At 52.2% G+C, this 69,701-nt stretch overlaps 5 protein-coding genes across 5 annotated transcripts; 2 read left to right on the top strand and 3 right to left on the bottom strand.

The window, feature by feature from the left end:
- Window positions 1–19,122: 19,122 nt before the first annotated feature.
- LOC136787573 (olfactory receptor 14A16-like) lies at window positions 19,123–21,638 on the top strand. The gene is made up of 2 exons (XM_066984885.1): window positions 19,123–20,059; window positions 21,562–21,638. Exons 1-2 carry the CDS (start codon window positions 19,123–19,125, stop codon window positions 21,636–21,638), a joined length of 1,014 nt encoding a protein of 337 aa, XP_066840986.1.
- A 745-nt stretch (window positions 21,639–22,383) lies between these two features.
- LOC136787572 (olfactory receptor 14C36-like) lies at window positions 22,384–23,001 on the bottom strand. The gene has a single exon (XM_066984884.1). It carries the CDS (start codon window positions 22,999–23,001, stop codon window positions 22,384–22,386), a length of 618 nt encoding a protein of 205 aa, XP_066840985.1.
- Window positions 23,002–45,104: 22,103 nt separating this feature from the next.
- LOC136787571 (olfactory receptor 14C36-like) lies at window positions 45,105–46,034 on the bottom strand. Its single transcript, XM_066984883.1, has one exon. The coding sequence runs from the start codon at window positions 46,032–46,034 to the stop codon at window positions 45,105–45,107; it is 930 nt and encodes a 309-aa protein (XP_066840984.1).
- An 11,604-nt stretch (window positions 46,035–57,638) lies between these two features.
- LOC136787570 (olfactory receptor 14J1-like) lies at window positions 57,639–58,190 on the bottom strand (the record flags this gene model as incomplete). The annotated part of the gene is made up of 1 exon (XM_066984882.1): window positions 57,639–58,190. A coding segment is annotated over one exon (552 nt), but the record flags the coding sequence as incomplete, so codon positions are not given.
- Window positions 58,191–65,126: 6,936 nt separating this feature from the next.
- On the top strand, window positions 65,127–66,080 carry LOC136787569 (olfactory receptor 14J1-like). The gene has a single exon (XM_066984881.1). It carries the CDS (start codon window positions 65,130–65,132, stop codon window positions 66,078–66,080), a length of 951 nt encoding a protein of 316 aa, XP_066840982.1. The 5' UTR covers window positions 65,127–65,129.
- The last annotated feature ends 3,621 nt before the right edge of the window (window positions 66,081–69,701 follow it).

Raw genomic sequence — 69,701 nt, 5'->3', positions numbered from 1 at the left:
CAAAGAGCAACTAGTAGAAATCTTTCCTCATTTTAAAGGCTGAATTTTGTTGCATTTCAGTTTAGAGCATCATTCTCCTATAGACACTGTTCTAGGGTTTCTCCTTTGGAGCCCTGCTTAGGGTAGGAAAAGCAGGGTTTTTCCTATTTAAAAACAAAGAATAGGAAACGATGCTGCAGTTTTCAAACCAAAAAAAAAAATAAAGTTCAAGTTCCTCATTTTGTTGCCTCCAGTGAAGTTTACCTTCCCAAAAGGATGACTGTACATGATGTATTTTACACTGATTAATAGGAAATTTTTAATAGTAGTGTTAATATTAATCCATATCATACTAATTCAATGATAAATGATGAGTTTCTGGCTAAGGAAACCATTAAACAAACTGCTGAGAGATGGGCGAGCTGGAACTCACTGAAACTCAAAGCAGCAACTGGGTTGGTGAGAGCGGTCTGAATGATCCAAGAGTAAGGGGAGGGCAAAGCAGGAGAACCATGGGAAGTGCATAGGTGCAGACAGGCAGCTGGAAAGGGGACATTCAGCAGGGTCTGTGTAATCAAGTCAGGTTTTGTACCTGTAAAATGAGGGAGCACATCATGATAGACAAAGCAATGACAATGCAAGTACAGGTGAACACCAGTATTTCTTCTCGAGTGCTGAATATAGATCATGGAAATTAGCATTTCTTCATGATAGAAATTCCACTTCACGTGAGACTTTTTATGGAAGGGATTGAATCATTTGAGCTGATGAGTAGTTGTTTTATTAGTTAAGTACTAAAAAAATTACTGGGCATTGAGGCAGAGCTTGCTGTCTGACCATAACCAGGGAAAACCTCCTGATGCCCCATTGTGTTTTTGGCACTTTCCTGGACCAGCAGATGTCAGAAAAGACCTGCAGGAGACTGGAGCCCTTTGGGAAAATCAGGTGGAGCCAGGTGGAGTTCCCAGGGCACCTCCACTGCCAGCAGTGGTCTTTGTCCCTGTAACTGCAGCTCAGCCCAGCACAGGAAACCCCTTCAAAGACAACACCCTAGTTCAGTGGGTTTCTGGGATTGGCTTAGATTTGAAATGGCCATTGGAAACCCATGATACTCCTCCTTATTCCTATGAGATACATGAAAACCCATTAAGCTTCCTGGGTCATGTTTAGCAAACTGGCTGAAAAACTCCAGTATAGCGTGCTTCAAATGGCTGAGGCAGAACCCATCAGCTTGCCCCACTCTGGGGAATCATACCCTTCCAACTAGGGATATGAAAGTGAAAAATGTGAAATGACCCGTCAGGTCAATGCGCAGAGTAAGGGAAAGTCACACATACTGTGCCGGAGTAGCAGAAGGCAAAAAGCACTGCACTGTGCCTCAGAGTAATCAAGGAGACCTAATCCAGTTCATCTGTGAGATGAAGCAGAGTGAAGGACGTTGAGTTGTGTCCTAACATGAAGAAGGATGTACATCACTGGTGAAGGAGCTGTCTTTTTGTGCCAGCACCAATGCAAATTACACAAGAACTACATCAAATAAAGGTAACCTGTCCCACCCTGGCCATGTCACCCCATGGGGCAGCGGAGGGACCTTTTTCACTTTCAGCCTCTTCTTCAGAGAGGCTTTGCCTTCTCCCTGCGCACCACGGGGCAGAGCCTGGCCCTGGACACTCCGTGAGCGCCGTGCAGGTCGTGGCAGGCTGCGGTGAGGGGACGAATGCCCTGGGCCCCCTTCCTGCTCTGCCCAGGCCAGCAAGGGCCCCGAGCAGCCTCGTGTCCCCTGCCCCTGCAGCTCGGGGCTCCCTTCCCCAGCCCTGGCTCTGCAGCACCAAGCCCTGCTGGGAGCCCTCCCCTGCATGCTGCCACCGCTCCCTGACGCTGCTGGTGCCCTCTGCCGGGCACTGCCCAGCCCAGCCCAGCCCCTGCCCACCTCTCCCCACCTCCCGGACCTCTCCCAGCCCAGCAGCCCAGGCTGGGCTGGCCCCAGGGCAGTGCCCACCGCAGGCTGCTGCAGGGCTCTGGGCACGGCCAGCACAGCCCCAGCCCCTCGCAAGGCACCGCAGCTGCTGGCACAAAGGCGGCTCTGGGCCTCCCCAGCAGCCCCCGCGCTGGGGCCAGCCACGGCTCAGGAGATGGAGGGCCGTGAAGCTGCAGGAGCCCTGCTCTCCTGCCTGGGACATCCCCAGCACAGAGTGCCTGTGCCCCGCAGGGCCAGCCCCGCTCCCCAGGCCAGCACAAGAGGCCTGGCCCAGGCACAGAGCAGCTCCAGGTTCCTCTCCAGGATGCCATTTGCCATCAGACCCAGCACCACTGGGACAGTCCCAAGCAGATAATTCAAGGGCCAGTTCTTGTTTGCTGGGCCATAGGCAAGCAAGAAGGCAGCTCCCAGTCCAGCCCTTGGTCCTTCACTGATCACTCTGGGGTTCTGATCCATTGTGAGGCCCAGAAAAACAAGAGGTCTGTTCAGGAAGCAGCTCCTTGGGTGTATTCCTGAAACCAGGTTTGCAAGAGGCGTGCAGAGACATTGAAGAGATGCCAATGTAGGGATAACAGGACTGTCACCAACATACATGAGATCTCAGGGCTTATCCAAATACAAGAAGCACAATGTGGAAGCCAGAAGAGAGCAGCAGTGGAAAGGCCACGTCCTGCTGCTGGCCATGGCCATGGCTCCAGGGAAGCAGCAGCCCCGACCCGAAGGCAGCAGAGAGGCAGAGCCCAGCGGGCAGTGAGGGGCAGCCGTGAGGGCCAGCGGGGCTGCTCCTCCCTGTGGCAGCTGGGCTCTGGGCCCTGAGCCCCTCCTGCGTGCTGGGGCTGCTCCCCCAGCTGCACAGGAGACGGGAAGAGACGGCAGCTGATAACAATGAATTTCTCCTGGCTTCTTTACTGTATTTATCTACATGTGAAGCCCAGTTTTATAAGTACATGAGACTATTCAGTTAAAGTAAGTTAGAAAATATAACGGGCAGAATGTTAAGAATAACTTTATTTAAACGAAAACCACAACTTGGAGAAAATATTCATAAAGGCAAATAATAAAAAAATATTTTCCTGTTACTGAAATAAACCTGGAACTCAAGTGAACATTAATGGTTCACAAAAGCATGTGTCCAAACAGTTTCCTCACTGCCTCCTTGAGGTCCTGGTTCCTCATTCTGTAGATGAGGGGGTTCACTGCTGGAGGCACCACTGAGTACAGAAATGAAAACACCAGGTCCAGGGATAGGGAAGAGATGGAGGGGGGCTTCAGGTAGGCAACGATGACAGTGCAGAGAAAGAGGGAGACCACGGCCAGGTGAGGGAGGCACGTGGAAAAGGCTTTGTGTTGGCCCTGCTCAGAGGGCATCCTCAGCATGGCCCTGAAGATCTGCACATAGGACAGCACAATGAAAACAAAATAGCCAAATGCTAAACATGCACTAACAACCGGAAGATTAACTTCCTTTAGGTAGTCTGAACGTGAGCAGGAGAGCTTGAGGGTCTGGGGGATTTCACAGAAGAACTGGTCCACAGCATTGCCTTGGCAGAGGGGCAGGGAAAATGTAGTGGCCGTGTGCAGGACAGCATTGAGAAAGCCACTGCCCCAGGCAGCTGCTGCCATCTGGGCACAAGCTCTGCTGCCCACGAGGCTCCCGTAGTGCAGGGGCTTGCAGATGGCAGCGTAGCGGTCATAGGACATGATGGTGAGAACATAAAATTCTGCTGATACAAAGAAGAGAGGGCATTGGCCATGGCTTTGGGCAGAGTGGTGGAGATGCAGCCCAGGTCGAGGAGGGCGAGGTTGAGGAGGAAGAAGTCCATGGGGGTGTGGAGGCGGTGGTCGCAGGCTACGGCGGTGAGGATGAGGCCGTTGCCCAGGAGGGCAGCCAGGTAGATGCCCAGGAAGAGCGCGAAGCGCAGGAGCTGCAGCTCCCGCGTGTCTGCGAATGCCAGCAGGAGGAACTCACTCACCGAACTGCTGTTGGCCATTTGCTGTCTTTGGACACAGCTTTCTGTTGGAGAGGACAAGGCAGAAAAAAGTTAGAAAAGGCTTCAATGAGGAAAACCTATTCCACCCAGACGATCCTCTCTCTTGGCAGAAGAACCGGTATGAATCTCATTGTTTCCATACGGATCTCTCAGTGCAATGCTTCAGACTTCTCTGAGGAAAACATGATGCAAGTGTTAGAGCACTCTCATTACAAGCCTCTCTCTTTGCAGAAGAAACTTTCTGCAGCTCTCCTGCTTGAGCTGCGGCTGGTGCTGGCTCAGAGTGGCACTGGGAGCAGGGGCTGCTGTGGGCTCCAGAGGAGTCCTTCCTGCTGTGCAGCAGGATGGAAGCAGGAACATGGGGGAAAATCAACTCCATTCGACTTGTCGGTTCTTGCAAACAACTCATCTGAACGCCGAGCTGAGCTGTAGGGATTTTGTTTGCTTTATTTTATCCCAGTAGCCCCTGTAACGCTTAGGATAGGTATTGGATGGTTGAATGCCCTCACATTTCCTGGACACTCCTGCTGATATTTAATGGGAGTGTCCATTAGTGAAGACCAAGAAGAGCCCTTCTGTCCACCAGTCCTGTTCTCAGCTCCCTTGTGTCGCCCATCTCTGAGCTGCACTGTCATCCCATTCAGGTGTTTCCCTGAGAAGGAACAGGAGAATGCTGCTGAGGAAGAAGGGCCACAGCAAGCCAGACGGAGCTTGGGAGCTTCTCTTCTTTCCATGGCTGCGGGAGCTCCGGGGCAGCTGGCAGAGAGCCCGGCCTGGCCTTGTAGGGCAGGGTGTTCGGGTCTGACCGGGGGCACCTGGCTTAGGCCACTCCGAGGGGCTTCTGCCAGACTTCCTCACCTCGCAGTGCCATTCAGCAGGAATCCCAAAGCCTACTGCATTGCCCACTGCCCTCCCAGGAACAAGACCCAGCAGGAGACCCTTCCAGGACGTGCAGCTGCGTGGCCCTGCAGCCAGAGACGTACCTTGTCAAGGGCTGTGCAGATTTCTCCTGCAGGCAGCTCTCAGCATCCTCCCACTGCCAACTGCCTCCAAGCCCTCTCTCCTTCTCTCCTCTCCCCGTGCCAGCCCCCAGCCCTGCTGCGCTGTGCACAGGAGCTGCTCCTGGGCACAGCTGTCTCTCTGCACCAGGGCCCTCTTGCCACGAGCTCTCTCTGTCCCAGGAGCCCGGCCCAGCTCAGCACCACACGCCCAGCCCAAGGCATTGGAATCCCCCCTCGGGGGACTTTGGTGAGGAGCCCACGAACCTCAGGCACTGAGAGACAATTGAAGACATCTCTCAACAAGTCCAAGTCAGAGGCAAGTTTCCTGCAGTGTCCCCCTGAGGGCCAGCACTGACACAGCCTCCCTTGGAGCTCGTTAGAGTAGAGCATTGGAGGCAGTGAGGGCAAGGAGACAAGGCACTGTGAAGGTGGCACTAATGTGTAGGAAAACTGGATGTGTGTCATCAAGCACAAGGGCCAGGCCTTGACCCCCAGCCCCTGGGAAGGGAGATCCTTTCCCTTCACACCTTGCTCAGGGCTCTTCGTGGGGCAGGAGGAGATGGGGATGTGCATGGCCAAGTGCAGGAGAATGGTACGAGCCCTGCCTGGTTAATCAGTGGGGATGAGGAGGTCCTGGTTCTTTAGCAATACGCTATCTCTTCCTAGGCCTCAGTGACAGAGACAACAGCCATAGCCATGGACACAAAGATCTCGGTTTGTTGGGACTTCAGACAGAAAGAAGGCCCGCATAGGGCTTGTCCTGTCCCTTCTGCTTGAGTCCAGGACTGGACAGCAGGAGGCACAAGGCTTGGCTGTGTCTAGCCAAGAAGCTGCAAGGCCAGCAGCAGGCCCAGGCCTTGGGAGATGCTGCTGAGGTGACTTCTGTGTGCTTGGCTGACAGGCCTCAAGGAGCCTGATGGGTTGGGATGCCTGCTTCAGGAGTGGTTTCCACCCTGATGGAGCTTTCTTTGGTAGTACGAAAGAGCAGGAGAGAAAAAACTGCCACAAAGTGCACCTTGGAAGGGTGGCACTGGCCATGAGGAAGAAGAAATGTCCCTCAAAGGGTCGTGCTGTGAAGACAGAGGTCACCTAAAGAGAGCCTATGATCATACCCACGCTTTGTGTTCATCAGGGAACACCTGATGAGGGTAGACGAGACATGGGTGAGATGATGGAAATGCTGGGGTGAGAGCAAGGTGGTGAACAGGGATGGGTGTCTGCAGACTTCAAGGAAATAGGGCAAAGTGTGGGACAGCATAGGAAAGCCTGCAGAGGAGAAGGCAGAGGGTGCTGGCAAGAAGGGAAGGCCCCAACAGCCCTGACGTTTTTGTCCCTTTGCCTAGAGCTTCTGAGGAGACGAGATAGAGTCATTGCAATGGAGCCTCTTTGCTTCCTTGACACCCTGTGCAGGGGTGGGGAGGTGTCCTAATGAAGTTCTTCTCGTGGCATCACACTGCCCACCACATCATACAGACCCCAAGAAGAGCCCTGAGCCAGACGTGGGGGTGCAGGATCTCCCCTCCCAGTGGCTGGGCTCAGGCCTTGGCCCTTCTGCTTCACCAAAACCAACCAAGACTTTTCTCAGCACAGCGCTTTGCCTGTCTGCAATCATGGCCTCCAATTATCTGCCCTAACAAGTCCCTGGGGAGGCTTTGTTAGGAACAGCCCTCAGTGGGGCCCATTAATACTCCAAGTCACTTCAACTTTTCCTCCTGACTTTACCTTCTCAAGCGGTTACATCATTCTCCTCTCAGTACCTGAGCTTCGTAGACTTAGCACCAAAATACACCATGGAACTCATTAAAATGCAGAACGTCCTAAGCAGCCATATCTCTCCCACAGTTTTCTTCAAGTCTTCAAGACTTGTGCAGCTAATTGGAGAGCTTTCATGGTGTAGTAAAGGAGACGGATTTCAAAGAGCATCTAACAAAAATCTTTCCTCATTTTGAAGGCTTTATTTTGTTGCATTTCAGTTTAGAGCATCATTTTCCCATAGATATTGGTCTAGGGATAATACTTTGACGCCCTGCTTAGGTAGGAAGAGCAGGGTTTTTCCTTTTTAAAAACAAACAACAGGAAATCATCCTGCAATTAAAAAAAAAAAATATGTTCCTCATTTTTTTTGCCTCCAGTGATGTTTACCTTCCCAAAAGGATGACTGTACGTGATGTATTTTACACTGATTAATAGGAAATTTTAAATAGTAGTGTTAATATTAACCCATATCATACTAATTCAATGATAAATGATGAGTCTCTTGCTAAGGAAACCATTAGACAGACTGCTGAGAGATGAGCGAGCTGGAACTGACAGAAACTCAAAGCAGCAACTGGGTTGGTGAGAGCAGTCTGAATGATCAAAGAGTAAGGGGAGGGCAAAGCAGGAGAACCATGGGAAGTGCATAGGTCCAGACGGGCAGCTGGAAAGGGGACATTCAGCAGGGTCTGTGTAATCAAGATGGGTTTTGTGCCTGGAAGATGAGGGAGCACACCACGACAGAGAAAGCAATGACAATGCAAGTACAGGTGAACACCAGTATTTCTTCTCCTGTGCTGAATATACATCCTGAAAATTCTCATTTCTTCATGACAGAAATTATACTTCACGTGAGACATTTAATGGAAGGAGTTGAATCATTTGAGCTGATGAGTAGTTGCTTTATTAGTTTAGTATTAAAAAATTACTGGGCTTTGAGGCAGAACTTTGCTGTGTGAAAATAAGTATAACCAGTGAAAACCTCCTGTGGCCCCGTTGTGTTTGAGGCACTTCCCTGGACCGGCAGATGTCAGATAAGACCTGCAGGAGACCGGAGCCCTTTGGGAAAATCAGGTGGAGCCAGGTGGAGTTCCCAGGGCACCTCCACTGTCAGCAGTGGTCTTTGTCCCTGTAACTGCAGCCCAGCCCGGCCCAGGAAACCCCTTCAAAGACAACACCTTAGTTCAGTGGGTTTCTGGGATTGACCTAGATTTCAAATGGCCATTGGAAACCCATGATACTTTCCCTTATTCCTACTAGACACATGAACATCCATTTACCTTCCTGGGTCAACTTTAGCAAACTCAGGCTGAAAAACTCAAATATAGCACGCTTCAAATGGCTGAGGCAGAACCCATCAGTTTGCCCCACTTTGGAAATGGTCCCTGTCCAACTATGTTTTTTAAAGTGAAAAATGTGAAAGGACCCGTCAGGTCAATGCGCAGAGTAAGGGAAAGTCACACATATTGTGCTGGAGTAGCAGAAGGCAAAAAGCACTGCACTGTGCCTCAGAGTAATCAAGGAGACCTAATCCAGTTCATCCGTGAGATAAAGCAGAGTGAAGGACGTTGAGTTGTGTCCTAACATGAAGAAGGATGTACATCACTGGTGAAGGAACTGTCTTTTTGTGCCAGCACCAATGCAAATACACAAAACTATATCAAATAAAGGTAAGCTGTCCCACCCTGGCCCTGTCACCCCACAGGGCAGGGGAGAGGGAGCTGACAGCCAAGGGACGCATTTGGGTGTGGAAGGTGGGGCCCAGCAGAGACAAGGAGCCAAGGCAGTAGCTGAGGGAGGCCAGGAGAAGCAGCCCAAGGGGTGGTGCTGCTTGTGAGGACACGTTTGTGCCAGCACGCTGAGTGGGCAGCAGCTGTGCGCAGGTGAGGGGAGGCCAGGAAGTGCATGCCAAGAGCGCTCCTGCCAGCAGAGACAAGGCCGGGGCCGAGGGCAAGGGGAGGGGCAGGCCCAGGGCAGGGGGCTGCAAGGGCCATGCTGAGCTCCCTGCCCCTGCAGCAGCCGCACTGGCCCTCAGCAGATGTGCTGGGCTGGCACACACGGGGAGGTGCTGGCGTGCATCAGAGAGCAGCGAGGAGGGCGCTGGAGAGGGCCGGGGTGAGGCGGGTGGCAGAGCCCCATGCAGGGGCTGGCTGGGGGTCCCCTCTGCTGCAGCCACTGCACGCGGCGTGGCAGGAGGAGGGCATGCAGGGCTTGTGGACACGGGGCAGAGCCTGGCCCTGGACGCTGCATGAGCGACGTGCGGGTCCTGGCAGACTGCGGTGAGGGGACGAATGCCCTGGGCCCCCTTCCTGCTCTGCCCAGGCCAGCAAGGGCCCCGAGCAGCCTCGTGTCCCCTGCCCCTGCAGCTCTGGGCTCCCTTCCCCAGCCCTGGCTCTGCAGCACCAAGCCCTGCTGGGAGCCCTCCCCTGCATGCTGCCACCGCTCCCTGACGCTGCTGGTGCCCTCTGCCGGGCACTGCCCAGCCCAGCCCAGCCCCTGCCCACCTCTCCCCACCTCCCGGACCTCTCCCCAGCCCAGCAGCCCAGGCTGGGCTGGCCCCAGGCCAGTGCCCACCGCAGCCTGCTGCAGGGCTCTGGGCACGGCCAGCACAGCCCCAGCCCCTCGCAAGGCACCGCAGCTGCTGGCACAAAGGCGGCTCTGGGCCTCCCCAGCAGCCCCGGGCACAAGAGGCCTGGCCCAGGCACAGAGCAGCTCCAGATTCCTCTCCAGGATGCCATTTGCCATCAGACCCAACACCACTGGGACAGTCCCAGGCCAGTCAAGGCCAGTTACTGTTTGCTGGGCCATAGGCAAGCAAGAAGGCAGCTCCCAGTCCAGCCCTTGGTCCTTCACCGATCACTCTGGGGTTCTGATCCATTGTGAGGCCCAGAAACGCAAGAGGTCTGTTCAGGAAGCAGCTCCTTGGGTGTATTCCTGAAACCAGCTTTGCAAGAGGCGTGCAGAGATATTGAAGACATGCCAATGTAGAGGTAACAGGACTGTCACCAACATACATGAGCTCTCAGGGCTTATCCAAATACAAGAAGCACAATGTAGAAGCAAAAGAGAGCAGCAGTGAAAAGGCCACGTCCTGCTGCTGGCCATGGCCATGGCTCCAGGGAAGCAGCAGCCCCGACCCGAAGGCAGCAGAGAGGCAGAGCCCAGCGGGCAGTGAGGGGCAGCCGCGAGGGCTTTGCGCCCATTATTAATGATGAAGAAGCATGTATCCAAAGACTTTCCTCAATGCATCCCTGAGCTCCTTGTTTCCCATGCTGTAGATGAGGGGATTCATGGCAGCAGGAACCACAGAGTACAGCAATGCCACAACCAGATCCAGGGATGGAGAGGAGATGGAGGGGGGCTTCAGGTAGGCAAACATGCCAGTACTGACAAACAAGGAGACGATGGCCAGGTGAGGGAGGCACGTGGAAAAGGTTTTGTGCCGGCCCTGCTCAGAGGGCATCCTCAGCACTGCCCTGAGGATCTGCACATAGGACAGCACTATGAAAAGAAAAACACCAAATCCTAAAGAAACACTAAACACAAGTGCCCCAACTTCCCTGATGTAGGCATCTGAGCAGGAGAGCTTGAGGATCTGGGGGATTTCACAGAAGAACTGGTCCACAGCATTGCCTTGGCAGAGGGGCAGGGAAAATGTAGTGGCCGTGTGCAGGACAGCATTGAGAAAGCCACTGCCCCAGGCAGCTGCTGCCATCTGGGCACAAGCTCTGCTGCCCACGAGGCTCCCGTAGTGCAGGGGCTTCCAGATGGCAACGTAGCGGTCATAGGACATGATGGTGAGAAGGGAATACTCTGTTCCAATGAAGAAGACAAATATAAAGACCTGTGCAGCACACCCTTGATAGGAGATGGCCCTGGTGTCCCAGAGGGCATTGGCCATGGCTTTGGGCAGAATGGTGGAGACGGATCCCAGGTCAAGGAGGGCGAGGTTGAGGAGGAAGAAGTACATGGGGGTGTGGAGGCGGTGGTCGCAGGCTACGGCGGTGAGGATGAGGCCGTTGCCCAGGAGGGCAGCCAGGTAGATGCCCAGGAAGAGCCCGAAGTGCAGGAGCTGCAGCTCCCGCGTGTCTGCGAATGCCAGCAGGAGGAACTCGCTCACACAGCTGATGTTGGGCATTTGCTAACATTAAACACAGCTCTCTGTTGAAGAGAAAGAATGCATAACAAAGTTAGAAGAGGCTTCAATGAGGAAAACCTATTCCATGTCTTAGAACACCCCCCAGACGATCCTCTCTCTTGGCAGAAGAACCTGTATGAATCTCATTGCTTCCATCCTGATCTCTCAGTGCAATGCTGTGGGATTCTCAGTCTCCTGTACAATCCTGAGAACACATTGCCATCAAACTTGCCTCCCTTGCAATGCAGGAATCAGAAAGCACAGAATCCAAAAAAAAGCCTTCTCCTTCAGATAAACCAAGCCTCAGTCTTCTTCTCGAAATGACCGCTTCTAAATGCCGTTCTCTACAACGTATTCTACTTCTTGCTGGAGAAAGAGAGACCCATCCGGACAGATGCTATCAGCCATCGGATGTGCCAGCTGTAGAAGACCCCTCTGGCAACCCCACCTGCATGGCCCTGCTGCCAGAAACTCACGGTGCCAAGAGCCTGCAGATCTGTCCTGCCACACGCTGCCCTCTGTTGCTGCGCTCCTCACTGCCTCCAAGCCCTCTCTCCTTCTCTCCTGTCCCCGTGCCAGCTGCGGTCAGAGCCCCCAGCCCTGCTGCGCTGTGCACAGGAGCTGCTCCTGGGCAGAGCTGTCTCTCTGCACCAGGGCCCTCTTGCCACGAGCTCTCTCTGTCCCACGAGCCCGGCCCAGCTCAGCACCACACGCCCAGCCCAAGGCATTGGAATCCCCCCTCGGGGGGTTCTGGTGAAGCGCCCACGAACCTCAGGCACTGAGAGACAATTGAAGACATCTCTCAACAAGTCCAAGTCAGAGGCAAGTTTCCTGCAGTGTCCCCCTGAGGGCCAGCACTGACACAGCCTCCCTTGGAGCTCGTTAGAGCAGAGCATTGGAGGCAGTGAGGACAATTGGACAAAGGCAATGTGAAGGTGACCCTGATGTGTAGACAGTGTATTTGTTTCAACTAGCACAAGGGCCCAGACAATAGTGAATGATTTCAAATTTGAGAAGAGAGAAAAGGAAGTTAAAATAGTAATAATAACAATAATAATAATAACATTAATAAGAATAATATGTACAAAGCAAGTGATGCACCATGCAATCACTGAGAACCCCCTCACCGATGCTCAACCTGTCCCTGAACATTGGTCCCCCTGACCCTGGCCAGCCTGCAGCAGGATCTCTTGTGCACGTCCCTTCACCTTCATTTCTTTTACTGCAAAATCAGCTTTCAGAGGAATTTGGAGTATTTTCTTCCCTTTCTCAAACACTTCCTCTGCTCTGTCACCCCACACAACGATGCCATCGATGTACTGCAGGTGTTCAGGAGCTTCCTCCTCTTCCAGGGCACTCTGGATCAGTCCATGGCAAATGGTAGGGCTGAGTTTCCTGCCCTGGGGCAGTCGATGCCAGGTTGAAAGCAAGCTGTGGCCTTCAATCTGTTGGCAAACGCATGGAGAAAAATGCATTAGCGACATCAGTTGTGGCAAAACGCTTGGGTGCCTTTGATCCCAGTTTGCATGGAAGCTCTAGCGTGTCCGGCATGGCAGCACTCAGCACTGCATGACTTCCTTCAGGCCACGACAATCCTCTGTCAGCGGACTCGGTTGGTGCTCTACTGACTGAGGTGCTCGGCTGTGGCAGTGATTGGCACCAGCTGTCCTTCAGGCCTCATCAACCCCACAACAGAAGGGTCCTGTGAGAGACCAAGGCAAGGCAGACAACAGCATCATGTCCTCCGTCTCCAAGGCAGCTGTGCCAAAAGCCCACCCATACCCTTTTGGGTCCTTGAAATATCTCTCCTCTCCTGAAGCAGTCTCTTCCAAGGACGCACAGAGTCCGGGGCCAGTCCCAGTGGGGTGCTTTTGCCACTCCTTCCCACTTAGACTCACTTCAGCCTCCAGTACAGGTCAGTGTTGGCATCCCCCTGTCACTCCAGACATACAAATGGGTTCACCCCTCCACAGCTTGATGGCACGAGGGTACGCTGTGCAGTGGTGTCCACTGGAGCCTGAGACTTCTGGGGGCCTGATGTGCAAGGCCATCGAATCCTCACAGTCCAATACAGCCGATGGTCCCCTTCCTCCCCCTGGCTGGAGGCAGGGCCCCTCTCGTCCTGCTCATAGTATTCATTCCTGTGTCTGCAGGACAGCCCACTGGAAATTGGAGCAGCAGTTCTCTAAGAACCCCTTTTAGGGATCGTTTTTCCTTGCCACTCACATACCCGTGCCTCTAGGGTTGAGGCAGAGTTTCCATCCCACTTTCTCATGTCCTCTCCATGGTCACACAGGTGAAACCAAAGGGTGACACAATGTGTGTACCCACCATCTCTCCTTTCCTGCCCTCTGACTCCAGGGAGGGGCCCCATTTCTCCCAGCACCAGAGCAGCACAGGGATAGGGATCGCGTGATTACTGATGCTCTTAGGACCTGTTCCTCTTGGTCCTCCTACTCACATGATGGCCCAGCTTTTCTGAAGCCTGCCTCATCTTCTTTCTCCTCCTTTCTTGTCTGGGTAGGAGTTTCTCTCCTTTCTTAAAAACAAACAAACAAACAAAAAAAAAATGACTTTCATATCTATTTTTTTTTCTTGCATATAGGAGCAACTGATACAGACACAGGTTGCTTCTCTGGCCCAGACACAGTGCCCATAAAGGGAGCTGGAGTTGCTGCAGGGCATTTTGCAGATGCTGTAGTGGCTGCAGGGTCTGTCAGAGGGGTTGGAGTGGCTTCAGGGCTTGTCACAGAGGTTGGAGTGGCATTGATTGTGGCTCTGTAGGCATAGGCCGAGACCCAGCACACTGCAGTGGTATGTGTCTCTTTGGAAATGCCAGGGTGATAACACCACTTTTTCAAGCATTTAACCATTTTTTTTAGGATTCTACCTTTGCTCAGAGGTGAAGTTCCAAAGCAGTGGAGGTGCCCCCTGCTCTAGGTGCCTGCCCAGATCCTCCCACTCTCCCTGCCACTCCTAACTCTCCTGTCTCCATACACATCTGTGGATGGCATGCTTAAGTGGTTGTTTGACATCAAACAGAAGCTGAAACACACTCAGGAGACATAACAATAGGAACATGCTGGTTTGGCCATCCCAAGGATATTCAAAGCTTTGAAGAGCTATTGTAATTAGCGGGGAGGAGAAGGGGGAGGTGAAGGAGAAAGGGAGAGTGAAGAAGTGGGGAAAGGCCTCCCCCACTGTCCATACCAGTTCCACCCCCCCACCTCCTGCCCCACCCCACATAGATTTACTCCCTGAGGAGAAAAGGCAAAAAGTGTAAAAGAGTGCAATTATTAAGAGTTTCTAAGAGATGGAGAGATGGTTCCCGAGGTACAGAGGTGGCAATAATTTTATCCTATCAGAAGTCAGTGTTATCCAATATAGCAAAAGATTAACCTTAAACCTGCCCCCAGAATTGATGAACAGCATGACATGGAAGACAGACTCTTAGCAATGTGCTATACAACACAATTCTGAAAACAAGCACAACAGACCCCAGATCAAAAAGATCGACATTGTGATCAGCAACTGCTAAACTGATCTAATGCTTATTACAACTTACTTTTAAAGCGCTGTGGTCAGATCTGTCGTCTCAACCTTTGTGCTCCACACTAGGCACCAAGAAGACTTGCTGTGGTTTGACCCGGCAGGCAGCTCAGCACTACAAAGCTATTCATCCACTGGGATGGAGGAGAGAACTGGGAGGAAAAAAAAATGTAAAAGTTCACAGGTTGAGATAAAGGCAGTTTAATAGGACACTAAAGGTATTATTATTATTATTGTTGTTGTTGTTGTTGTTGTTATTGACACCAATAGACTAAGGTCATATTTTTATGCGCATATCAAAAGACAGGAAAGGTGGTGGTGATTAATTAGAAAATGTCAGACCTGAGCATGACAGAGACAGTATGGAATAAGTGGTGGATATTGTCCTAGTTTTGGCTGTGATAGAGTTAATTTTTCTTCCTAGTAGCTGGTATGGTGCTGTGTTTCATATTTACAGAATTACAGAACAGTTTGGGTATGAAAGGACCTTAAAGATCACATCATTCCAACTCCCCTGCCATGGGCAGAGACACCTTCCACTAGACCAGGTTGCTCAAAGCCCCATCTGGCCTTGAACACTTTCACAGATGGGGCATCCACAACTTCTCTGGGCAGCCTGTTCCTCCCCACCCTCTGAGTAAAGAACCTCTTTCTAATGTCTAATCTGAATCTACCCTCTTTCAGTTTAAACCATTACCCCTAGTCCTATCACTGCTCTCTTTGATGAAGAGTCCCTCCCCAGCTTTCCTGTAGGCCCCTTTAGGTACTGGAAGGCCACTGTAAGGTCTCCCCAGAGCCTTCTCTTCTCCAGGCTGAACAACCCCAACTCCCTCTGCCTGTCGTCATAGGAGACGTACTCCAGCCCCTTGATGATCCTCATGGTCCTCCTTTGGACTCGTTCTAATAGATCCATGTCCTTCTTACACAGGGAGCCCCAGAGCTGAACGCAGTACTCAAGGTGTGGCCTCACCAGAGCCGAGTACAGAGGGACAATCACTTCCCTACTCCTGCTGACCACACCATTCCTGGTACAAGCCCGGATGCTGTTGGCCTTCTTGACCACCTGAGCACCCTGCTGGCTCATATTCAGCCGACTATCCACCAATATCCCCAGATCCTTTTCCCCTGGGCAGCTGTCCAGCCACCCTTCCCCCAGCATTGCAGGGGGTTGATGTGCTCCAAAAGCAGGACCCAGCACTTGGCCTTGTTGAACTTCATACAGTTGACCTCAGTCCATGGGTGCAGCCTATCCAGATCCCTCTGCAGAGCCCTCCTGCCCTTGAGTAGACCAACACTCGCTTCTAACTTGGTGTCATCTGCAAACTTACTGAGGGTGCACTCAATCACCTCATCCAGATCACTGCTGAAGATATTGAAGAGAACTGGCCCCAGTACTGAGCCCTGGGGGCACCACTAGTGGCCGGCCCCCAGCTGGATTTAGCTCCATGCACCACAACACTTTGGTCATAGCCACACGGCCAATATTTAACCCAATGAAGCATACACACGCCCAAGCCTTGAGCAGCCAGTTTTTCTGGGAGAATGCTGTGAGAAACAGTGTCGAAAGCCTTACTGAGGTCCAGGTAGACCACATCCACAGCCACTCCCTCATCCACTGAGCACATCACCTTGTCTTCGAAGGAGATCGGATTTGTCAAGCAGGACCTCTCTTTGATAACCACCTACTGAACTGGCCTTATCACCTGATTGTCCTTTAAGTGTTGTGTGATGGTGCTAAGGATAATCTGATCCATGGGCTTTCCCAGCACCGTGGACAGAATAACAGATCCGTAGTTCCCTGACTACTCTTTCCAGCCCTTCCTGCAGACAGACATCACATTTGCTGGTCACCAGTTGACCACAACCTCCCCTGATAGCCAGGACTGCTGATCAGAGATGGAAAGCAGCTTGGCAAGTGATTCTGCCAGCTCCCTCAGGAGTGACCGGTGGATCCCATCTGCCCCATAGATGTGTGTACACCTTCATGGAGAAGCAGTTCTCTAACTATTTCCTCATGGATGATGAGGGCTTCATTCTGCTCCCTATACCTATCTACCAGCTCTGGAGGCTGAGTACCAGGGGAACAGCTGGTCTTGCTGCTAAAAACTGAGGCACAGAAGGAATTAAGTATCTCAGCCTTTTCCTCGTGTCTTCTACGTTTCTCTGTCATTGTCTTTCCCCCCACACCCAATACAGGATGGAGATGCCCCTTAATGCGCTTGTTACATAAATATAAATATATATATATATAATATAAAATTTCTCTCTTTGTCAGTAATAGTCAGATAGAGCTGCAGTTAGGATTTGGCATTCTGATTTTGTCCCTGCACAACTTCGAGACATGGAGGATTGAGTTCCGCACAAAATGAAAGAATGGATGGAAAAAAGGACAGAAAAGGTGGAAGCTGGCAGCTTTCCATCGCCTACACTTCTGTGACTTTATCCTGAAATTCCATTCAACTGCTTACTGCCGTATTGTCGAAAATGTCCTGCACCTTCCTGCTGCTGTTATCTTGTGAGAGACAGCACAATCAGGGTGAGCCATCTGCCTGCAGAAATTAACAGCTGACAATGGAGCAACTGTCCAGGGAAACCTAGAGAAACTGCTGGATTTTGACTACAGAAACCTCTTGACCTTTACAAGGAGAAGAGCCCAGTCCTGCACCACAGGAAGAGGAACCCCACACATCAGGGCAGACTGGGATGCTGCTGAGTGAGCAGTGCCCAGGAGGAGGAGGGCCTGGGCACCACGAGGGATGCCATACGAGCAGTGGTGCTGCTCCCCAGGAACCAGGCCAGCTTCCTACAGAGCTGCCTTACGAGGAGCATGGCCACCAAGAAGACCTGAGTTATCAGACTCAGCTCAGAACCAGTGTGACACCACACGGACAAGGGCTTCAAGCCAGCAGGAAAAGATGTGCAGGTCTGGGAGTCCCTAGGACAGTCTGGTGTAGACAGGATAGTGGGTTGTTGCAAGGCTGAGAATCCCAACAGGACCCAGGGCTTTGTGTCCATGGCTCTGGCTGTTGTCTCTGCCACTGAGGCCTAGGAGGAGACAGCTTATCGGTACAGCACCAGGGCCTCATTGCCTCCTCGCCCCCAGCCATGAACCAGGCAGGGCTCGTACCATTCTCCTGCACTTGGCCATGATCATCCCCTCCTCCTCCTGCCCCAGGAAGAGCCCTGAGCAGTGTGTGAAGGGAAAGGATTTCCCTTCCCAGGGACTGGCGGTCAAGGCTTGCCCTTTCCATTCGTAAAACATATCCAGTTTTCCTACACATCAGGGTCACCTTCACAGTGCCTTTGTCTCCTTGTCCTCACTGCCTCCAATGCTCTGCTCTAACGAGCTCCAAGGGAGGCTGTGTCAGTGCTGGCCCTCAGGGGGACACTGCAGGAAACTTGCCTCTGACTTGGACTTGTTGAGAGATGTCTTCAATTGTCTCTCAGTGCCTGAGGTTCGTGGGCTCCTCACCAGAGCCCCCCGAGGGGGGATTCTAATGCCTTGGGCTGGGCGTCTGGTGCTGAGCTGGGCCGGGCTCGTGGGACAGGGAGAGCTCGTGGCAAGAGGGCCCTGGTGCAGAGAGACAGCTCTGCCCAGGAGCAGCTCCTGTGCCCAGCGCAGCAGGGCTGGGGGCTCTGACCGCAGGTGGCACGGGGACAGGAGAGAAGGAGAGAGGGCTTGGAGGCAGTTGGCAGTGGGAGGATGCTGAGAGCTGCCTGCAGGAGAAATTTGCACAGCCCTTGACAAGGTACGTCTCTGGCTGCAGGGCCATGCAGCTGCACGTCCTGGAAGGGTCTCCTGCTGGGTCTTGTTGCTGAGAGGGTAGTGGGCAATGCAGTAGGCTTTGGGAGTCCTGCTGGATGGCACTGCGAGGTGAGGAAGTCTGGCAGAAGCCCCTCGGAGTGCCCTAAGCCAGGTGCCCCCGGTCAGCCAAGAGTGGTGTGGCCAAGCATCCTCCAGACACTGCACGGGTGCAGCTGGGATGGTGGCACATCCCAGCTTTAAGATATCCAGCTCTGTCTGTGGGGGATCCTCCTGGTCTGCAGGCTGCTCTCCAGCAGGATGCAGCTCTCTCGTGGCATCCTTGTGTTATCCAGGTGCCCTAAGGAGGAGACACCTCCGTGTTAAGGCCATGTCCGTGCTGCTGGATGGCTGTCTGTGGGCAGCTGGAGTGAGGCCTCTGCAACCCAGGATAGGAGGAAAGAGCTGAGATCCTGCTCATGCAAGACAAGGTGAGGATTCTATCCCAATGCACTTGGACTGGGGCTTCTCTGCTCTCAGCTGTCTCCAGTTTCTTCTCAGGGAAACACCTGAGCAGGACAGTCCTGCAGCTCACAGAGGGGTGACACAGGGCAGCTGAGAACAGGAGTGTTCAGCAGCGGCATCTGCAGCTCTGTTCTGCATTGGGGTGCATTGTTTGAAACAGCACTGCAAATTTCATTGACCTGATAAATGGACTGAACTTGAGTTTCCCCCATGTTCCTGCTTCCCTCCTGCTGCACAGCAGGAAGGACTCCTCTGGAGCCCACAGCAGCCCCTGCTCCCAGTGCCACTCTCAGCCAGCACCAGCCGCAGCTCAAGCAGGAGAGCTGCAGAAAGGTTCTCCTGCATAGAGAGAGGCTTGGACTGGGGGTGCTCTAAGGCTTACAGTAGGTTTTCCTCAGAGAAGTCTGTTTTAACTTTTTTCTGCCTTATCCTCTTCAACAGACAGCTGTGTCCAAATTCAGGAAATGCCCAACAGCAGCTCTGTGAGCGAGTTCCTCCTGCTGGCATTCGCAGACACGCGGGAGCTGCAGCTCCTGCACTTCGGGCTCTTCCTGGGCATCTACCTGGCTGCCCTCCTGGGCAACGGCCTCATCCTCACCGCCGTAGCCTGCGACCACCGCCTCCACACCCCCATGGACTTCTTCCTCCTCAACCTCGCCCTCCTCGACCTGGGCTGCATCTCCACCACTCTGCCCAAAGCCATGGCCAATGCCCTCTGGGACACCAGGGCCATCTCCTATCAAGGATGTGCCGCACAGGTCTTTTTCTTTCTCTCCTTCATATCAGCAGAATATTATACTCTTACTGTCATGTCCTACGACCGCTACGTTGCCATCTGCAAGCCCCTGCACTACGGGAGCGTCGTGGGCAGCAGAGCTTGTGCCCAGATGGCAGCAGCTGCCTGGGGCAGTGGCCTTCTCAATGCTGTTCTGCGCACGGCCACTACATTTTCCCTGCCCCTCTGCCAAGGTAATGAGCTTGATCAGTTCTTCTGTGAGCTTCCTCAAATCCTCAAGCCCTCCTGCTCAGTGTCATTCCTCAGGGAGGTTGGGCTTATTGTATTTAGTGTCTGTTTAGCATTTGGTTGCTTTGTTTTCATTGTGCTGTCCTATGTGCAGATCTTCAGGGCCGTGCTGAAGATCCCCTCTGAGCAGGGCCGGCACAAAGCCTTTTCCACGTGCCTCCCTCACCTGGCCGTGGTTTCACTGATGGTAAGCACTGGCATATTTGCCTATCTGAAACCTTCTTCCAAATCATACGCATCCCTGGACCTGGTGGTGGCAGTTCTGTACTCTGTGGTTCCTGCTGCCATGAATCCCCTCATCTACAGCATGAGAAACAAGGAGCTCAAGGATGCATTGAGGAAACTCTTTGGATATATTTATTCATCATTAATAATCGGCGCAAACTCGTTACAGGACACTACTTTTTTTTCTTTTTTCTTAATATGTTGGAACAGTTACTTCACTTTTATACTATTTTCTGAACCTTGTGATTTTCATTCAGAAATGATCTACTTACTATCCTATGTGTTTATCATTCTATTTTAGTTTTGAACTAAGTATCTCATGTACTTATGGAAGTGGGCTTCCCGTTTAGATAAAGGCAGAAAAGAGTCGAGCAGAAATTCATTGGTCCCAGCTTCCATCCCTTCCCATCTTTTCTGGAGCTGGGGGAGCAGCCCCAGCACGCAGGAGGGGCTCAGGGCCCAGAGCCCAGCTGCCACAGGGAGGAGCAGCCCCGCTGGCCCTCGCGGCTGCCCCTCACTGCCCGCTGGGCTCTGCCTCTCTGCTGCCTTCGGGTCGGGGCTGCTGCTTCCCTGGAGCCATGGCCATGGCCAGCAGCAGGGTGTGGCCTTTTCACTGCTGCTCTCTTCTGGCTTCCACATTGTGCTTCTTGTATTTGGATAAGCCCTGAGATCTCATGTATGTTGGTGACAGTCCTGTTATCCCTACATTGGCATCTCTTCTATATCTCTGCACGCCTCTTGCAAAGCTGGTTTCAGGAATACACCCAAGGAGCTGCTTCCTGAACAGACCTCTTGCTTTTCTGGGCCTCACAATGGATCAGAACCCCAGAGTGATCAGTGAAGGACCAAGGGCTGGACTGGGAGCTGCCTTCTTGCTTGCCTATGGCCCAGCATACAACAACTGGCCCTTGAATTATCTGCTTGGGACTGTCCCACTTGTGCTGGGGCTGATGGGAAATGGCATCTTGGAGAGGAATCTGGATGTGCCAAGAGATGTCAGTTGATCTCCAGGGACAGTGTGCAAGCATGGGTTGGCAGTGAGTTCCTCATCTAATGACTGATGATACAAGTTAGAGCATTTCGTTACAACGAAAAGCTGAACATGAGGAGCCGATGGGTTAAGGAGGGCTCTGCCATGCCCGCAGGGGTTGTGAGGAGCCAGCAGGCAAAGTTACCCAAGAGTCAACCGTGGTTCAGGACAGCTTCTTTGAAAGCTCACGAGCTGGATCTAGTACACCACTCGCCTGCCCTTTCAGCTCTTAGAGACCCCCCAGGGCCCTGCAAAGCACTGCCCTCTGCTACTGAGACATCAGGGCAGATGGAAAGAGGTCCAGAGCCGCCTTTGTGCCAGCAGCTGCGGTGCCTTGCGAGGGGCTGGGGCTGTGCTGGCCGTGCCCAGAGCCCTGCAGCAGGCTGCGCTGGGCACTGGCCTGGGGTCAGCCCAGCCTGGGCTGCTGGGCTGGGGAGAGGTCCGGGAGGTGGGGAGAGGTGGGCAGGGGCTGGGCTGGGCTGGGCAGTGCCTGGTCAGCTGCTTCAGAAAAAAGTCACCTCACAGGCCACTTAACAGCCATTAGCTTCCTACTGGACTTGGAGCTTCTGAGGAACCACTGAGCTCATAATACCACACCTACAAAACACCCCCTTTTTGGCCCAGAATCCGCCCAGGTAGAAGTGATCTGGTTGTGCTCCTTCCAGCCCATGGCACAGCTCCTGGGCTCCCAGCCTCTCTGACACACAGGAGCCAGTGCCGTGCCAGTTCTGGGAGGTGCTAGGGCAGGAGGGACCTTGCAGTCAAATCACTTGCCAGACTCCTTGGCTGGGGCTGCTGCGTGCCCTGGGGCTGCAGAGCTCTCCTCTGCCTGCTCACAGCAGATTGAGCCCTTGAGCTGTGGTCAGTCCACCTTGGAGGAGATCCCCCCTTAGGAGGGAAGTGCTGCAGCGCAGGCCGGCTGTGCCACTGCCGTGCCCACTGCCTGTCCCTGCCTGCAGTCCCAGCACAGCCCCACAGCAGCACTGGCACCAAGCTACAGGAGCAGCCGGGCCTGACCCCACCAGCAGGGCTCAGCACCAGAGGGGGGCAGTGGCAAGAGAGCAGCTCGGCATGCCCCAAGCGCTGGTGCTCCCTGGCCGTGCTGCTGGGATGGGACTCTTTTCCTCTGCAGCCCTGCACGTGGCACTGCCCCTGCAGAGCCAGAGCAGCTCTCAGAGGAAGGATGTCAGACATGGAAGGCAGTGCAGGCTCCTTTCTTTTATTTAAATTCACAGAGGGCCTGGCTCCTCATATACAGAATCTCTGAGCTATACTCGACATGTACATACTGTAAAAGAAATGAGATGAATCATATCATTTTAATGGGCAACTTTAGCCGTATTAAACCAAAGAAAGTCCTGTAATAAAATTCTCATAACTACACAAACACAGACAAAAATAATTATATATATATAATATTATTTGTTCTTGTAGTCATTGACATTATTAGTCATCTGCAGATGTAGAACGGAAATTTATTGCTTCTGAAACACATCTAGTCATCAATTTCCAGAGCGCATGCTTGAGCTCCTTGCTCTTCATGCTGTAGATGAGGGGGTTCACTGCTGGAGGCACCACTGAATACAGAACTGCCACCAGCAGGTCCAGGGATAGGGAAGAGATGGAGGGGGGCTTCAGGTAGGCAAATGTGGCAGTGCTGATAAACAGGGAGACCACGGCCAGGTGAGGGAGGCACGTGGAAAAGGCTTTGTGCCGGCCCTGCTCAGAGGGCATCCTCAGCACTGCCCTGAAGATCTGAATATAGGAAAAAACAATGAAAACAAAACAGCCAAAAGCTAAAGAAACACTACACACAAGTGCCCCAACTTCCCTGAGGTAGGCATCTGAGCAGGAGAGCTTGAGGATCTGGGGGATTTCACAGAAGAACTGGTCCACAGCATTGCCTTGGCAGAGGGGCAGGGAAAATGTAGTGGCCGTGTGCAGGACAGCATTGAGAAAGCCACTGCCCCAGGCAGCTGCTGCCATCTGGGCACAAGCTCTGCTGCCCATGAGGCTCCCGTAGTGCAGGGGCTTGCAGACGGCAACATAGCGGTCATAGGACATGACACTAAGAGTATAATATTCTGCTGATATGAAGAAGAGAAAGAAAAAGACCTGTGCGCCACATACTTGATAGGAGGTGGCCCTGGTGTCCCAGAGGGCATTGGCCATGGCTTTGGGCAGAGTGGTGGAGATGCAGCCCAGGTCGAGGAGGGCGAGGTTGAGGAGGAAGAAGTACATGGGGGTGTGGAGGCGGTGGTCGCAGGCTACGGCGGTGAGGATGAGGCCGTTGCCCAGGAGGGCAGCCAGGTAGATGCCCAGGAAGAGCCCGAAGTGCAGGAGCTGCAGCTCCCGCGTGTCTGCGAATGCCACCAGAGGAACTCACTGATGGAGCTGCTGTTGGACATCTCCTAATTCTGGTCATGAGGTCCTGTGCAAGGAGGAGAAAGGCAGTGAGAATGTACCACAGGCATATCAGAGGAAAACTCTTTCCATTTTGTCACTTAAAATGACCAAAAATTGCCCATTTCCAGGGAGATATTTTGAAGGTCTCTTTCATTGATTCTGCCTGAGAGTGTCTCTGGGAACAGGGGACTCATCTGTGGGCAATGCAAGAATCAGTCCTGCACTACAGCCAGAGGTAGTAGCATAGTAGTAACATGGTAGTAACATGGTAGGAACATGGGGTAGTCTCAGATTCACTTTACTACTGATATCAAAGAGATTTCCCCAGTTTTGCTCCTAGTTCACCCAACTGCAGAGCAGAGGTGTGGAGATTTAGTTATTTAATTATTTGTTTTGTATTTTTGGTTCTAGCTGCCCCACCACACCTGAGGAGTGATTCTAAGGCATAAGTCCTGGGCGTTCTGTTGCACTCCAAGTAAAACCTTGTGGATCCTCAGAGGCAAAGAGACTGTCCCTTTAGTGCAGAGTGTCCCACACAGACAACACCCAGTCTGTACATCAGGGCTGGTCTCAGCTGTGCTGGCATCTCTTTGAGCTGCAGGACAATATTCTTCAGAGGTTGTCCTGACAAGAACCTGGAAACTGTTGAATTCAGAAGAAGCCAGGCTCAAAGCGCCCATCTCCAGACCCCTCACCCTGACCCCGTACTCCCCTTCCCCCAAGCACCCCGAGGGCTCACTCCATGGGCATGTGAAACCCCCATCCCCAGGCAGCCTGGGAACAAGAGCAGCAGCAGCACGGCCAGGTGGAGAAGCCAGGAGGAATGGCAGCGTCCACTTCATATTGGAGAAAAAGAGAAATCTATCCTTTCAGATGCTATCCACCATGGGATGTGTTGGCTTCAGAAAAACTCTTTGGAAATCCCATTTACATGTTCCTGCTGCCAGCGACTCACGGTGCCAACAGCCTGCAGATCTGTCCTGCCACACGCTGCCCTCTGTTGCTGCGCTCCTCACTGCCTCCAAGCCCTCTCTCCTTCTCTCCTCTCCCCGTGCTACCTGCGGTCAGAGCCCCCAGCCCTGCTGCGCTGTGCACAGGAGCTGCTCCTGGGCAGAGCTGTCTCTCTGCAGCGCTGCCCGCTTGCAGGATCTCCCCTTGGGCCCAGGAGCCCGGCCCAGCTCAGCAGCACAGCACCCGACCATGGCATCGCTTGCTCTGTGCCATTGGGCTCCCTCAATGTGTAACCAAGGCCTCAGGGCTGACAGCTCCAAAAGGCAGCAGGGTCTCTCCTGTGGTGTGGTGTTTGGAGCAGACTGAAGTCATCGCCAACTGCTCCTTTCTGAACAGGGGAGAGGCTGGTTTTAGAAGTGTGATTTGTACTATTAAAGCTATTTTCTTCCCTTTCTCAAATACTTCCTGAGCTGGGTTGCCCCATGTGATGACGACATCAATGTACTGGAGGTGTTCAGGAGCTTCCCCCTCTTCCAGGGCAGTCTGGATCAGCCCATTGCAAACGGTAGGGCTGTGTTTCTACCCCTGGCGCAGTCGATTCCAGGTGGACAGGACGCCCCTCCAACTGAAAGAAAAGTGTGGCCTTCACACTGCTGTCAAAGGGATGGAGAAAAATGCATTAGCAGTATTAATTGTGGCAGAGCGCTTGGCTGCCTTTGACTGCAGTTCGTACTGAATGAAGTTCTAGCATGCCCAGCACAGCAGCACTCAGCGGTGGTGTGACTTCATTCAGGCACAGAAATCCACTGTTCTCTTCCACTCACCATTAGAATTTTGCACTGTCCATATGGGACTACTAAAGGGTGAGCAAGTGTTGCTGATCACTCCTTGGCTCTGCAGTCACTGAACCAGCTCATGCATGGGAATCAGGGAGTCTCTGTGAGTGCAGTACTGCCTCAGGTGCGCTGTTGTGGTAGCGATTGGCACCTGCTGCCCATTGGCCATCAGCACCTGCACAGCAGAAGGGTCCTGTGAGAGAGTGGGCAAGGTAGACAACTGTTTGATGTCCTCCGTCTCCAAGGGAGTCATGCCCAAAGTCCATCCAGTAAATGTTTGGATCTTTGAAGTAACCTCTCATGAAGTAGTCTATGTTAAGGTTGCACAGAGCCTCCAGGCCAGTCCCAATGGGTTGCTTTTACCACTCCTTCCCAGCTAGGCTCACTTCAGCCTCCAGTACAGTTAACTCTTGGGTTTGATGTGCCAGGCCAATACTCCTCAGAGTCCAATACACCCGATTGTCCCCTTCCTCCCCCTGGATGGAGGCTGGGCCCCTCTAGTCCTGCTCATAGTATTCATTACTCTGGAGGACTGCCTGCTAGAAACTGGAGCAGCAATTTTCTCAGAAGAACCACTTTTTGTGAATGTTTTTCCTTGTGCTTCATGGATCCGTGCCTCTAGGGTGGAGGTAGGGTAGATTTTTGCATCCTGTTTTCTCATGGCCTTTCTGTGGTCACACAGTTAAAACCACAGGGTGGCACGTAGTATGCACGCACTACATCAACTTTCTTGAGCAGAGGGATGTTTACACCTGATAGCTGAGCTATTGGTTCGTGCAGGTGGGGAGGAAGATGTATCCTCTTGTAGTTCTAGCATCTCGTGAGAAAGTTTCTCTCAACACGAGATGCAGGCCCATAGGAAAGAAGAGAGACTTTTCTTGTAATGCTGTAGTTGGCTACATCCAACTACATCCGATTCATCCATATGGGTTCCTCTTGGTCTTTCCAGGTCATAACTGCCAATGAGCTGGCATACGGTGATGGTGCGCTCTGTACAAACTTCTGCCACATGGGTCATGGGCACTCGACTTCATCTGGAACTTTGGCCAGCTGTTTGTTGTCTAGGTCACTATCAATCACCTTCAGCATGGCTAATTCCCTCAGGTACCGGATACCCCTCTCCATGTTGGTCCACTTTCCTGGTTGACATACAAGATCTTTCTTGAAGGGAGAACTTTCCTTGACGCCTGACAGGATTAAATTCCTTGTGCCCTTTTCCAATGGCTTTGTCAATCACTCCTTCTCTAGAGGGGGATCCCAGCTGCTTGGCTTCCCTGCCCTTTAATTCCAGGCTATTGGCCCTGTTCTCCCAGCACTGGGGCAGCCAGGTGACAATGTGCTCACCAAGATGATGGCTGAAATCTTTTCCCTTATCTCATAGCTTACCCTGGGAAAGGGATCACGTGGTTTCTGATGTTTAGGTGATTTCTTCTTCTTTGTCCTCCTGCTTCCATGGTGGCCTTTCTTTGGTGAAACCTGCCTTATCTTCTTCTTCCTCCTTTCTTGTCTGGGTAGGAGTTAATTCACTTTCTAAGAAAAACTGACTTCCACACCCATTGTTTTCTCTTGCATAAAGAGGCAACCGATAGTGGCACAGGCTGGTTCTCTGGCCCAGCAATGGGGCCCATTTCAGGGGCTGGAGTGGCTGCAGGGCCCATCACAGGAGTTGTCCTGGCTGCAGGGCCTTTCAGAGGAGTTGGAGTGGCTGCAGGGCCTATCGCAGTTTTTGGAGTGGCTCTAGGGCCTGTCACAGGGGTTGGTTTAAATTTAGGCCCATCTCAGGGGGTGTGGTGCTTGAAGCAGACTGAAGTCATCACCGACTGCCCTTCTCTGAACACAGGAGAGATGAATTTTACAAGTGCGATTTGTGCTATTAGAGTGTGGTTGTCAAACATGTTGTCCTTTAACCTGGCAAGTAGCTCAGCACCACACAGCAGTTAGCTCACACCAACCCCCCAAATGCTTATGTGTTGAGATAAGGGCAGTTTAACGGACCGAAAGGGAAGAGAAATAATAATAATAGTAGCTTTTATGATGATGATGATGATGACGATGATGATGATGATAATGATGATTATGATGATATTTATTATTTTTATTATTGTTATGTACAAAGCAAGCTGTGCACAGTGCAATTGCTCATTACTTACTTATGTCCAGCCTGTCCCCAACTGGTAGAACATTGTGGTAACCACGTGCACCTGCTCTTCTTTGACCTTCAACAACTCCACAAACGGAAGGCTCCTCCCAGAGACTGGGCAAGGTAGACAACTCTTTAATATCCTCCGTCTCCAAGGCAGCTATCCCAAAACCCCACCTGTACCCTTTTGGATCTTTGAAGTACCCCCTCGTGGGGAAGTCTGTGTCAAGGTTTCATAGATCAACATTCTTCTTCCTCCTTTCTTTTCTGGGTAGTAGTTCTTTTCCATTCTAAGGAGCCTGATTTTCACACCCATTGTTTTCTCCTGCATATAGAGGCAACGGATACTGGCACAGGTTGGTGCTGTGGCCTAGCAAGACCAGACCTGGGGGGTCTGGTCTAGTCCCCAGACTAGACCTGGGGCCTGTCCCAGGGGCTGGAGCGGCTGCAGGACATGTCAGAGGTGTTGGAGTAGCTGCAGGGCCTGTCACAGGGGTTGCAGTGGCACTGACTGAGGCTCAGTAAGTACAGACCAGATCCCAGCACATTCCAGTGATTTGTGTCCCTTTGGAATTGCCAAGGTGATAACACCTCCTTTTCAAGCACTTCTACAGTTTTTAAGGATTCTGCACATGCTCGGGGGGAAGTTCCAAAGCCCTGGAGGTGCCCACTGCTCTAGGTGCCTGCCCTTATCCTCCCACTCTCCCTGCCTCTCCTAACTCTCCTGCCCTGGGTCAGGTCTCTGGAGGTCATTCTTAAATAGTTGTTTATCCTTAAACAAATTTGAAACACATTCCAGAGACATCACAATAGGAGCATCCCAAGGATATTCAAAGATTTGTAGAGCTAGTGTAATTAGCCTGGAGGAGAAGGGGGAGGTGAAGGAGGAAGGGGGACTGAATAAGTGTCCCTCCCTTTTCTCCCCCTAGATGGGCTCCCTAAATCAAAAAGGTCAAGAGTGTAATTCTTAAGTTTCTGAGCGATGGTTCCTGAGGTACGGAGGTGATGGCAATGCTCAGTACAAATAGCACATTTGTCACATGACCAGACATTTTATAGGATCATAAGCCAGTGTTACACGACATACCAAAATAACTTTAAACCATCCCCAGAAATGATAAACAGCACAACGGGAACACATGCAGTAAGTAATGTGCTATACAACACATTTCTGAAAGCAAGCACAACAGACCTGAGCTCCAAAACGTCGACATTGTGATCAGCAACTATTAAACTGGTCTAGTGCTTATAACAATTTAATTTTAGCACTCTCTGGTAAGATCTGTCATTATCTCAACCCTTCGTGCCCCACTCTGCGTGCCAAAAAGACTGCTGTGGTTTAACGCGGCAGTTCGAGTACATGGAATTATTTGAACAGGTCCAGAGGAGGGCCACAGAGATGGTCAAGGGGCTGGAGCACGTCTGCTATGAAGGCATGCTGAGCGAGCTGGTACTGCTCAGCCTGGAGAAGACGAAGCACTGGAGAAACCTTAGAACAACCTTGCAGTACTTAAAGAAGACCTGCAGGAAAGCTGGGGAGACAGTCTTTGTCAGGGAGTGTAGTGATAGGACAAGGAGTAATGACCTTAAACTAGAAGAGGGTAGGTTTAAATTAGATATACGGAAGGAATTCTTTAGAATTCTTCAGAGGGATCTGGATAGGCTGGATTGCTGGGCTGAGGTGAATGGGATGAAGTTCAACAAGGCCAAGTGCAGGGTCCTGCAATTTGGCCACAATAACTCCATGCAACGCTATAGGCTTGGGGCAGAGTGACTAGAAGACTGTGAAAAGGAAAGGGACCTGGGAATGTTGATTGATGCTCGGCTGAACATGAGCCAGCCGTGTGCCCAGGTGGCCAAGAAGGCCAACGGCAACCTGGCTTGTATTAGAAACAGCGTGGCCAGCAGGAGCAGGGAGGTGATCGTCCCCCTGTACTCTGCGCTGGTGAGGCCGCACCTCGAGTACCGTGTTCGGTTTTGGGCCCCTCACTACAAGAAGGACATCGAGGCCCTGGAGTGTGTCCAGAGAAGGGCAACCAAACTGGTGAGGACTCTGGAGCACAAGTCTTATGAAGAGTGGCTGGGATTGTTTAGTGTGGAGAAGAAGAGGCTCAGGGGAGACTTTATTGCACTCTACAACTTCCTGAAGAGATGTTGTGGTGAGGCGGGGGTCAGCCTCGTCTCTCAGATAACTAACGATAGGACTCATGGAAATGGCCACAGGTTGCGCATGGGGAGATTTAGATTAGATGTCACGAAAGACTTTTTCTTTCAAAGAGTAGTCAGGCACTGGAATGGTCTGCCCAGGGAGGTGGTGGAGTCACCGCCCCTCGCAGTGTTCAAGAAGCACCAGGACAAGGTGCTACGGTATCTGATTTAGTAGCTTAGTGGGTAGTAGTAGTGATAGGATGGTTGGACTAAATGATTCTTTCCAACTTTGTGTTTCTATGATTTCTATGATTTTATGATAGGACAAGGGGAATGGTTTTAAACTTGAAGAGGGTAGATTTAGAGTAGATAGTCAGATGAAATTCTTGACATGGAGGTGAGGCACTGGCACTGGTGCTGTGGGTCCAGAGGTCACCCAGAGGGACTTTGGATCAGCCCATGCCCTTGTGTTTGAAGGAACAGCTGGCGAGAGTGGAGAGGCATCAGTGAAATCCTGGCAATACCAGAGTGAGAGCCAGGTGGGGAAGAGAAGTGGCTGTCTGCAGCCTTCAGAGAGGTGCGGGACAGCACAGGAAAGCCTGCAGAGGAGAAGGCAGAGTGCTCTGACAAGAATGGAAGGCCGCAGCAGCACTGACATCTTTGTCTCCGCAGCCATGGCTTATGAGGAGACATGTTATACTCATGGCACTGGGACCATGTATTTTCCTTTCAACCATGTGCAAACACTGGGAGGTGTCATACCATTGTCCTTCACATGATATTATGGGGGCATCGTCCCCTACCCCACAGACCCGAGGAAGAGCCCTGAGTGAGACATGGGGGTGCAGGATCTGTCCTCCAGTGGCTAGGGTCAGGTCTTGGCCCTTCTGCTTCACCAAAACAAAACGAGCTTACCTAACCACAGACCTGATACCCACAGAAGAACACCAAAGCTCCCCAGTAAAGTTTTGTTCACTCTCTAAACCAGAAACGAGAAACCTACTTGCTTGGGAACCCTGCCACTCTAACTTTGTTTAAACTCTAACACAGAAATTGAAAACCAAGTCCCTAGGGGACTAGAGAGAGGTCAGCTCTGCCTCAGGATCTCCTGCCCCAGCAGGAGGAATGGGACTGGGGCAGTGACTGGGAGGTCACTTCTGTCTCTGCAGTTGATAGGGCAGCAGCAGGGACATGTCACGCAAAGGGACTGTGAGGTCCCTTGTCTCTGGAGGTGGCAGGTCAGCCTTGGCTTCTCCCTGGGATGTGCACTTTGGGGCTGACATCTGCCAGTGGTCCTGCTAGGCTATGATCACAGCCAGGCTTTGTGTTTCAAGGAACAGCTGATGAGGGTTGACGAGACATTGGTGAGATGATGGAAAGTCCTGGATGAGAGCAAGGTGGTGAACAGAGATGGGTGTCTGCAGACTTCAAGGAAATAGGGCAAAGTGTGGGACAGCATAGGAAAGGCTGCAGAGCAGAAGGCAGAAGGTGCTGGCAAGAAGGGAAGGCCCCAACAGCCCTGACCTTTTTGTCCCCTTGGCTAGAGCTTCTGAGGAGACGAGATACAGTCATTGCAATGGGGCCTCACTGCTTCCTTGATACCCTGTGCAGGGGTAAGGAGGTATCATAATGAAGTTCTTCTCGTGGCATCACACTGGCCACCACATCATACAGACCCCAAGAAGAGCCCTGAGCCAGACGCGGGGGTGCAGGATCTCCCCTCCCAGTGGCTGGGGTCAGGCCTTGGCCCTTCTGCTTCACCAAAACCAACCAAGACTTTTCTCAGCACAGCGCTTTGCCTGTCTGTAATCACGGCCTCCAGTTAGCTGCCGTAACAAGTCCCTGGGGAGGCTTTGTTAGTAACAGACTAGAATAGCCAACAGAGTGTATAGTGTACTCTAATACTACAGGATAGAGTAACCAACAGAGGTGAGACAGGTACTCTGAGATCATGAAAGGCATCAGAAAGCTGATCCCAGTTAGATGACTGATATGGGGAGGTCAGGAGTAGCCTGGCAAGGAGATATGTGAGATTTGGGGGTGGGAAGAGGAAGGGAAGAGGAGCTTGGAAGCTTCCTTTCTAGAGGTTAGAGGGTTCATGTAATGTTGATGCTGTAACACTGACTTCAAACAGTCTTCTCTGTCCCTTACACTATTTTCAACAGTAACAAAAATCCCTCAACATAAACATTAGTCCACCACCCTGACAGGAATCCACTACTGTAATGCAGAAGTCAAAGTATCACTTTTAGGAAAATTCTGCCCATAGCCCCTTTCCCTTACCTTTAATTTCTTGCTCACCCTAATCACTGCCCTTAACACTAACATTGAAATGCTCTATTTAAACCCAGACTTTTTGAGAAACCTAAGCAAAACCCTTAACCATAGTGCATGCCCATACCCTAACCAGAGACCTGACTCCACAAGCAGAAATCCAAAAACACCCACTAAAACTTTGCTTAATCTCTAACCGAGAAAGTGAAAAACAGGTACCGAAGGGGGCTCTCTACGTCAGCTGCGTCTCCCCTAGGTCAGCTCTGCCTCAGGATCTCCTGCCCCAGCAGGAGGAAGGGGACTGGGGCAGTGACTGGGAGGTCACTTCTGTCTCTGCAGCTGATAGGGCAGCAGCAGGAACGTGTCACGCAAAGGGACTGTGAGGTCCCTTGTGTCTGGAGGTGGCAGGTCAGCCTTGGCTTCTCCCTGGGATGTGCACTTTGGGGCTGACATCTGCCAGTGGCCCTGCTAGGCCAGCAGAAGGCCCCTGCTTGGCATGCTGCCTGTGGGATCCCCTCTGCCTCCATCCCCAGGAGGACCCAGACAGAAAGAAGGCCCGCACAGGGGTTGTCCTGTCCCTTCTGCTTGAGGCCAGGACTGGACAGCAGGAGGCACAAGGCTTGGCTGTGTCTAGCCAAGAAGCTGCAAGGCCAGCAGCAGGCCCAGGGCTTGGGAGATGCTGGGGAGGTGACTTCTGTCTGCTTGGCTGACAGGCCGCAAGGAGCCTGATGGGTTGGGATGCCTACTTCAGGAGTGGTTTCCACCCTGATGGAGCTTTCTTTGGTAGTAGGAAAGAGCAGGAGAGAAAAAAGTGCCACAGAATTCACTTTGGAATGTTGGCACTCACCATGAGGAGGAGGAAAAGTCCAGGGGAACAACTGGTCTTGCTGCTAGAGCCTGAGGCAAAGAAGACATTAAGTGCCTCAGCCTTTACCTCTTCTCTTGTCACCAGGTTTACCCCCACATCCATTAAAGGATGATGAGTCTTCTTAATCCTCCTTTATTAAAGTGTTTAAAGATTGTGCTCCAGTATGGCTTTGGCCCTTCTAATTTTGACCTGCACAACCCCATACCATTAAGGACACAGCTCCAGACAAACTGACAGCATGCATGAGAAGGAAGCACAGAAGACGTGGAACCTGGCAGCCTTCCATCCCCTGCCCTTCTGTGACTGTGTGCTGCAGTTCCATTCAGCTGGTTACTCCTGTGTTATCCAAACCTTCCTGCAGCTCCTCATGCCGCTGTCTTGTCAGAGAAAGCACAGTCACACGAAGGTTGAGCTGTCTGCCTGCAGATGTTAACAGCTGACAGAATGCAGCATCCATGTGGGAGAACCTTGAGAAACTGCAGGATGTTGCCTACGGAAACATCGTGGCATTTACAAGGAGAAGAGCCCAGTCCTGCACCAGAAGAACAATAACCCCACACATCAGGGCAGTCTGGGACCCTGCTGAGTGAGCACTGCCCAGGAGGAGGAGGGCCTGGGCACCACGAGGGATGCCATACGAGCAGTGGTGCTGCTCCCCAGGAACCAGGCCAGCTTCCTACAGAGCTGCCTTACGAGGACCATGGCCACCAAGAAGATCTGAGTTATCAGACTCAGCTCAGATCCTGTGAGATACCACACGGACAAGGGTCTACAGCCAGCAAGAAAACAGGTACAGGTCTGGAAGTCCCTAGGACAGCCTGTTGTGGAGAGCAGCAAGGGCTGTGACAAGGCTGAGAGTCCCAACAGGACCCAGGGCTTTGTGTCCATGCCTCTGGCTGTTGTCTCTGCCACTGAGGCCTACAAGGAGACAGCTTATCGGTAAAGCACCAGGGCCTCATTGCCTCCTCGCCCCCACCCACGAACCAGGCAGGGCTCGTACCATTCTCCTGCACTTGCCCATGCACATCCCCATCTCCTCCTGCCCCAGAAAGAGCCCTGAGCAAGGTGTGACAGGAACTGTCTCTCTTCCAGGGTTCCAGGGGTCAAGGCCTGACCCTTGTGCTTGATGAAATTCATCCAGTTTGCAAAAGGGACATCAGGGTCACCTTCACATTGCCTTTGTCTCCTTGTCCTCACTGCCTCCAATGCTCTGCTCTAACGAGCTCCAAGGGAGGTTGTGTCAGTGCTGGCCCTCAGGGGGACACTGCAGGAAACTTGCCTCTGACTTGGACTTGTTGAGAGATGTCTTCAATTGTCTCTCAGTGCCTGAGGTTCGTGAGCTCCTCAGCAGAGCCCCCCGAGGGGGTTTCCAATGTCTTGGGCTGGGCGTCTGGTGCTGAGCTGGGCCGGGCTCGTGGGACAGAGAGAGCTCGTGGCAAGAGGGCCCTGGTGCAGAGAGACAGCTCTGCCCAGGAGCAGCTCCTGTGCACAGCGCAGCAGGGCTGGGGGCTCTGACCGCAGCTGGCACGGGGAGAGGAGAGAAGGAGAGAGGGCTTGGAGGCAGTTGGCAGTAGGAGGATGCTGAGAGCTGCCTGCAGGAGAAATCTGCACAGCCCTTGACAAGGTACGTCTCTGGCTGCAGGGCCATGCAGCTGCACATCCTGGAAGGGTCTCCTGCTGGGTCTTGTTTCTGGGAGGGCAGTGGGCAATGCAGTAGGCTTTGGGAGTCCTGCTGGATGGCACTGCGAGGTGAGGAAGTCTGGCAGAAGCCCCTTGGAGTGTCATAACCCAGCTGCCCATGGTCAGCCAAGATTGGAGTGGCCAATCCTCCTCCAGACACTGCAGGGGATGCAGATGGGATAGTGGAACAGGCCGGCCTGCAGATATTCATGTCTGTCTGTGGGGTGTTCTTCTGGGCTGGAGGCTGCTCTCCAGCAGGATGCAGCTCTCTCATGGCATCCTTGTGTTATCCAGGTGCCCCGAGGAGAAGACACCTCTGTGCTAAGGCCATGTCCGTGCTGCTGGATGGCTGTCTGTGGGCAGCTGGAGTGAGGCCTCTGCAGCCCTGGTGAAGAGGGAAAAGCTGAGATCCTGCTCATGCAAGACATGGTGAGGATCCTGTCCAGCTGCACTTGGTCCGGGGCTTCTCTGCTCTCAGCTGTTGGTAGTTTCTTCTCAGGGGAAAACTGAATAGATGGTTCTTCCTAAACATTACAGGCGTAGCTACCAGAAAATGAAGCAAATATATGTCCCTTGTTCTACACAATCGTTGGATACTTTCCTTGAAGCAACACTGCAAATCTTCTGGTCGGACCACTGGACTGAACTTGAGTTTCCCCCATGTTCCTGCCTCCCTCCTGCTGCACAGCAGGAAGGACTCCTCTGGAGCCCACAGCAACCCCTGCTCCCAGTGCCACTCTCAGCCAGCACCAGCCGCAGCTCAAGCAGGAGAGCTGCAGAAAGGTTCTCCTGCATAGAGAGAGGCTTGGGCTGGGGGTGCTCTGAGGCTTGCGGTACGTTTTCCTCAGAGAAGTCTGTTTTAACTTTTTTCTGCCTTATCCTCTTCAACAGACAGCTGTGTCCAAAGTCAGGAAATGCCCAACATCAGCTGTGTGAGCGAGTTCCTCCTGCTGGCATTCGCAGACACGCGGGAGCTGCAGCTCCTGCACTTTGGGCTCTTCGTGGGCATCTACCTGGCTGCCCTCCTGGGCAACGGCCTCATCCCCACCGCCGTCGCCTGCGACCACCGCCTCCACACCCCCATGTACTTCTTCCTCCTCAACCTCGCCCTCCTCGACCTGGGCTGCATCTCCACCACTCTGCCCAAAGCCATGGCCAATGCCCTCTGGGACACCAGGGCCATCTCCTATCAAGGATGTGCTGCCCAGGTCTTCTTTTTTGTTTTCTTGATTGGAGCAGAGTATTCCCTTCTCACCATCATGGCCTACGACCGCTACGTTGCCATCTGCAAGCCCCTGCACTACGGGAGCCTCGTGGGCAGCAGAGCTTGTGCCCAGATGGCAGCAGCTGCCTGGGGCAGTGGCTTTCTCAATGCTGTCCTGCACACGGCCACTACATTTTCCCTGCCCCTCTGCCAAGGCAATGCTGTGGACCAGTTCTTCTGTGAAATCCCCCAGATCCTCAAGCTCTCCTGCTCAGGTTCAGACTACCTAAAGGAAGTTAGACTTCTGGTGGTTAGTGCATGTTTAGCATTTGGCTGTTTTGTTTTCATTGTTTTTTCCTATGTGCAGATCCTCAGAGCCGTGCTGAGGATGCCCTCTGAGCAGGGCCGGCACAAAGACTTTTCCACGTGCCTCCCTCACCTGGCTGTGGTCTCCCTCTTTCTCAGCACTGCCATGTTTGCCTACCTGAAGCCCCCCTCCATCTCCTCCCCATCCTTGGACCTGGTGGTGGCAGTTTTATATGTAGTAGTACCTCCAGCAGTGAACCCCCTCATCTACAGCATGAGGAACCAGGAGCTGAAAGCCACAGTGAAGAAACTGATTCTAGTTGTATTATTTATTTTGACATGGTTTCCCATAGGATCCTACTGGACAAAATGTCCACCATACAGCTAAATAAAAACATCATACGATGGGTGAGCAATTGGCTAACGGGCAGGGCCCAAAGGGTTATGGTAAATGGGGCTGCGTCAGGCTGGCGGGCGGTCACCAGTGGGGTCCCTCAAGGCTCCATTTTAGGGCCGGTACTTTTCAATATTTTTATAAAAGATCTGGATGTAGGAATAGAAGGTATTTTGAGCAAATTTGCTGATGACACCAAACTTGGAGGAGTTGTGGACTCGAATGAGGGTGGAAAGGCCTTGCAGAGGGATCTGGATAGGTTGGAGAGCTGGGCGATCACCAACCGCATGCAGTTCAATAAGAGCAAGTGCCGGGTCCTGCACCTGGGACGGGGAAACCCTGGCTGCACATACAGACTGGGCGATGAGACGCTGGAGAGCAGCCTAGAAGAGAGGGATCTGGGGGTCGTGGTAGACAGCAAGTTGAATATGAGCCAGCAGTGTGCCCTGGCGGCCAGGAGGGCCAACCGTGTCCTGGGGTGCATCAAGCACGGCATCGCTAGTAGGTCAAGGGAGGTGATTGTCCCGCTCTACTCTGCGCTGGTGCGGCCTCACCTCGAGTACTGTGTGCAGTTCTGGGCACCACAGTACAAAAAGGACATGAAACTGTTGGAGAGTGTACAGAGGAGGGCTATGAAGATGGTGAAAGGCCTGGAGGGGAAGACGTACGAGGAACGGCTGAGGTCACTGGGCCTGTTCAGCCTGGAGAAGAGGAGGCTGAGGGGAGACCTCATCACAGTCTACAACTTCCTCGTAAGGGGGTGTCGAGAGGCAGGAGACCTTTTCTCCATTAACACCAGTGACAGGACCCGCGGGAACGGGGTTAAGCTGAGGCAGGGGAAATTTAGGCTCGACATCAGGAGGGGGTTCTTCACAGAGAGGGTGGTTGCACACTGGAACAGGCTCCCCAGGGAAGTGGTCACTGCACCGAGCCTGTCTGAATTTAAGAAGAGATTGGACTGTGCACTTAGTCACATGGTCTGAACTTTTGGGTAGACCTGTGCGGTATCAAGAGTTGGACTTGATGATCCTTAAGGGTCCCTTCCAACTCAGGATATTCTATGATTCTATGATTCTATTTACTTACTAAGGAACTGTCTATCTCTCCTTTCTAGTTTAACTCAAGTTAATCTCAGGCAAGTTGTGACCCTTAGGTGTAGCATTTGTCCTGGTTTCAGTTAGGACAGTTAATTTTCCTCCTAGTAGCTGGTAGGGTGCTATATTTTGGATTAGGATGAGAACAGCACTGATTACATGCTGATGTTTTAATTGTTGCAGAGCAGTGTTTACACCAAGCCAAGGACTTTTCGGCTTCTCGCTCTGTCCTGCCAGCGAGCAGGCTGGGGGTGCAGCAGGAGCTGGGAGGGGACAGACCCGGGACAGCTGACCCCAACTGGCCAAAGGGGTATTCCATACCATCTGGCGTCATGCTGAACAATATATAGGGGTGGCTGGCCGGGGTGGGGGGCCGGCTGCTCGGGGATAGGCTGGGCATCGGTCAGCGGGTGGTGAGCAATTGCATTGTGCATCACTTGTTTGTACACATTATTATTATTACTATTATTATTATAATTAATATGCATAGTCGGCACAAAGCCTTTTCCACGTGCCTCCCTCACCTGGCCGTGGTCTCCCTCTTTGTCAGCACTGCCATGTTTGCCTACCTAAACCCCCCCTCCATCTCTTCCCCAACCCCGGACTTGGTGGTGGCAGTTCTGTACTCGGTGGTGCCTCCAGCACTGAACCCCCTCATCTACAGCATGAGGAACCAGGACCTCAAGGAGGCCATGAAGAAACTCTTTGGATACATGCTTTTTTTGAACCATTAATTTTCACTTGAGTTCCAGGTTTATTTCAGAAATAGGAAAATATTTTTTATTATTTGTCTTTATGAATATTTTCTCCAAGTTGTGGCTTTCATTTAAATAAAGTGATTCTTAACATTCTGCCTGTTATTTTTTCTAACTTACTTTGACCCAATAGTCTCATGTAAAACTGGGCTTCACATGTAGATAAATACAGTAAAGAAGCCAGGAGAAATTCATTGTTATCAGCTGCCGTCTCTTCCCATCTCCTGTGCAGCTGGGGGAGCAGCCCCATCACGCCCGAGGGGCTCAGGGCCCAGAGCCCAGCTGCCACAGGGAGGAGCAGCCCCGCTGGCCCTCGCGGCTGCCCCTCACTGCCCGCTGGGCTCTGCCTCTCTGCTGCCTTCGGGTCGGGGCTGCTGCTTCCCTGGAGCCATGGCCATGGCCAGCAGCAGGACGTGGCCTTTCCACTGCTGCTCTCTTTTTGGTTCCTCACTGTTTTCTTGTGCTCTTGTATCTGTGTTAGTCTTGAGGTCTCATGTACCTTGGTGACAGTACTGTTCTCTCTGCAGTGACATCCCTGTGGCTGCAGGCAGCAGCAGGCACTGTGCAGCCCTGGGTCACATCTGGCCTCCCTGCTAGCACCACAGTAACACGAGAGGCTGCTCAGGGCAAACCCAGAAGCCTGGGCACCTCTTCCAAATGTGCTATCAGGAATAGAGCCAAGGGGTTGCTCCCTGCTCTTCTGTTTTCTGGGCTTCTTCATGGAGCAAAGGACACAGGCTGAAAGTCCCAGGGTGGTCTGTGAAGGAACAAAGTGATGGACCAAGAGCTCAATTTGTGGTGGCACTTCCCCAAGCAGACAACAACTGGTCTTGGACTTATCAGCACGGGACTGTGCCTCCCGCAGTGGGTCTGATGGCCGATGCCAGCCTGGAGAGGAATCTGGAGCTGCCAGGAGATGTCAGGGGATCTCCAGGGACAAGGAGCTCAGTGGGTAGTGAATAGAAAACTTCATAAAATGAGTGACCATCCAAAGAAAAGTCTGGTAAAGGAAAAGTCAAATCTGAGGGGACCATGTGCTAAGGGGGATGCACAAACCTCCTCCAGTGAGATGCCACTACTGCAGGGGAAGAGGGGAAGGTTGGAGAGCCACGTGGGACCTGCGGGCAAGAGCAGTGTGTGCAAAGCATTTGGGGATATTTGCAGGGGCAGCGTGAGCCTGGGAGACAGCAGTGAATGGAGCCCGCAGAGCGTGAGCCTGTCCCATGTGGACTGACCAGAGCTCAAGTGCTCAGTCTGCTGTGAGCAGGCAGAGGAGAGCTCCGCAGCCCCAGGGCACGCAGCAGCCCCAGCAAAGGAGTCTAGTGAGCGATTCCTTGCAGCCCTGGGGCAACGGCAGTGACCCCATGAGCTGGGTCTGCCTCCCAGCCTGCCCAGCACGGCCCTGCAGAGTGCCCCCGTGCCCCGGGCACCACAGCTCCCTCACTCTGCAGAGCAGCACCGCCAGCTGGGGCTCGGGCTGGAGCTGGGGCTGGGAGGGCGCTTCCCCTGAGTGTCTTCTAGGCCAGCTTCAGGCACATGGATGGCTTCTGGATGTGAGCGTGTTCTTTGCTGTGTGCAAGAAGCTGAGAGACCGCCAACAGGCACGGGACTGGAACATTGCCTGCAAGGTCCCTCCTGCCCTAGCACCTCCCAGGACCGGCACGGAACTGGCTCCCATGCATCAGAGAGGCTGGGAGCCCAGCAGCAGTGCCATGGGCTTGAAGGGTCACAACCAGATCACTTCTACCTGGGCAGATTCTGGGCCAAAAAGGGGGTGTTTTGTAGGTGTGGTATTATGAGGTAAGTGTTGCCTCAGAAATTCCTAATCTTTTCCTAAGTCAATGTCTCTAAACTGGGTTGTGAGTTGAGCTCTTTCTGAAGCAGCTGACAGGTCCCCCCTTGGCTCCTGGCTGGGATCAGTGCCTTTAGGCTCACATCTGCCAGGGTCCATGATAGGCCAGCAGATGCATCTGCTTTGCACACAGTTTGAGATCCTCTGTTCCTAAGTACCTGGTAGGCCCCATAGAGGAAGAGGTCTTGAATAGGTGTTGACATGTTAGAGGTATTCACTTTTGCCTGAACTCATCCTTCAGGGCTGCTTTTGTGGAGGTGCAGAGCTGCTGGGCACATTGTGCAGGGTGCTCCTACAGCCATTGTGTCCTTCTCCATGCTGGCTTGGGAGCTGCTTCTTTCCCAGGAGCAGAGTAGCCAACAGAGGTGAGACAGATACTCTGAGTTCATGAAAGCCATCAGAAAGCTGCCCCTAAGAAGATGACTGATATGGGGAAGTCAGGACAAGGCTGACCAGGAGAGATGTAAGATCTGGGGCAGGGAAGAGGAACTTGGGCAGCAGAAGCTAATGATTGTGGAGAGGTAAGAATGCTCAGGTAATGTTGATCCCACCATAAAGCTGACTTAAAGCAGTCATGTGAGGCCCTTACCTTATTTTAACCTGTAACATTAATACCTAAATCTAAATGCCACTCCACACCCTGACAGGAATCCACTGCTCTAAGTTTTGACCACAATATCCCTTGAGCCAAAATTAGTCCATAACACCTTTCCCTTATCTTTACTCTCCTGCGCACCCTGATCCATGCCATTAACAAAAGTATTAAAATGCTCTAATAAACTCTAGTATTCTTGCAGACCTAAACAAAACGCTAAACAAATGAGCTTGCACATACCCTAACCACAGATCTGACACTCCAAGCACAACACCAAACCCTCCCACTAATCATTTGCTTAAGCTCTCACCCAGAAAGGTTCGCAGTAGTCCCTAATGCCATACATGAACAACTAACATCCAAACCCTGTCCTCCTGTGCATTAACCTCCCCACCTTCAACCCCTCTCCTAACATTTAACTTTAGGTTCTTTTTCCCTTGGGGCAAGGCAGGAACCGTGAGGATGTCGTGCAGTCACATCGCATTCAGAGATGAGTGTGAGGGGCCATGGATCTGATCAGCTCGTGGGCCACAAGGAGGAGATGGGTGGGAATGCTCTGCTGAGCTCAGCTCTGCCTCAGGATCTCCTGCCCCAGCAGGAGGAATGTGACTGGGGCAGTGACTGGGAGGTCACTTCTGTCTCTGCAGCTGATAGGGCAGCAGCAGGAACGTGTCACGCAAAGGGACTGTGAGGTCCCTTGTGTCTGGAGGTGGCAGGTCAGCCTTGGCTTCTCCCTGGGATGGGCACTTTGGGGCTGACATCTGCCAGTGGCCCTGCTAGGCCAGCAGAAGGCCCCTGCTTGGCATGCTGCCTGTGGGATCCCCTCTGCCTCCATCCCCAGGACGACCCAGACAGAAAGAAGGCCCGCAGAGGGCTTGTCCTGTCCCTTCTGCTTGAGTCCAGCACTGGACAGCAGGAGGCCCAAGGCTTGGCTGTGTCTAGCCAAGAAGCTGCAAGGCCAGCAGCAGGCCCAGGCCTTGGCAGATGCTGCTGAGGTGACTTCTGTGTGCTTGGCTGACAGGCCGCAAGGAGCCTGATGGGTTGGGATGCCTACTTCAGGAGTGGTTTCCACCCTGATGGAGCTTTCCTTGGTAGGAGAAAAGAGCAGGAGACAAAAACTGCCACAAAGTGCACCTTGGAATGTTGGCATGGGACATGAGGAGGAAGAAATGTCCCTCAAAGGGCAGTGCTGTAGTGACAGAGGTCACCCAAAGAGTGCCTTTGATCACACCATGACTTTAAGTTTTAAGGAATAGCTGATTAAGTTTGACGAGACATGGGTGAGATGATGGAAATGCCGGGATGAGAGCAAGGTGGTGGACAGAGATGGGTGTCTTCAGACTTCAAGGAAATAGGATAAAGTGTGGGACAGCATAGGAAAGCCTGCAGAGGAGAAGGCAGAGGGTGCTGGCAAGAATGGAAGGCCCCAACAGCCCTGACGTTTCTGTCCCTTTGGCTAGAGCTTCTGCGGAGACGAGATATAGTCATTGCAATGGGGCCTCTTTGCTTCCTTGATACCCTGTGCAGGGGTGGGGAGGTGTCCTAATGAAGTTCTTCTTGTGGCATCACACTGCCCACCACATCATACAGACCCCAAGAAGAGCCCTGAGCCAGACGTGGGGGTGCAGGATCTCCCCTCCCAGTGGCTGGGGTCAGGCCTTGGCCCTTCTGCTTCACCAAAACCAACCAAGACTTTTCTCAGCACAGCGCTTTGCCTGTCTGCAATCACGGCCTCCAGTTATCTGCCCTAACAAGTCCCTGGGGAGGCTTTGTTAGTAATAGCCCTCAGTGGGGCCCATTAATACTCCAAGTCACTTCAACTTTTCCTTCTGACTTTACTTTCTCAAGCAGTTGCATCATTCTTCTCTCAGTACCTGAGTTTCATAGACTCAGCACCAAAATACACCATGGAACTTATTAAAACAGAGAAAGTCCTAAGCAGCCATATCTCTCCCACAGTTTTCTTCACGTCTTTAAGACTTGTAGAGCTAATTGGAGAACTTTCATGGTGTAGTTAAGGAGGAAGATTTCAAAGAGCAACTAATAGAAATCTTTCCTCATTTTAAAGGCTGAATTTTGTACCATTTCAGTTTAGAGCATCATTCTCCTATAGACACTGTTCTAGGGTTTCTCCTTTGGAGCCCTGCTTAGGGTAGGAAAAGCAGGGTTTTTCCTATTTAAAAACAAAGAATAGGAAACGATGCTGCAGTTTTCAAACCAAAAAAAAAAATAAAGTTCAAGTTCCTCATTTTGTTGCCTCCAGTGAAGTTTACCTTCCCAAAAGGATGACTGTACATGATGTATTTTACACTGATTAATAGGAAATTTTTAATAGTAGTGTTAATATTAATCCATATCATACTAATTCAATGATAAATGATGAATTTCTTGCTAAGGAAACCATTAAACAGACTGCTGAGAGATGGGCGAGCTGGAACTCACTGAAACTCAAAGCAGCAACTGGGTTGGTGAGAGCGGTCTGAGTGATCAAAGAGTAAGGGGAGGGCAAAGCAGGAGAACCATGGGAAGTGCATAGGTCCAGACAAGCAGCTGGAAAGGGGACATTCTGCAGGGTCTGTGTAATCAAGTCAGGTTTTGTACCTGTAAAATGAGGGAGCACATCATGATAGACAAAGGGATGACAATGCAAGTACAGGTGAACACCAGGATTTCTTCTCCAGTGCTGAATATAGATCATGGGAATTAGCATTTCCTCATGATAGAAATTCCACTTCACATGAGACTTTTTACGGAAGGGATTGAATCATTTGAGGTAATGAGTAGTCGCTTTATTAGTTAAGTACTAAAAAAATTACTGGGTATTCAGGCAGAGCTTTGCTGTGTGACCATAAGCATAACCAGGGAAAACCTCCTGATGCCCCGTTGTGTTTGAGGCACTTCCCTGGACCAGCAGATGTCAGAAAAGACCTGCAGGAGACCGGAGCCCCTTGGGAAAATCAGGTGGAGCCAGGTGGAGTTCCCAGGGCACCTCCACTGCCAGCAGTGGTCTTTGTCCCTGTAACTGCAGCCCAGCCCAGCACAGGAAACCCCTTCAAAGACAACACCTTAGTTCAGTGGGTTCCTGGGATTGACCTAGATTTGAAATGGCCATTGGGAACCTGAGATATTTCCCTTATTCCTACTAGACACATGAATATCCATTTATGTTCCTGGGTCATCTCTAGCAAATTCAGGCTGAAAAACTCCAGTATAGCGTGCTTCAAATGGCTGAGGCAGAACCCATCAGCTTGCCCCACTTTGGGGAATCATCCCCTTCCAACTAGGGATATGAAAGTGAAAAGTGTGAAAGGACCCGTCAGGTCAATGCGCAGAGTAAGGGAAAGGCATAGGTATTGTGCTGGAGTGTCAGAAGGCAAAAAGCACTGCATTGTGCCTCAGAGTAACTAAGGAGACCTAACCCAGTTCATCTGTGAGATAAAGCAGAGTGAAGGACGTTGAGTTGTGTCCTGACATAAAGAAGGATGTACATCACTGGTGAAGGAGCTGTCTTATTGTGCCATCACCAATGCAAATTACACAAGAACTACCTCAAATAAAAGTAAGCTGTCCCACCCTGGCCCTGTCACACCACGGGGCAGCGGAGGGAACTTTTTCACTTTCAGCCTCTTCTTCAGAGAGGCTTTGCCCTCTCCCTGTGCACCACGGCGCAGAGCCTGGCCCTGGACGCTCCGTGAGTGCCGTGCAGGTCGTGGCAGGCTGCGGTGAGGGGACGAATGCCCTGGGCCCCCTTCCTGCTCTGCCCAGGCCAGCAAGGGCCCCGAGCGGCCTCGTGTCCCCTGCCCCTGCAGCTCTGGGCTCCCTTCCCCAGCCCTGGCTCTGCAGCACCAAGCCCTGCTGGGAGCCCTCCCCTGCATGCTGCCACCGCTCCCTGACGCTGCTGGTGCCCTCTGCCGGGCACTGCCCAGCCCAGCCCAGCCCCTGCCCACCTCTCCCCACCCCCCTGCCCTTGCCTGGTCACCCAGTCTTGGCCCTTTCCTACTGTTCACTGAAGGACTCTGAGGCCTTTGTGCTGTGGCCTTGCTGTGTGTCCTGGCATTGCAGAGCTCCCATCAGCCCGTGCATCCTTTGGCTTGGCTTTACTGTGAAGACCCACTCGCTGCCCACCCAACACAAGGCACACGGCACCCCAGGAGAACCCTTAGGGTATCCTGGTGGCTCCCCATACCTCCCTGATGCTGCCAGCCCTATCACATTGCAATCCCAGGAAGCTGCTTCTTGACCCGTCAGGGCCTCCAGGGTCACTGGGATTCCACCAGTGACGACTCAGTCCAGCCCTGACTCCCTCATCCCCCACCCCATGCCCTCCTGCCCCTGTGTCCAGGTGGCACCCAAGCACAAGAGTGAGGCCTTGAGCCTGGCATTCCCTGAGCGCCTTCTGCACTCCACTTTGGGAAGAAGAGCCCTGAGCACCGAGCAACTTCACTTTTATTAACAAGATGCCACAACAGAGGCCAGATGTCATTTAGGAATAAACACATTGAGAGAAAGCCTCTGGGTCACACAGAGGGTTGGTCATCTGGAAAAGAGGAATGAAGGCAAATATTTATCTGCAAACAGAATTTTAAAGAATACGTACCTAAAGGTCAAGAATTGCCTGAGATTAACTTGAGGACAACAAGAAAAGGGAGATAGCCAATTTATTGCTAAGTAAATATTACCACTAGAATCATTTTCTTCAGAGTGGCTTTCAGCTCCTGGTTCCTCATGCTGTAGATGAGGGGGTTCACTGCTGGAGGTACTACAACATATAAAACTGCCAGTAGCAGGTCCAAGGATGGTGAGGAGATGGAGGGGGGCTTCAGGTAGGCAAACATGGCAGTGCTGACAAAGAGGGAGACCACGGCCAGGTGAGGGAGGCACGTGGAAAAGGCTTTGTGCCGGCCCTGCTCAGAGGGCATCCTCAGCACGGCCCTGAGGATCTGCACATAGGACACCACAATGAAGACAAAACAACCAAATCCTAAAGAAACACTAAACACAAGTGCCCCAACTTCCCTGAGGTAGACATCTGAGCAGGAGAGCTTGAGGATCTGGGGGATTTCACAGAAGAACTGGTCGACAGCATTGCCTTGGCAGAGGGGCAGGGAAAATGTAGTGGCCGTGTGCAGGACAGCATTGAGAAAGCCACTGCCCCAGGCAGCTGCTGCCATCTGGGCACAAGCTCTGCTGCCCACGAGGCTCCCGTAGTGCAGGGGCTTGCAGATGGCAACGTAGCGGTCGTAGGCCATGATGGTGAGAACATAAAGTTCTGCTGATATGAAGAAGAGAAAGTAAAAGACCTGAGCAGCACATCCCTGATAGGAGATGGCCCTGGTGTCCCAGAGGGCATTGGCCATGGCTTTGGGCAGAGTGGTGGAGATGCAGCCCAGGTCGAGGAGGGCGAGATTGAGGAGGAAGAAGTACATGGGGGTGTGGAGGCGGTGGTCGCAGGCGACGGCGGTGAGGATGAGGCCGTTGCCCAGGAGGGCAGCCAGGTAGATGCCCAGGAAGAGCCCGAAGTGCAGGAGCTGCAGCTCCCGCGTGTCTGCAAATGCCAGCAGGAGGAACTCACTGATGGAGCTGCTGTTGGACATCTGCTAATTCTGGTCATCAGGTCCTGTACAAGGAGGGCAAAGGCAGTGATAATATACCACAGGCATATCAGAAGAAAACTCTTTCCATTTTCTCACTTAAAATCACCAAAAATTGCCCATTTCTAGGCAGATATTTTGAAGGTCTCTTTAACTGATTCTTCCTGAGAGTGTCTCTGGGAGCAGGGGACTCATCTGTGGGCAATGGAAGAATCAGTCCTGCACTACAGCCAGAGGTAGTAGCATGGTAGTAACATGGTAGTAACATGGTAGGAACATGGGGTAGTCTCAGATTCACTTTACTGCTGATATCAAAGAGATTTCCCCAGTTTTGATCCTAGTTCACCCAACTGCAGAGCAGAGGTGTGGAGATTTAGTTATTTAATTATTTGTTTTGTATTTTTGGTTCTAGCTGCCCCACCACACCTGAGGAGTGATTCTAAGGCATAAGTCCTGGGTGTTCTGTTGCACTCCAAGTAAAACCTTGTGGATCCTCAGAGGCAAAGAGACTGTCCCTTTAGTGCAGAGTGTCCCACACAGACAACACCCAGTCTGTACATCAGTGCTGGTCTGAGCTGTGCTGGCATCTCTTTGAGCTGCAGGACAATATTCTTCAGAGGTTGTCCTGACAAGAACCTGGAAACTGTTGAATTCAGAAGAAGCCAGGCTCAAAGCGCCCATCTCCAGACCCATCACCCTGACCCCGTACTCCCCTTCCGCCAAACACCCTGAGGGCTCACTCCATGGGCATGTGAAACCCCCATCCCCAGGCAGCCTGGGAACAAGAGCAGCAGCAGCACGGCCAGGTGGAGAAGCCAGGAGGAATGGCAGCGTCTACTTCATATTGGAGAATAAGAGAGATCTATCCTGTCAGATGCTATCCACCATGAGATGTGTTGGCTTCAGAACAACTCTTTGGAAATCCCATTTACATGTTCCTGCTGCCAGAGACTCACGGTGCCAAGAGCCTGCAGATCTGTCCTGCCACACGCTGCCCTCTGTTGCTGCGCTCCTCACTGCCTCCAAGCCCTCTCTCCTTCTCTCCTCTCCCCGTGCCAGCTGCGGTCAGAGCCCCCAGCCCTGCTGCGCTGTGCACAGGAGCTGCTCCTGGGCAGAGCTGTCTCTCTGCAGCGCTGCCCGCTTGCCACGAGCTCCCCTTGGGCCCAGGAGCCCGGCCCAGCTCAGCAGCACAGCACCCGACCATGGCATCGCTTGCTCTGTGCCATTGGGCTCCCTCGAGCTGTAACCAAGGCCTCAGGGCTGACAGCTCCCAAAGGCAGCAAGGTCTCTCCTGTGGTGTGGTGGTTGGAGCAGACTGAAGTCATCACCGACTGCTCCTCTCTGAACAGGGGAGAGGCTGGTTTTAGAAGTGTGATTTGTGCTATTAAAGCTATTTTCTTCCCTTTCTCAAATACTTCTTGAGATGTGTTGCCCCATGTGATGACGATATCAATGCACTGGAGGTGTTCAGGAACTTCCCTGTGTTGCAGGGCAGTCTGGATCAGCCCATTGCAAACGGTAGGGCTGTGTTTCTACCCCTGGCGCAGTCCATTCCAGGTGGACAGGATGCCCCTCCAACTGAAAGTAAAGTGTGGCCTTCACACTGCTGTCAAAGGGATGGAGAAAAATGCATTAACAATATTAATTGTGGCAGAGCGCTTGGCTGCCTTTGACTGCAGTTCGTACTGAATGAAGTTCTAGCATGCCCAGCACAGCAGCACTCAGCGGTGGTGTGACTTCAGTCAGGCCACAGAAGCCCACCGTTCTCTTCCACTCACCATTAGAATTTTGCACTGTCCATATGGGGCTACTAAAGGGTGAGCAAGTGTTGCTGATCACTCCTTGGCTCTGCAGTCAATGAACCAGCTCATGCATGGGAAGCAGGGAGTCTCTGTTAGTGCAGTACTGTCTCAGGTGCGCTGTTGTGGTAGAGATTGGCACCTGCTGCTCATTGGCCATCAGCACCTGCACAGCAGAAGGTTCCTGTGAGAGAGTGGGCAAGGTAGACAACTGTTTGATGTCCTCCATCTCCAGGGGAGTCATGCCCAAAGTCCATCCAGTAAACGTTTGGATCTTTGAAGTACCCCCTCCTGAAGTAGTCTATGTCAAGGTTGCACAGAGCCTCCAGGCCAGTCCCAATGGGTTGCTTTTGCCACTCCTTCCCAGTTAGACTCATTTCAGCCTCCAGTACAGTTAACTCTTGGGTTTGATGTGCCAGGCCAATACTCCTCAGAGTCCAATGCACCCGATTGTCCCCTTCCTCCCCCTGGATGGAGGCTGGGCCCCTCTAGTCCTGCTCATAGTATTCATTACTCTGTTTGGAGGACTGCCTGCTAGAAACTGGAGCAGCAATTTTCTCAGAAGAACCACTTTTTGTGAATGTTTTTCCTTGTGCTTCATGGAACCACAAAACCACATAGTATGCACCCGCTACATCAACTTTCTTGAGCAAAGGGATGCTTACACCTGATAGCTGAGCTATTGGTTCATGCAGGTGGGGAGGAGGATGTATCCTCTTGTAGTTCTAGCATCTCGTGAGAAAGTTTCTCTCTAGACGAGATGCAGGCCCATAGGGAAGAAGAGAGACTTTCATTGTAATGCTGTAGTTGGCTACATCCAACTACATCCGATTCATCCATGTGGGTTCCTCTTGGTCTTTCCAGGTCATAACTGCCAATGAGTTCGCATATGCTGATGGTGCGCTCTGTACAAACTTCTGCCACATGGGTTGTGTGCACTTGACTTCATCCGGATCTTTGGACAGCCGTTTGTTGTCTAGGTCACTATCAATCACCTTCAGCATGGCTAATTCCTTCAGGTACCGGATACCCCTCTCCATGTTGGTCCACTTTCCTGGTTGACATACAAGATCTTTCTTGAAGGGAGAACTTTCCGTGACGCCTGACAGGATTAAATTCCTTGTGCCCTTTTCCAATGGCTTTGTCAATCACTCCTTCTCTAGAGGGGGATCCCAGCTGCTTGGCTTCCCTGCCCTCTAATTCCAGGCTATTGGCCCTGTTCTCCCAGCACTGGAGCAGCCAGGTGACAATGTGCTCACCAAGATGATGGCTGAAATCTTTTCCCTTATCTCATAGCTTACCCTGGGAAAGGGATCACGTGGTTTCTGATGTTTAGATGATCTCTTCTTCTTTGTCCTCCTGCTTTCATGGTGGCCCTTCTTTGGTGAAACCTGCCTTATCTTCTTCTTCCTCCTTTCTTGTCTGGGTAGGAGTTTCTTCACTTTCTAAAGAAAAACTGACTTCCACACACATTGTTTTCTCTTGCATAAAGAGGCAACCGATAGTGGCACAGGCTGGTTCTCTGGCCCAGCCATGGGGCCCATTTCAGGGGCTGGAGTGGCTGCAGGGCCCATCACAGGAGTTGTTCTGGCTGCAGGGCCTTTCAGAGGAGTTGGAGTGGCTGCAGTGCGTATCGCAGTTTTTGGAGTGGTTCTAGGGCCTGTCACAGGGGTTGGTTTAAATTTAGGCCCATCTCAGGGGGTGTGGTGCTTGAAGCAGACTGAAGTTATCACCGACTGCCCTTCCCTGAACACAGGAGAGATGAATTTTACAAGTGCGATTTGTGCTATTAGAGTGTGGTTGTCAAACATGTTGTCCTTTAACCTGGCAAGTAGCTCAGCACCACACAGCAGTTAGCTCACACCAACCCCCCAAATGCTTATGTGTTGAGATAAGAGCAGTTTAACGGACTGAAAGGGAAGAGAAATAATAATAATAGTAGCTTTTATGATGATGATGATGATGACGATGATGATGATGATAATGATGATTATGATGATATTTATTATTTTTATTATTGTTATGTACAAAGCAAGCTATGCACAGCGCAATTGGTCATTACTTACTTATGTCCATCCTGTCCCCAAATGGTAGAACATTGTGGTAACCACCTGCACCTGCTCTTCTTTGACCTTCAACAGTTCCACAAACGGAAGGCTCCTCCCAGAGACTGGGCAAGGTAGACAACTCTTTAATATCCTCTGTCTCCAAGGCAGCTATCCCAAACCCCACCTGTACCCTTTTGGATCTTTGAAGTACCCCCTCGTGGGGAAGTCTATGTCAAGGTTTCATAGATCAACATTCTTCTTCCTCCTTTCTTTTCTGGGTAGTAGTTCTTTTCCATTCTAAGGAGCCTGATTTTCACACCCATTGTTTTCTCCTGCATATAGAGGCAACGGATACTGGCACAGGTTGGTGCTGTGGCCTAGCAAGACCAGACCTGGGGGGTCTGGTCTAGTCCCCAGACTAGACCTGGGGCCTGTCCCAGGGGCTGGAGCGGCTGCAGGACATGTCAGAGGTGTTGGAGTAGCTGCAGGGCCTGTCACAGGGGTTGCAGTGGCACTGACTGAGGCTCAGTAAGCACAGACCAAGTCCCAGCACATTCCAGTGATTTGTGTCCCTTTGGAATTGCCAAGGTGATAACACCTCCTTTTCAAGCACTTCTACAGTTCTTAAGGATTCTGCACGTGCTCAGGGGGGAAGTTCCAAAGCCCTGGAGGTGCCCACTGCTCTAGGTGCCTGCCCAGATCCTCCCACTTTCCCTGCCTCTCTTAACTATCCTGCCCTGGGGCAAGTCTCTGGAGGGCATTCTTAAATAGTTGTTTATCCTTAAACAGAAGTTGAAACACATTCAGGAGACATCACAATAGGAGCATCCCAAGGATATTCAAAGATTTGTAGAGCTAGTGTAATTAGCCTGGAGGAGAAGGGGGAGGTGAAGGAAAAAGGGGGACTGAATAAGTGGAGAAGTGTCCCTCCCTTTTCTCCCCCTAGATTGGCTCCCTAAAGCAAAAAGGTCAAGAGTGTAATTCTTAAGTTTCTGAGCGATGGTTCCTGAGGTACGGAAGTGATGGCAATGCTCAGTACAAATAACACATCTGTCACATGACCACACATTTTATAGGATCATAAGCCAGTGTTACACGACATAGCAAAATAACTTTAAACCAGCCCCAGAAATGATAAACAGCACAACGGGAACACATGCAGTAAGTAATGTGCTATACAACACATTTCTGAAAGCAAGCACAACAAACCTGAGATCCAAAACGTCGACATTGTGATCAGCAACTATTAAACTGGTCTAGTGCTTATAACAATTTAATTTTAGCACTCTCTGGTAAGATCTGTCATTATCTCAACCCTTCATGCCCCACTCTGCGTGCCAAAAAGACTGCTGTGGTTTAACGCGGCAGTTCGAGTACATGGAATTATTGGAACAGGTCCAGAGGAGGGCCACAGAGATGGTCAAGGGGCTGGAGCACGTCTGCTATGAAGGCATGCTGAGCAAGCTGGTACTGCTCATCCTGGAGAAGACGAAGCACTGGAGAAACCTGAGAACAACCTTGCAGTACTTAAAGAAGACCTGCAGGAAAGCTGGGGAGACAGTCTTTGTCAGGGAGTGTAGTGATAGGACAAGGAGTAATGACCTTAAACTAAAAGAGGGTAGGTTTAAATTAGATATATGGAAGAAATTCTTTAGAATTCTTCAGAGGGATCTGGATAGGCTGGATTGCTGGGCTGAGGTGAATGGGATGAAGTTCAACAAGGCCAAGTGCAGGGTCCTGCAATTTGGCCACAATAACTCCATGCAACGCTATAGGCTTGGGACAGAGTGACTAGAAGACTGTGAAAAGGAAAGGGACCTGGGAATGTTGATTGATGCTCGGCTGAACATGAGCCAGCCGTGTGCCCAGGTGGCCAAGAAGGCCAACGGCAACCTGGCTTGTATAAGAAACAGCGCGGCCAGCAGGAGCAGGGAGGTGATTGTCCCCCTGTACTCTGCTCTGGTGAGGCCGCACCTCGAGTACCGTGTTCGGTTTTGGGCCCCTCACTACAAGAAGGACATCGAGGCCCTGGAGTGTGTCCAGAGAAGGGCAACCAAACTGGTGAGGGGTCTGGAGCACAAGTCTTATGAAGAGTGGCTGGGATTGTTTAGTGTGGAGAAGAAGAGGCTCAGGGGAGACTTTATTGCACTCTACAACTTCCTGAAGAGATGTTGTGGTGAGGCGAGGGTCAGCCTCGTCTCTCAGATAACTAACGATAGGACTCATGGAAATGGCCACAGGTTGCGCATGGGGAGATTTAGATTAGATGTCACGAAAGATTTTTTCTTTCAAAGAGTAGTCAGGCACTGGAATGGTCTGCCCAGGGAGGTGGTGGAGTCACCGCCCCTCGCAGTGTTCAAGAAGCACCAGGACAAGGTGCTACGGTATCTGATTTAGTAGCTTAGTGGGTAGTAGTAGTGATAGGATGGTTGGACTAAATGATTCTTTCCAACTTTGTGTTTCTATGATTTCTATGATTCTGTGATAGGACAAGGGGAATGGTTTTAAACTTGAAGAGGGTAGATTTAGATTAGATAGTCAGACGAAATTCTTGACTTGGAGGTGAGGCACTGGCACTGGTGCTGTGAGTCCGGAGGTCACCCAGAGGGAGTTTGGATCAGCCCATGCCCTTGTGTTTGAAGGAACAGCTGGCGAGAGTGGAGAGACATCAGTGAAATCCTGGCAATACCAGAGAGAGAGCCAGGTGGGGAAGAGAAGTGGCTGTCTGCAGCCTTCAGAGAGGTGTGGGACAGCACAGGAAAGCCTGCAGAGGAGAAGGCAGAGTGCTCTGACAAGAATGGAAGGCCGCAGCAGCACTGACATCTTTGTCTCCGCAGCCATGGCTTATGAGGAGACATGTTATACTCATGGCACTGGGACCATGTATTTTCCTTTCAACCATGTGCAAACACTGGGAGGTGTCATACCATTGTCCTTCACATGATATTATGGGGGCATCGTCCCCTACCCCACAGACCCCAGGAAGAGCCCTGAGTGAGACATGGGGGTGCAGGATCTGTCCTCCAGTGGCTAGGGTCAGGTCTTGGCCCTTCTGCTTCACCAAAACAAAACGAGCTTACCTAACCACAGACCTGATACCCACAGAAGAACACCAAAGCTCCCCAGTAAAGTTTTGTTCACTCTCTAAACCAGAAACGAGAAACCTACTTGCTTGGGAACCCTGCCACTCTAACTTTATTTAAACTCTAACACAGAAATTGAAAACCAAGTCCCTAGGGGAGTAGAGAGAGGTCAGCTCTGCCTCAGGATCTCCTGCCCCAGCAGGAGGAATGGGACTGGGGCAGTGACTGGGAGGTCACTTCTGTCTCTGCAGCTGATAGGGCAGCAGCAGGAACGTGTCACGCAAAGGGACTGTGAGGTGCCTTGTGTCTGGAGGTGGCAGGTCAGCCTTGGCTTCTCCCTGGGATCGGCACGTTGGGGCTGACATCTGCCAGTGGCCCTGCTAGGCCAGCAGAAGGCCCCTGCTTGGCATGCTGACTGTGGGATCCCCTCTGCCTCCATCCCCAGGAGGACCCAGACGAAAGAAGGCCCGCATAGGGCTTGTCCTGTCCCTTCTGCTTGAGTCCAGGACTGGACAGCAGGAGGCACAAGGCTTGGCTGTGTCTAGCCAAGAAGCTGCAAGGCCAGCAGCAGGACCAGGCCTTGGAAGATGCTGCTGAGGTGACTTCTGTCTGCTTGGCTGACAGGGCACAAGGAGCCTGATGGGTTGGGATGCCTGCTTCAGGAGTGGTTTCCACCCTGATGGAGCTTTCTTTGGTAGCAGGAAAGAGCAGGAGAAAAAAAACTGTCACAAAGTGTACCTTGGAAGGGTGGCACTGGCCATGAGGAAGAAGCAATGTCCCTCAAAGGGTCGTGCTGTGCTGACAGAGGTCACCTAAAGAGAGCCTATGATTAGACCCACGCTTTGTGTTCATCAAGGAACAGCTGATGAGGGTAGACGAGACATGGGTGAGATGATGGAAATGCTGGGATGAGAGCAAGGTGGTGAACAGGGATTGGTGTCTGCAGACTTCAAGGAAATAGGGGAAAGTGTGGCACAGCATAGGAAAGCCTGCAGAGGAGAAGGCAGAGGGTGCTGGCAAGAAGGGAAGGCCCCAACAGCCCTGACGTTTTTGTCCCTTTGCCTAGAGCTTCAGAGGAGACGAGATTTAGTCATTGCAATGGGGCCTCACAGCTTCCTTGATACCCTGTGCAGGGGTGGGGAGGTGTCCTAATGAAGTTCTTCTCGTGGCATCACACTGCCCACCACATCATACAGACCCCAAGAAGAGCCCTGAGCCAGACGGGGGGGTGCAGGATCTCCCCTCCCAGGGGCTGGGGTCAGGCCTTGGCCCTTCTGCTTCACCAAAACCAACCAAGACTTTTCTCAGCACAGCGCTTTGCCTGTCTGCAATCATGGCCTCCAATGATCTGCCCTAACAAGTCCCTGGGGAGGCTTTGTTAGGAACAGCCCTCAGTGGGGCCCATTAATACTCCAAGTCACTTCAACTTTTCCTTCTGACTTTACTTTCTCAAGCAGTTGCATCATTCTCCTCTCAGTACCTGAGCTTCGTAGACTGAGCACCAAAATACACCATGGAACTCATTAAAATGCAGAACGTCCTAAGCAGCCATATCTCTCCCACAGTTTTCTTCAAGTCTTCAAGACTTGTGCAGCTAATTGGAGAGCTTTCATGGTGTAGTAAAGGAGACGGATTTCAAAGAGCATCTAACAAAAATCTTTCCTCATTTTGAAGGCTTTATTTTGTTGCATTTCAGTTTGGAGCATCATTTTCCCATAGATATTGGTCTAGGGATACTCCTTTGAAGCCCTGCTTAGGTAGGAAGAGCAGGGTTTTTCCTATTTAAAAACAAACAACAGGAAATCATGCTGCAATTAAAAAAAAAAAAAAATATGTTCCTCATTGTTTTTTGCCTCCAGTGATGTTTACCTTCCCAAAAGGATGACTGTACATGATGTATTTTACACTGATTAATAGGAAATTTTAAATAGTAGTGTTAATATTAACCCATATCATACTAATTCAATGATAAATGATGAGTCTCTTGCTAAGGAAACCATTAGACAGACTGCTGAGAGATGAGGAAGCTGGAACTGACTGAAACTCAAAGCAGCAACTGGGTTGGTGAGAGCGGTCTGAATGATCAAAGAGTAAGGGGAGGGCAAAGCAGGAGAACCATGGGAAGTGCATAGGTCCAGACAGGCAGCTGGAAAGGGGACATTCAGCAGGGTCTGTGTAATCAAGATGGGTTTTGTGCCTGGAAGATGAGGGAGCACACCACGACAGAGAAAGCAATGACAATGCAAGTACAGGTGAACACCAGTATTTCTTCTCCTGTGCTGAATATACATCCTGAAAATTCTCATTTCTTCATGACAGAAATTATACTTCACGTGAGACATTTAATGGAAGGAGTTGAATCATTTGAGCTGATGAGTAGTTGCTTTATTAGTTTAGTATTAAAAAATTACTGGGCTTTGAGGCAGAACTTTGCTGTGTGAAAATAAGTATAACCAGTGAAAACCTCCTATGGCCCCGTTGTGTTTGAGGCACTTCCCTGGACTGGCAGATGTCAGAAAAGACCTGCAGGAGACCGGAGCCCCTTGGGAAAATCAGGTGGAGCCAGGTGGAGTTCCCAGGGCACCTCCACTGCCAGCAGTGGTCTTTGTCCCTGTAACTGCAGCCCAGACCAGCACAGGAAACCCCTTCAAAGACAACACCCTAGTTCAGTGGGTTTCTGGGATTGACCTAGATTTCAAATGGCCATTGGAAACCCATGATACTTTCCCTTATTCCTACTAGACACATGAACATCCATTTACCTTCCTGGGTCAACTTTAGCAAACTCAGGCTGAAAAACTCAAATATAGCACGCTTCAAATGGCTGAGCCAGAACCCATCAGCTTGCCCCACTTTGGAAATGGTCCCTGTCCAACTATGTTTTTTAAAGTGAAAAATGTGAAAGGACCCGTCAGGTCAATGCGCAGAGTAAGGGAGAGTCACACATATTGTGCTGGAGTAGCAGAAGGCAAAAAGCACTGCACTGTGCCTCAGAGTAATCAAGGAGACCTAATCCAGTTCATCCGTGAGATAAAGCAGAGTGAAGGACGTTGAGTTGTGTCCTAACATGAAGAAGGATGTACATCACTGCTGAAGGAGCTGTCTTTTTGTGCCATCACCAATGCAAATACACAAAACTATATCAAATAAAGGTAAGCTGTCCCTGTCACCCCACAGGGCAGGGGAGAGGGAGCTGACAGCCAAGGGATGCATTTGGGTGTGGAAGGTGGGGCCCAGCAGAGACAAGGAGCCAAGGCAGGAGCTGGGGGAGGCCAGGAGAAGCAGCCCAAGGGGTGGTGCTGCCTGTGAGGACACGTTTGTGCCAGCAGCCTGAGTGGGCAGCAGCTGTGCGCAGGCGAGGGGAGGCCAGGAAGCGCATGCCAAGAGCGCTCCTGCCAGCAGAGACAAGGCCGGGGCCGAGGGCAAGGGGAGGGCCAGGCCCAGGGCAGGGGGCTGCAAGGGCCATGCTGAGCTCCCTGCCCCTGCAGCAGCCGCACTGGCCCTCAGCAGATGTGCTGGCCGGCACGCACGGGGAGGTGCTGGCGTGCATCAGAGAGCAGCGAGGAGGGCGCTGGAGAGGGCCGGGGTGAGGCGAGTGGCAGAACCCCATGCAGGGGCAGGCTGGGGGTCCCCTCTGCTGCAGCCACCGTACTCGGGGTTGCAGGAGGAGGGCATGCAGGGCTTGTGGACACGGGGCAGAGCCTGGCCCTGGACGCTCCATGAGCGACGTGCGGGTCCTGGCAGACTGCGGTGAGGGGACGAATGTCCTGGGTCCCCTTCCTGCTCTGCCCAGGCCAGCAAGGGCCCCGAGCAGCCTCGTGTCCCCTTCCCCTGCAGCTCTGGGCTCCCTTCCCCAGCCCTGGCTCTGCAGCACCAAGCCCTGCTGGGAGCCCTCCCCTGCATGCTGCCACCGCTCCCTGACGCTGCTGGTGCCCTCTGCCGGGCACTGCCCAGCCCAGCCCATCCCCTGCCCACCTCTCCCCACCTCCCGGACCTCTCCCCAGCCCAGCAGCCCAGGCTGGGCTGGCCCCAGGCCAGTGCCCACTGCAGGCTGCTGCAGGGCTCTGGGCACAGCCAGCACAACCCCAGCCCCTCGCAAGGCACCGCAGCTGCTGGCACAAAGGCGGCTCTGGGCCTCCCCAGCAGCCCCGGGCACAAGAGGCCTGGCCCAGGCACAGAGCAGCTCCAGGTTCCTCTCCAGGATGCCATTTGCCATCAGACCCAGCACCACTGGGACAGTCCCAGGCCAGTCAAGGCCAGTTACTGTTTGCTGGGCCATAGGCAAGCAAGAAGGCAGCTCCCAGTCCAGCCCTTGGTCCTTCACCGATCACGCTGGGGTTCTGATCCATTGTGAGGCCCAGAAAAGCAAGAGGTCTGTTCAGGAAGCAGCTCCTTGGGTGTATTCCTGAAACCAGGTTTGCAAGAGGCGTGCAGAGACATTGAAGAGATGGCAATGTAGAGGTAACAGGACTGTCACCAACATACATGAGATCTCAGGGCTTATCCAAATACAAGAAGCACAATGTGGAAGCCAGAAGAGAGCAGCAGTGAAAAGGCCACGTCCTGCTGCTGGCCATGGCCATGGCTCCAGGGAAGCAGCAGCCCCGACCCGAAGGCAGCAGAGAGGCAGAGCCCAGCGGGCAGTGAGGGGCAGCCGCGAGGGCTTTGCGCCCATTATTAATGATGAACAAGCATGTATCCAAAGACTTTCCTCAATGCATCCCTGAGCTCCTTGTTTCTCATGCTGTAGATGAGGGGATTCATGGCAGCAGGAACCACAGAGTACAGAACTGCCACAACCAGGTCCAGGGATGGGGAGGAGATGGAGGGGGGCTTCAGGTAGGCAAACATGCCAGTACTGACAAACAAGGAGACGATGGCCAGGTGAGGGAGGCACGTGGAAAAGGTTTTGTGCCGGCCCTGCTCAGAGGGTATCCTCAGGACTGCCCTGAAGATCTGCACATAGGACAGCACAATGAAAACAAAACAAACAAATACTAAAGAAACACTAAACACAAGTGCCCCAACTTCCCTGAGGTAGGCATCTGAGCAGGAGGGCTTGAGGATCTGGGGGATTTCACAGAAGAACTGGTCCACAGCATTGCCTTGGCAGAGGGGCAGGGAAAAGGTAGTGGCCGTGTGCAGGACAGCATTGAGAAAGCCACTGCCCCAGGCAGCTGCTGCCATCTGGGCACAAGCTCTGCTGCCCACGAGGCTCCCGTAGTGCAGGGGCTTGCAGATGGCAACGTAGCGGTCGTAGGACATGATGGTGAGAAGGGAATATTCTGCTGATATAAAGAAGGAAAACAAAAAGATCTGTGCAACACACCCTTGATAGGAGATGGCCGTGGTGTCCCAGAGGGCATTGGCCGTGGCTTTGGGCAGAATGGTGGAGACGGATCCCAGGTCAAGGAGGGCGAGGTTGAGGAGGAAGAAGTCCATGGGGGTGTGGAGGCGGTGGTCGCAGGCTATGGTGGTGAGGATGAGGCCGTTGCCCAGGAGGGCAGCCAGGTAGATGCCCAGGAAGAGCCCGAAGTGCAGGAGCTGCAGCTCCCGCGTGTCTGCGAATGCCAGCAGGAGGAACTCGCTCACACAGCTGATGTTGGGCATTTGCTAACATTAAACACAGCTCTCTGTTGAAGAGAAAGAATGCATAACAAAGTTAGAAGAGGCTTCAATGAGGAAAACCTATTCCATGTCTTAGAACACCCCCCAGACGATCCTCTCTCTTGGCAGAAGAACCTGTATGAATCTCATTGCTTCCATACCGATCTCTCAGTGCAATGCTGTGGGATTCTCAGACTCCTGTACAATCCTGAGAACACATTGCCATCAAACTTGCCTCCCTTGCAATGCAGGAATCAGAAAGCACAGAATCCAAAAAAAAGCCTTCTCCTTCAGATAAACCAAGCCTCACTCTTCTTCTCGAAATGACCGCTTCTAAATGCCGTTCTCTACAACGTATTCTACTTCTTGCTGGAGAAACAGAGACCCATCCGGACAGATGCTGTCAGCCATCGGATGTGCCAGCTGTAGAAGACCCCTCTGGCAACCCCACCTGCATGGCCCTGCTGCCAGAGACTCACGGTGCCAAGAGCCTGCAGATCTGTCCTGCCACACGCTGCCCTCTGTTCCTGCGCTCCTCACTGCCTCCAAGCCCTCTCTCCTTCTCTCCTCTCCCCGTGCCAGCTGTGGTCAGAGCCCCCAGCCCTGCTGCGCTGTGCACAGGAGCTGCTCCTGGGCAGAGCTGTCTCTCTGCACCAGGGCCCTCTTGCCATGAGCTCCCCTTGGGCCCAGGAGCCCGGCCCAGCTCAGCACCAGACGCCCAGCCCAAGGCATTGGAATCCCCCCTCGGGGGGCTTTGGGGAGGAGCCCACGAACCTCAGGCACTAAGAGACAACTGAAGACATCTCTCAACAAGTCCAAGTCAGAGGCAAGTTTCCTGCAGTGTCCCCCTGAGGGCCAGCACTGACACAGCCTCCCTTGGAGCTCGTTAGAGCAGAGCATTGGAGGCAGTGAAGACAAGGAGACAAAGGTAATGTGAAGGTGACCCTGATGTGTAGACAAAGTGTATTTGTTTCAACTAGCACAAGGGCCCAGACAATAACGAATGATTTAAAATTTGAAAAGACAGAAAAGGAAGTTAAAATAGTAACAATAACAATAATAACAATAACAGTAATAATATTAATATGTACAAAGCAAGTGATGCACCATGCAATCACTGAGAAGCCCCTCACCGATGCTCAGCCTGTCCCTGAACATTGGTCCCCCTGACCCTGGGCAGCCTGCAGCAGGATCTCTTGTGCACGTCCCTTCACCTTCATTTCTTTTAGTGCAAAATCAGCTTTCAGAGGAATTTGGAGTATTTTCTTCCCTTTCTCAAACACTTCCTCTGCTCTGTCACCCCACACAACGATGCCATCGATGTACTGCAGGTGTTCAGGAGCTTCCTCCTCTTCCAGAGCACTCTGGATCAGTCCATGGCAAATGGTAGGGCTGAGTTTCCTGCCCTGGGGCAGTCGATGCCAGGTTGAAAGCAAGCTGTGGCCTTCAATCTGCTGGCAAACGCAAAGAGAAAAATGCATTAGCGACATCAGTTGTGGCAAAATACTTGGGTGCCTTTGATCCCAGTGTGCATGGAAGCTCTACCGTGTCTGGCATGGCAGCACTCAGCACTGCATGACTTCCTTCAGGCCACGACAATCCTCTGTCAGCGGACTCGGTTGGTGCTCCTCTGACTCCGGTGCACGGCTGCGGCAGTGATTGGCACCAGCTGTCCTTCAGCCCTCATCAACCCCACAACAGAAGGGTCCTGTGAGAGACCAAGGCAAGGCAGACAACAGCATCATGTCCTCCCTCTCCAAGGCAGCTGTGCCAAAAGCCCACCCATACCCTTTTGGGTCCTTGAAATATCTCTCCTCTCCTGAAGCAGTCTCTTCCAAGGATGCACAGAGTCCGGGGCCAGTCCCAGTGGGGTGCTTTTGCCACTCCTTCCCACTTAGACTCACTTCAGCCTCCAGTACAGGTCAGTGTTGGCATCCCCCTGTCACTCCAGACATACAAATGGGTTCACCCCTCCACAGCTTGATGGCACTAGGGTACGCTGTGCAGTGGTGTCCACTGGAGCCTGAGACTTCTGGGGGCCTGATGTGCAAGGCCATCAAATCCACACAGTCCAATACAGCCGATGGTCCCCTTCCTCCCCCTGGCTGGAGGCAGGGCCCCTCTAGTCCTGCTCATAGTATTCATTCCTGTGTCTGCAGGACTGCCCGCTGGAAAGTGGAGCAGCAGTTCTCTAAGAACCCCTTTTAGGGATTGTTGTTCCTTGCCACTCACGTACCCGTGCCTCTAGGGTTGAGGCAGATTTTCCATCCCACTTTCTCATGTCCTCTCCATGGTCACACAGGTGAAACCACAGGGTGACACATCGTGTGTACCCACCATCTCTCCTTTCCTAACCTCTAAGTCCAGGGAGGGGCCCCGTTTCTCCCAGCACTAGAGCAGCATAGGGATATGGATCGCGTGATTACTGATGCCCTTAGGACCTCTTCCTCTTGGTCCTCCTACTCACATGATGGTCCAGCTTTTCTGAAGCCTGCCTCATCTTCTTTCTCCTCCTTTCTTGTCTGGGTAGGAGTTCCTTTCCTTTCTTAAAAAAAAAAAAATAAATAAAAGTAAAGAAAGAAAAACTGACTTCCATATCCACTGTTTTTTCTTCCATATAGGAGCAACTGATACAGACAAAAGATTGGTTTTCTGGCGCAGACACAGGGCCCATAAAAGGAGCTGGAGTTGCTGCAGGGCATTTTGCAGATGCTGTAGTGGCTGCAGGGTCTGTCAGAGGGGTTGGAGTGGCTGCAGGGCTTGTCACAGAGGTTGGAGTGGCATTGATCATTGATTGTGGCTCTGTAAGCACAGGCCGAGACCAAACACACTGCAGTGGTATGTGTCTCTTTGGAAATGCCAGGGTGATAACACAACTTTTTCAAGCATTTCACAGTTTTTTAGGATTCTGTACTTTCTCAGGGATGAAGTTCCAAAGCACTGGAGGTGCCCCCTGCTCTAGGTGCCTGCCCAGATCCTCCCACACTCCCTGCCACTCCTCACTCTCCTGCCTCTGGACAGATCTCTGGATGGCATGCATTAAGTAGTTGCTTAAACAGAAACAAAAGCTGAAAAATATGCAGGAGACATAACAATAGGAACATGCTGGTTTGACCATCCCAAGGATATTCAGAGCTTTGAAGAGCTAGTGTAATTAGGCTGGAGGAGAAGGGGGAGGTGCAGGAGAAAGGGAGAGTGAACCAGTGGGGAAAAGTGTCCTCCCCTTGTCTCCCCCCAGTGGCTTGGTTTCCTGAGGAGAAAAGGTCAAGAGTGTAATTCTTAATAGTTTCTGAGTCATATCATAAGCCAGTGTTACACGATACAAGAAAAGAATAAACTTGAAGCAGCCATCAGAAAAGATAAACAGCATGACAGGGGAGACATACAGTAAGTCATGTGCTATACAACACAGTTCTGAAATTGAGCACAACAGACCTGAGATTAAAAAAAAAAAATAAAAAAAGAAAGAAAATCAAGTTTTTGATCAGCAACCATTAAAATCAACTCATGCTTATAAAGGTTTACTTTTAACATGCTGTGGTGAGATCTGTCATTGGCTCAAACTTTATGCTCCATGTCGGGCACCAAAAAGAGCGTGTTTTAACCCAGCAGGCAGCTCAGCACCACACAGCCATTCCCTCACACACACACCCTGCTACACCCCCAGCGAATGCAGGACAGAATGAGGAGGGGGAAAAAAATAAAATAAACTAAAAAAAAAAAGTCATGGGTTGAGATAAAGACAGTTTAATAGGACAGAAAGGGAAGACAAATAATACGGACAATGATGACGATGACCGTGATGGTGATTGCCTGTCCCGCAGCAGTGGTACCCCCTACCCTGGCCAGCCACCCCATATTGATGGTTCAGCATGACGGCTGCGGTATGGAACATCCCTTTGGCCACTTGGGGTCAGCTGTCCTGCTTCTGTCCCCCCCAGCTCCTCAGGCACCCCCAGCCCTCCACTGCTGGGCAACAGCTAAGCCATCAGTGTGTGATAATCATTCTTCTCATGCTAAATGCAAAACACAGCATCATACCAGCTACTAGGAGGAAAATTAACTTGATTCTAGCCAACTCCAGGACACCCACAGACTAAGGGCATGATATCTCTGTGTGTATATCAAAAGAGAAAAGGTGGTGGAGATTAATTAGAAAGTACTGGAGCTGAGCACGATGCAGATGGTGTGGAATATGGGGTGGATATTGTCCTCGTTGTGGCTGGGATAGACTTTATTTTCTTCCTATTAGCTGGTATGGTGCAGTGTTTGTATATAGGGCACAGCTCCAGACAAAATAACAGCATGCATGAGAAGGAAGAAGAGAAAAAGTGGAATCGGGCAGCCTTCTATCCCGTACCCTTAAATGATTCTGTGCTGTAATTCCATTCAACTGGTTGCTGCCGTATTGTCCAAACTGTCCTGCAAATTCCTGCTGCTGTTACCTTGTGAGGGACGGCATAATCAGGGTGAGCCATCTGCCTGCAGACATTAACAGCTGACAGAATGCAGCATTGGTCCAGGGGAGCCTTGAGAAACTGCAGGAGTTTGAATAAAGGAACTTGTTGACATTTACAAGGTGAAGAGCCCAGTGCTGCACCAGAGGAAGAGGAACCCCACACATCAGGGCAGACTGGGACCCTGCTGAGTGAGCAGTGCCCAGGAGGAGGAGGGCCTGGGCACCACGAGGGATGCCATACGAGCAGTGGTGCTGCTCCCCAGGAACCAGGCCAGCTTCCTACAGAGCTGCCTTACGAGGAGCATGGCCACCAAGAAGATCTGAGGTATCAGACTCAGCTCAGATCCAGTGTGACACCACACAGATAAGGGTCTACAACCAGCAGAGAAAGATGTACAGGTCTGGGAGTCCTTAGGACAGCCTGGTGTGGAGAGGACAGAGGCCTCTGAATAGGCTGAGAGTCCCAACAGGACCCAGGGCTTTGTGTCCATGGCTCTGGCTGTTGTCTCTGCCACTGAGGCCTAGGAGGAGACAGCTTATCGTGAAAGCACCAGGGCCTCATTGCCTCCTCGACCCCAGCCATGAACCAGGCAGGGCTCGTACCATTCTCCTGCACTTGGCCATGCACATCCCCATCTCCTCCTGCCCCAGGAAGAGCTCTGAGCAAGGTGTGACATGAACAGATCTCCCTTCCTGTGTTCCAGGGGACAAGGCCTGGCCCTTGTACTTGTTGAAACACATCCATTTTTCCTACACATCAGGGTCACCTTCACATTGCCTTTGTCTCCTTGTCCTCCCTGCCTCCAATGCTCTGCTCTAACGAGCTCCAAGGGAGGCTGTGTCAGTGCTGGCCCTCAGGGGGACACTGCAGGAAACTTGCCTCTGACTTGGATGTCTTGAGAGATGTCTTCAATTGTCTCTCAGTGCCTGAGGTTCGTGGGCTCCTCAGCAATGCCCCCAGAGGGGGGATTCCAATGCCTTGGGCTGGGCGTGTGGTGCTGAGCTGGGCCGGGCTCGTGGGACAGAGAGAGCTCGTGGCAAGAGGGCCCTGGTGCAGAGAGACAGCTCTGCTCAAGAGCAGCTCCTGTGCCCAGCGCAGCAGGGCTGGGGGCTCTGACCGCAGCTGGCACGGGGACAGGAGAGAAGGAGAGAGGGCTTGGAGGCTGTTGGCAGTGGGAGGATGCTGGGAGCTGCCTGCAGGAGAAATCTGCACAGCCCTTGACAAGGTACGTCTCTGGCTGCAGGGCCACGCAGCTGCATGTTCTGGAAGGGTCTCCTGCTGGGTCTTGTTTCTGGGAGGGCAGTGGGCAATGCAGTAGGCCTTGGGAGTCCTGATGGGTTGCATTGCGAGGTGAGGAAGTCTGGCAGAAGCCCCTAGGAGTGCCCTAAGCCAGGTGCCCCTGGTCAGCCCAGAACACCCTGCCCTGCCTGGCCAGGCCGGGCTCTCTGCCAGCTGCCCCGGAGCTCCTGCAGCCATGGAAAGAAGAGAAGCTCCCAAGCTCCATCTGGCTTGCTGTGGCCCTTCTTCCTCAGCAGAATTCTCCTGTTTCTTCTCAGGGAAACACCTCAATGCGATGATAGTGTAACTCAGAGAGGGGTGCCACAAGGCAGCTGAGAACAGGACTGGTGGAGAGAGGGGCTCTTCTCGGTCTTCACTAATGGACACTCCCATAAAATCTCAGCAGGAGTGTCCAGGAAATGTGAGGGCATTCAACCATCCAATACCTATCCTAAGCATTACGGGGGCTACTGGAACAAAACGAAGCAAACAAAATCCCTACAGCTCAGCTCTGCGTTCAGATGACTTGTTTGCAACAACCGACAAGTCAAATGGAGTTGAGTTTCCCCCATGTTCCTGCTTCCCTCTTGCTGCACAGCAGGAAGGACTCCTCTGGAGCCCACAGCAGCCCCTGCTCCCAGTGCCACTCTGAGCCAGCACCAGCCGCAGCTCAAGCAGGAGAGCTGCAGAAAGGTTCTCCTGCAAAGAGAGAGCCTCTTGCTAGGGGTGCTCTAAGACTGCAACAGGTTTTCCTCAGAGAAGTCTGTTCTAACTTTTTTCTGCTTTATCCTCTTCAACAGACCACTGCGTCCAGACTCAGGAAATGGCCAACAGCAGCTCTGTGAGCGAGTTCCTCCTGCTGGCATTCGCAGACACGCGGGAGCTGCAGCTCCTGCACTTCGGGCTCTTCCTGGGCATCTACCTGGCTGCCCTCCTGGGCAACGGCCTCATCCTCACCACCGTAGCCTGTGACCACCGCCTCCACACCCCCATGTACTTCTTCCTCCTCAACCTCGCCCTCCTTGACCTGGGCTGCATCTCCACCACTCTGCCCAAAGCCATGGCCAATGCCCTCTGGGACACCAGGGCCATCTCCTATCAAGGGTGTGCCGCACAGGTCTTTTTCTTTCTCTTCTTTATAGCAGCAGAATACTCTGTTCTTACTCTCATGTCCTACGACTGCTACGCTGCCATCTGCAAGCCCCTGCACTACGGGAGCCTCGTGGGCAGCAGAGCTTGTGCCCAGATGGCAGCAGCTGCCTGGGGCAGTGGCTTTCTCAGTGCTGTCCTGCACACAGCCACTACATTTTCCCTGCCCCTCTGCCAAGGCAATGAGCTTGATCAGTTCTTCTGTGAGCTTCCTCAAATCCTCAAGCTCTCCTGCTCAGTGTCATTCCTCAGGGAGGTTGGGTTTATTGTATTTAGTGTCTGTTTAGCATTTGGTTGCTTTGTTTTCATTGTGCTGTCCTATGTGCAGATTTTCAGGGCTGTCCTGAAGATCCCCTCTGAGCAGGGCCGGCACAAAGCCTTTTCCACGTGCCTCCCTCACCTGGCCGTGGTCTCCCTATTTATCAGTACTGGCATGTTTGCCTACCTGAAGCCCCCCTCCATCTCCTCCCCATCCCTGGACCTGGTTGTGGCAGTTCTGTACTCTGTGGTTCCTGCTGCCATGAATCCCCTCATCTACAGCATGAGAAACAAGGAGCTCAAGGATGCATTGAGGAAACTCTTTGGATACATTTATTCATCATTAAGAATCGGGGCAAAGTCCTAACAGGACACTATTTTTTCTTTTTTCTTAATATGTTGGAAGAGTCTTACTTCACTTTTATACTATTTTCTGAACCTTGTGATTTTCATTCAGAAATGATCTACTTACTATCCTATGTGTTTATCATTGTATTTTAGTTTTGAACCAAGTATCTCATGTACTTATGGAAGTGGGCTTCCCGTTTAGATAAAGACAAAAAAGAGCTGAGCAGAAATTCATTGGTCCCAGCTTCCATCCCTTCCCATCTTTTCTGGAGCTGGGGGAGCAGCCCCAGCACGCAGGAGGGGCTCAGGGCCCAGAGCCCAGCTGCCACAGGGAGGAGCAGCCCCGCTGGCCCTCGCGGCTGCCCCTCACTGCCCGCTGGGCTCTGCCTCTCTGCTGCCTTCGGGTCGGGGCTGCTGCTTCCCTAGAACCATGGCCATGGCCAGCAGCAGGACGTGGCCTTTCCACTGCTGCTCTCTTCTGGCTTCCACATTGTGCTTCTTGTATTTGGATAAGCTCTGAGATCTCATGCATGTTGGTGACAGTCCTGTTATCCCTACATTGGCATCTCTTCAATATCTCTGCACGCCTCTTGCAAACCCAGTTTCAGGAATCCACCCAAGGAGCTGCTTCCTGAACAGACCTCTTGCTTTTCTGGGCCTCACAATGGATCAGAACCCCAGCGTGATCAGTGAAGGACCAAGGGCTGGACCGGGAGCTGCCTTCTTTCTTGCCTATGGCCCAGCAAACAACAACTGGCCCTTGAATTATCTGCTTGGGACTGTCCCACTTGTGCTGGGGCTGATGGGAAATGGCATCTTGGAGAGGAATGTGGATGTGCCAAGAGATGTCAGTTGATCTCCAGGGACAGTGTGCAAGCATGGGTTGGCAGTGAGTTCCTCATCTAATGACTGATGATACAAGTTAGAGCGTTTCGTTACAACGAAAAGCTGAACATGAGGAGCCGATGGTTTAAGGAGGGCTCTGCCATGCCCGCAGGGGTTGTGAGGAGCCAGCAGGCAAAGTTACCCAAGAGTCAACCGTGGTTCAGGACAGCTTCTTTGAAAGCTCATGAGCTGGATCTAGTACAGCACTTGCCTGCCCGTTCAGCTCTTAGAGACCCCCTAGGGCCCTGCAAAGCACTGCCCTCTGCTACTGAGACACCAGGGCAGATGGAAAGGGGCTCAGCAGCAGAGAGCCCCACTGACTTGGGTCTGCTGCCCACCCTGAGCAGCACGGATATTGGGGAATCCCCTGGGGGTCCCAGGGCAACACAGACCCCTGGCTCTGAAGACAAGCTCGGGGCTCTGTGGGGAGCACGGGGAGGGAAGCACCAATGGCTGGCCAGGCCAGCACGGACACACTGCCCTGAGCAAGGCTCTCCGGGAGCAGGGATGGCCCTGGGGAAGAGCAGGGCAGCATTTCTGGGCCTGCACAGATGGGTAAAGGAGAAAGGGAAAGCTCTTTGTGCAGACACCTGAACGGGGCAGGCTGCTTGGTGCGTGGGCCAGGCCTCTTATGCTGGCCTGGGGAGCGGGGCTGGCCCTGCGGGGCACAGGCACTCTGTGCTGGGGATGTCCCAGGCAGGAGAGCAGGGCTCCTGCAGCTTCACGGCCCTCCATCTCCTGAGCCGTGGCTGGCCCCAGCGCGGGGGCTGCTGGGGAGGCCCAGAGCCGCCTTTGTGCCAGCAGCTGCGGTGCCTTGCGAGGGGCTGGGGCTGTGCTGGCCGTGCCCAGAGCCCTGCAGCAGCCTGCGGTGGGCACTGGCCTGGGGCCAGCCCAGCCTGGGCTGCTGGGCTGGGGAGAGGTCCGGGAGGTGGGGAGAGGTGGGCAGGGGCTGGGCTGGGCTGGGCAGTGCCCGGCAGAGGGCACCAGCAGCGTCAGGGAGCGGTGGCAGCATGCAGGGGAGGGCTCCCAGCAGGGCTTGGTGCTGCAGAGCCAGGGCTGGGGAAGGGAGCCCAGAGCTGCAGGGGCAGGGGACACGAGGCCGCTCGGGGCCCTTGCTGGCCTGGGCAGAGCAGGAAGGGGGCCCAGGGCATTCGTCCCCTCACCGCAGCCTGCCACGACCTGCACGGCGCTCACGCAGCGTCCAGGGCCTGGCTCTGCCCCATGGTGCGCAGGGAGAGGGCAAAGCCTCTCTGAAGAAGAGGCTGAAACCGGAAAAGGTCTCTCCACTAACCCATGGTGTGACAGGGCCAGGGTGGGACAAGTTACCTTTATTCGATGTAGTTCTTGTGTAATTTGCATTGGTGATGGCACAAAAAGACAGCTCCTTCACCAGTGATGTACATCCTTCTTCATGTTAGGACACAACCCAACGTCCTTCACTCTGCTTTATCTCACAGATGAACTGGATTAGGTCTCCTTGATTACTCTGAGGCACAGTGCAGTGCTTTTTGCCTTCTGACACTCCAGCACAATATGTGTGACTTTCCCTTACTCTGCGCATTGACCTGACGGGTCATTTCACATTTTTCACTTTCATATCCCTAGTTGGAAGGGGATGATTCCCCAAAGTGGGGCAAGCTGATGGGTTCCTTCTCAGCCATTTGAAGTGTCCTGCTCTTGAGTCTTTCAGCCTGAGTTTTCCACATGTAAGGAATGGTCCAGCAATTCGTGCCACTAAGGGATTTGAAGGGTTAACATTGAGGCCTGAGTTTAGGTGATAAGAGAAGAAAGGGATTTCTTCAGAGAAAAACTGCTGACTCTGCACGGACGTTCAGTAACTTCTGACAACTGGCCAAGAGACCACTAGATAAGGAGGAAGAATATGAGCCTCCCCGTCCGAGCAGCCCCCAAGAGACTAACAGAAACTGATAAGCAGGCGCACCTGGGAGGACTTTGGATTCGGGAAACCAATTATAATAACCCTGCCTCTTCTAGAAGTAGTAATGAATATGTATTAGCCTAGGAGCATAAAAAACAGCCGCCTTACGTAACAGGTGTGCGTCCTGGTGGAGCAGAGACTCCCGGTGCACCCAGCGCTGTTTGCTTGCCTCTATTCCTTTAATAAATTGTAAACTTTGATTGTTATCCTATTTGGGACTCAGTCATTTATAACACACAGGTGACCTAGTACGGTAAATGAACGTTTAGGTGTCTACTAGGAAGGAGGGAGAGTGTCTTCGGATCCCAACGGCCATTTCAAATTTAGGTCTATCCCAAGAAACGACTGAAGAAGGAATTTGCCTTGAAGGGGTTTCCTGTGCTGGGCTGGGCTGCAGTTTCAAGGAGAAAGAGCACTGCTGGCAGTGGAGGTGCCTGGGAAACATCACCTGTCCCCACCTTATCCACCAACGGGCTCTGGTCTCCTGCAGGTCCTTTCAGACAGCTTCCATTCCAGGGAATTACTCTAAATGCACCAGAGCCTCTGGAGGCTTAATGATTTCATTGAAAGCAGAACCAGGAAATGGGATTTCAAGGAAATATTTCAAATGTGAGTAAACTACTCTGAAGACCTTGGCACTGGTTGCTTATGGTCAGACAGCAAAGCTCTGCCTCAGTACCCAGTATTTTCTTCAGTACCTAAGTCATAAAGCAACTACTCATTACCTCAAATGATTCAATCCCTTCCGTAAAATGTCACACAGTGTAGTTTCTCTCATGAAGAAATAGGCATTTTCAGGATGTATATTCATCACAT

The sequence above is a fragment of the Anser cygnoides genome, chromosome 30, assembly GCF_040182565.1.
Source record: "Anser cygnoides isolate HZ-2024a breed goose chromosome 30, Taihu_goose_T2T_genome, whole genome shotgun sequence".
Taxonomy (NCBI): domain Eukaryota; kingdom Metazoa; phylum Chordata; class Aves; order Anseriformes; family Anatidae; genus Anser; species Anser cygnoides.
This window is presented reverse-complemented; position numbering and strand designations above follow the sequence as displayed.

Excerpts from the sequence above, each read along its gene's own strand:
- LOC136787573 (XM_066984885.1), top strand. The coding sequence starts at position 19,123 with ATGCCCAACAGCAGCTCTGTGAGCGAGTTCCTCCTGCTGGCATTCGCA. Across the intron at positions 20,060-21,561 it reads TTATTCATCATTAATAATCG|AATCCGCCCAGGTAGAAGTG; the intron begins GCGCAAACTCGT and ends TTTTTGGCCCAG.
- LOC136787572 (XM_066984884.1), bottom strand. The coding sequence starts at position 23,001 with ATGTCCTATGACCGCTATGTTGCCGTCTGCAAGCCCCTGCACTACGGG.
- LOC136787571 (XM_066984883.1), bottom strand. The coding sequence starts at position 46,034 with ATGTCCAACAGCAGCTCCATCAGTGAGTTCCTCCTGCTGGCATTTGCA.
- LOC136787569 (XM_066984881.1), top strand. The coding sequence starts at position 65,130 with ATGGCCAACAGCAGCTCTGTGAGCGAGTTCCTCCTGCTGGCATTCGCA.